Consider the following 72089-nt stretch of genomic DNA (forward strand, 5'->3'; position numbering starts at 1 on the left):
TATTTGTAAAATATATACAATTCTAGGTTAATTTTTGTATACAAGCAAGATTTCTTTTATAACTTTTAGTTAGAACCTAAGGAATATAATCTGATTGTAATTTTTCTCTAGAATGAGTATTTCTGAGTTTATAATTTATATTGGTCTAGATTCTCTAAAATAACAAAATTGATAGAATGAGTGTGATTTGACTCCTATGAATAAATGTTAGGTATGATAACTGATCATGAAGCTAAGGAAGGATAAACTATTTGAATTTGTTTCCATTTTCTTATGGAATCTGAAAGACAGCCTAAAGGGGAATGTAATTCTAAGTACTTAGTGAGAAAAATGTAATGAGTATAAATCACAATGAAAATATTAATAACGTATTCAAAATAATCTAAAAATGTGAAAATAAAAGGAACGAGTTAGTAATGTGGATTGTAGCTTGAAATAGAGTTATATAACGACTCAGTGCCTCAGATATACATGATAAACAGGAACAATTTTAAGAAGCAGTGTTTCAGCAAGAATTTTGTTTTGTTATGCTGTAGTAGATAATAAGCAATATGCTTTATTATGCATGAGACACTGGTTATAATCATATGTTGCCTATTGCTTTAACACATTATTGTCTTGTTACAGTGAAAGATCAACCTTATGAATATAAAGTTTCATAACTAACCTAGTTTCACAAATAATCTTGGAAAATAATATTCTGAAAATAAGTCTCATTGATCAGCCAACAAATTCTCCATTTATCAAAAATTTATTCCTAAACAACTACATTTATTTTGTAAAATAAAATTTGTTGCACACACTAATCAAAGCAACACAAATAAACAAATTAATTTTGGTTTGTGCTATGTCCATATGATTTTTGAGTCAAAGTCTTGCTTTCTCTGTATAGCCCAGAGTGACTGAAACTAACACTCTTTCTGCCCCAGTCTTCTAAGTGTCGTAAGCTAAAGCATGGGACATCCACCACAGAAAGGTAAAAATGATTTTAAACTAAACTAAGGGTTTGTTAATATGGTGAAAGATAATCTTTTGTTTAGTATTTGCCTACATATTTTGATTGCCCTTGGAAACAAGAACACTAAAAAATATACTTCATAGTCAAGTCCATGAGGAAAGGTTTCTGTTCTCTCTACAAATAACAGGTTCAAGGAAAGTATAACATATACTTATCACTTTAATACTTATTTTATCATTTGAAGTACTTTAAGGATTTGTTTACTCAGTTGTAAAGTATGCTTTTGTTCTCAGAACAATACACTAGAAGCTACCACATACAGTGAAACCCAACATAAACTCATTGATTTTGCTTTTACACAAAGGCTCCGCTGTGTATTTGTTTGGTATTTTTTTTCAAGATAGATATTCACATGTGTTGTAAACATTTGGGTTATTTCCCAAGGCAGCCATAACTACTCCACCTTCTCAAGGCATCTATATCAGGAAAAGTGACAAGGCTGATTGATGGTTGCAACAGTGGAATTGATATTACCAGGATCTAGAGCAAGATCACTTGAATTCACTCTTCTCCAAGTTTAAGCTCTAAAATTTTTAATGAGCATGTCTCTTATCTTACACAAGTTAATGGGCTTTTTAAAAAATAATTTTTCAAGCAGACCTCAATTTTAGGTACAATAAATGAAAGGTATTCAATATATAGAGAGACACTATAAAAAGAGGTGCTGACAGATCACAATAAAATGTAATGCTCATTATATGACCAGGTTAGCAGAATGGCAGTTCCTTAACCCTAAAAGTGACATGATACCTGCCTAATAGGAGGATGAATTCAAACGTTTTTGTTAACACATGCACGTCTCTGCCATGAGGATGGGGGCAGTAAGATTTGGCTTATGAAACAAATCTTAATTAGGTGTGTTTGCTGTATTCTTTCACAAAGACCATAAAAACAAAACAAAACAAAACAAAACCTTATCAGAAGATACATTTTTTGTTCTTCTCTGCTACCCTGAGTTTCTCAAATCATAAAAATGTCTTCAATTTTGATAGCATAAGCACTAATTAGACTTTGTGAGTTATTAAGAATAATACAGAAGAGGGTGATTGGCATTTCGTGGGGATCTGGGGAATGTTTGTTAGGAGAAATGAAAATTACAGAATAGAGAGCTAATTTACTTCAAAAAGCCCTACCTCAGGTAAAATAAAAAAAATTCATAAGTTTTCAGAATCTATGGTACATACAGTCTTTGTATTTTCCTGATCTGATGCATCTGACAAGAATAAAAGCCTAACAGAGAAAGAAGATCTCTGTTAAGTACTTGAATTATATTTTTTTGCCAAGCTGTGTAAGCTAAATGTCTGTATGTAAAGTAATTTATTTATATAAAAACTGATATTTAATGAAGTGAAACTAACACTGGCAAGATATCATTAGATATAAAATAAAATATGAAGTGTTTACAAAAACTTCAATGTGTATATAGTCTTGCTGAAACTGTAATGAACTATGCTATCAAAAGAAATTTTACATGTCACATGCAGAAAAACAGAACCTGATGAACAAATGAGCAAAGAACTTGTATAGATATGTCTTACGAAAATTCAAATTGGCCACCACATTATTTAAATATTCACTGTAATAATGTTTGTAACTCCAGAGATATAGAAACAACCAAAGTTCTCATTAATGAAGGGATGACTAAAAATATTTTTTCTCATATGTGCATAATAAAATATTATTTAGTTGTTGAAAAATTAAGACATCCTAATTTTTAATACATGGAGAGAAGAAAATGACAGGAGAGTTTTATATATATGTAGATGTAGATGCAGATGCAGATGCTGATGTAGATGTAGATGCATCTCAGGTTCTCTCACCAAGGCTGAAGGCAGCCCTGTTTTAAGTTTAAAAACACAGATTTAGATGGTAGTTTGACTATGTTCATTTATCAAAAATACAGTAGTAGTTTCTTCTCTGTTTTTTTGCAGCCATAGGCTTTTGCTAAGACTTACTGAAAAAGGTAACTGATTCACTAATCTATAATGAGTGGCTACTCCTAATGTAGCATTTCCAGTATTCTTATCTTTCCTGGACTGTGGGGACTTAACATACAGGAACTACAGCTACTTAATCTTGATCCTTTTTTGCTCCCAGATGCTCAAATTCCACCTTGTCAAAGCTAGAGAGATAGTGCCATATTATATAATATATATATATATGTGTGTGTGTGTATGTACATATATATATATATATTACATACATGTACACACATATAATTTAATCCATTTTATATATATATATATATATATATATATATATATAGCTCTATGTATATATACATTATATAGAGATATACACATAAAGTTATCTTGTGGATTCTGAATATCTAGGCTACCTGTAATTTTCTCATAAATATTCAAACTAAATGCACATATACACACACACCATATATATATATATATATACATATATATATATATACACACACATACACACACACACTCATTAACAGTTAATTTTCTTAATCTTTCAGAGTCTATGTTGTGTATACACTATAGAATATAAATGCAGTTCCTGGTTTTGTCCCTTGGCATTAGATTACTTGTTCTCCAGAAAGGAACACATGTTTCTTTTGTAATTCTCTTACTTCTGAGATAACAATGCTGTTCACAAATTACCATCAAAAGAATACATCTCTAAAATGGCAAACAGATTTCATAAACAGTAGACGTTTCCCTACTAATCTGTGTTCCCTTAGGAATCTGTCTTCCTTATCCCTGGCTCCTTCTTTGGGAATGTCTTTAGCTCAGAGTTTCTTTTGTAACTTTATAGTTTCATTTTGCACAATACCAATTAAGAAGTGGTTGGACGTTATAATGTTTATGAGTCAGAATAATTTTTTTTTATTGTGGAATACTCTGCGGTTTGGGTACTTTTTTTTCTCCCTTTCTCCTTTTAAAAATATACCTGTTGAAAATTTCTATTAAATTTCACTATAATAACAGCTCTATTTTTTAAGGTTCTGTGGATTATATGTTTTTGTCTGTGTTGAGACAGGATCTTGCTGTGAGACTGAAGCTTACCTCAAAGCTGCCACTTTACTGCTTCAACTTCTACTTGAAGGTCGGGATTATATACATGCATCATGAAAATGACATTCCTCTGTGTAATTCACCTAAACACATCCATAACTCAGAAATCTAGTAAACAGTCACATAGTGGGATAAACCATATAATTTTTCATTGGGATTTTATAGATAACATTAAAAGAATGCAGTTTCCTACATGTACATCTAAGGAAAATGGCAGTCCATAGTTAAGATGGGCGAAATATAAGCCAGGAAAGCTGGTAACTAATGCAGTCCACAGCAAATGGAGGCAGTTGCCAGTTTCACTGACTGTTAAGAGTCAGAGAGACTGGTAAGTAATGATAATTGAGTTGTCACTTGTATATTGTGTAGTTGTGTAGATTGTGTAGTTGTGTTGTCTCCCATAGTGAAGTAACAAACAATGGGTGCTTCGAAAAATGGATACTTGTTTTCCTGGAGTTCTAGATGCTAAAGTCAATAACAAAATGAGCAAGAAGACTAGAAATGTTTTAGAAGAAGTCCTTCCTCGACCCTTTTGTTTAGTATATGATCTTGGCATTTCTCAGTTTATAGTGACATCACCGCACCGGATATCTCTCCATACAACTGTGTTCTTGCTATGTGTCTCACTGTGCCCACATGTCTGTCTGTCTTTAGTGTTCTTTGATCCATAGTTCCAGGAGGTTAGATGTAGAAGTATCTATTGGGCCAGGCTTTCCATTATTTGTTGATCTCTGCATTCTGCCTGGATTTTGTTGCTGTGGCTGTTGTTGTTTTGTGATGAACTGCATACTCTATAAATAGAGACTGCTTTGTAGTGATGTAGTGGCTACATTTGTCTCTGGGTATAAAGATACGATTTACACTGTAGGGAGGAGATAGTAAAATGGGCACAGTAGATTCTTTTCTAAGGTCTATGACTACACTCCCTTAAGAAGGATATTTAGATTTCTAGTGATAGTCATGATTTCTCCTGTTGGTTAGATTTTCAATGAAATTAGAAAGTGTTGTCTAACAATGACTTGTAAGGTGTGTGTGTGTGTGTGTGTGTGTGTGTGTGTGAGTGTGTGTGTAGCGGCTCTGCCAGTTGTTGAGGTTCATAGGATTTGCAGCTGGGTAGAACTATTTATTTGCTTCCATTCCTTAGCAGCATCTATAGTACTTTCTGGAACCATGCAATTTAAAAGTATGGAATTTATAACTATGGGATTTCTAGAACCATGTAGTTTTATATTATTTTCTAAAACTTGGATTCTAGACCACCAGAATAAGGATTTCAGGTTAGATCCAGCTCAAATAGATTGTGTATAGTTTCAGGTAAATATAAAATCATATCATTCCTTGTGATCATATCAAAGACTGTAGTGCCTAATATCATTTGATTGCATATTTTTTTTTTGGTTTTTGGTTTTTGAAGACAGGGTTTCTCTGTGCAGTCTTGGCTGTCCTAAAACCCACTCTGTAGACCAGACTGGCCTCGAACTCAGAAATCTACCCGGCTCTGCCTCCCAAGTGCTGAGATTACAAGCATGTGCCACCACTACCAGGCAATTGCAAAGAGTTTTAAGTCAAACTTTTATAAATAGCATTTATCTCTTTCTAGCAACAACAACAGTAAAGAATCACGAAGAGCCAGAGCTGAAGAGAGCCAAACTTAATTTATTCTGATTATAGAATTCTAGTTTCTGAAGCATATGGCAGATTTTGAAACTTAAAGTAAATATTCCCTTGAAATGTCTTGGTTTATTGAAATATCCACTGGAACTGGAATTGAAAATGGAAGATTAAAGAAAAAGTAAATCTCATCATGGTTTTGAAGCTAAGACAAAATTGGGAAAGGAGCTCGCCCCCTTCTCTATGTTTGTAACGTGGAACTCATTACCGAGAACTGTATTCAAAGAAAATAAGAGCAATATATCTGGAGCCCAAGTCTAAAATTTAAAATATAAATACTGGAATTACTTAAAAAACCAAGCAGCTAATTAAAAAGAAAGCAGAACGAGGAAGGCACCATGCTGGCTTGGACTCCTACCTTCATGCCCCAGCTTTTCTAAAGTCCTCCTTGAAAATATTAACAACTGTCTGCTTTATATGTGATTTCCAAGCATTTGAAATACTATTTTGGCACTGAATCTATGGCATTAAGGGATTAAAATGAATAATGATGCCAGTATTATTCTGAAAAAAAAATATAAAAAGTAATTTTGTGGTATTTAGGGGGAAGCATGCGATTACCAGGCAGCAGAAATAATGAGTTGCCTAATTTAGTGTGAGTTAATCTCTTGCTTTATAAAAATCAAAATTCTAAAGACCTGCTTACATTATTGTTACAAAGAGCAGTCGACATGCTATGTGTAATGTACTTGATATAATAATACAAGTACAACTGTTAGCTTTTAACCTTTAAATTGCAAAAACTGTCTCTCCTTGTCATTTTAAAAGCAAATTCCATAGTTAATAATATCCAGTCTATAACTGATTTATGTGCTTGGCCAATTATAAAAGTAACAGACCAAAATCCTCCACTCAATTAAATTATATATGTGTATATGTGTATGTGTTTGTGTATATGTTCATGTGTGTATGTATATATGTATACATATGCATTTATGTATAATATATAATATATACAATATTACATAAATAATATGTATAATATATAATATATACAATATTATATAAATATTATGTATAATATATAATATATATTATGTATCTCAAGAGTTAAAATACGTTGCCATGATTATCATGTAATTTGTCTCAAGATATTACATGGTTGGTAAAGTTTTATATTTTCTTTTCTTTCTTCTATGTATATAATGATCTTGGTATTATTAAATGTGACTTTGAAACTCTAAATAAACATGTACATTGCTTTATATATGTATCCTCCATGTATCATTAATGAATGGACTAAGAAGTTAAAAGAGTTATTTGACAATAATATCATGGACATAAGAAGTGAAGTAAGAAATTCAAAGATCTCAAATCCCAAGAAAGGAAAATTGCTGCGTGAATGAAAGCTGTGTTTGCAGTTGGACAATTTCCTTTCAGTGAGAGGGTTTTCTGGGGATTTTGCTATTGGAAAACTGCACGGGTCACTCCTGGCAGATGCCCCGTGACTGGGGCAGCAGCTGGTTCATATGCTCATACGTTGATTACCCTCCAGATGGAATGAAATGATGAAGTAATTATGAATTATTACAGAAAATTAGGTTTTAAATTTTGACAACATGAAGAAAACAAACTCCAAATCATGATATTTCTTAATTGAAACGATTAAGGGTTTATATTTCATTTAATATCAATAATGAATGCACTTTTAAAATGAGCACTCAAATCCTGTCACATCCCTTTTAAGATGTTTATTCAGTGTTAGAAATATAATTGAACAACTTGTCAGTCCTTTAAACGTGATGACAGATGTCTGTCCAAATTACTTCCATCCTTGAAAGTTTTGAGACCCTCACTGTATTTTTGCTAAACATGAATTTTTATTCCTTCAAATTTTTCATTAAGAAGAATGATACTGTCCCATATTCTCTTTGACTGAATTTTGGGGTGGATTATAACACACCTGCACAGGGTTTTCTCAACAAACAGTTGTTACCTTAAAATGGAAGCAGGAACATTTCCAATTCTTATTACTCCTGTACATTTTGAAGACTTTATCATTAAGACTGTGCTCACATCCACTGTGTTTCTATAAGTTGAGGACTAACCTATGGGAAACAAATGTCAGGGTAAATATTGCCTAATTCTAGAAACAGTCCCATCTGATACTCATAGGTTGTCATTACAGCACAGAACATGATATAGAGCTTTGCAGTGTGCTGGACACCAGTGTCTTGGTTTGTTGAAACAACCTCCAGGACCTAAAGGCACAAGAATGATACAGGCATAGGAACAAAGTACAGCAGAGAGAAAACACAAAACAAAACACAAAACAAAGAAATAAACAAACAAAGCAACCTCTTTAGTTTTATCTGAATGCATCACTGTCTCATCCAACTATTACCTAACCCTTATAAAACGACACAAAATCTTTATCTCAACATATATGCAAGGGCAATACTTCCAAATGCACGTTCTCTGGTGATCTATTTCCTAGTAGTGCTAGAAATGGTCTTAAATGACAAGCCATTCACCTGCTGTAATTGTAGTGCCCGTTATGGTAATGTTGGAAGGCGGTAAAACATGAAGAAGCCAAGTGCGAGGCAAATAGATACTGATGCTATGGTGTGCTTACAGACAGGAGCCTAGCCTGCCTATCTACTGAGAGGCCCAACAAGCAGCTGACTGAAACAGATGCAGATACTTACACCCAACAAATGGACTAAAATTAGGAACCTCTGTGGTTGAATTAGGGAAAGGCTGGAAGAAGCTGAGCAGGAGGGCGACCCCATAGGAAGACCAGCAGTCTCAACTGACATGGACCTCTGCGATCTCTCAGACACCAAGTCACCAACCAGGTGGTATACACCTGCTGATATGAGGTCCTCAACACATATACAGAAGAGGATTGCCTGGTCTGGCTTCAGTCAGAGAAGATGATCCTAACTTTTGAGAGGTTGGAGGTCCCAGGCTGTGGGGAGGCCTGGTGTGATGGGGTGTGGGGGGGTGGGTTTGAGGAGTTTGGGAGGATTGGAGGTGACAGGGACACTCTCCTGGAGACAGGGGGAGGAAGAATGGGATGAGGATATGTTGGAGGCAGACCGGGAGGGGGATAACTGCTGGACTGTAAAATAATATTAAAAATAAACATTAAAAAAAGAAAGAAAGAAAGAAAAACAAAACAAAATAGAACAAAACAAGGAGCCTGCTCACTAACACCAAAAATACTTCATAAAGTATTTTCATACTAAATGAATTTTATCTATATGACTGTATAAAAATCACACAATGCCATCTTTACCTTTCTACCTCAAACACAAACAAGTCAATTCATGAGAAATTTTGGAGTAATAAAATATTCCCTTTAAAATTTTATAAAAGACATATTTTCTGGATAATAGCACCGAACACTGAGATTTTATTGAACAAAATACCACTTAATTTTCTTAGTCAATATTTAGCTTTTTAAAATGTATGTTGATACAGCTTTGTAGTTATTTATTAGAACTCTCATATGTCAGCTTTAATACACTGGTGGTGCTAACAGCACTTTACTTTGTAAATTTTTTATATATGTACACATATTAATCAAAGGAATATTATGTCACTTACTTCCTTTTGTCCTGCAACCCTTCCCACATGCCCAGTTGAGAGCTTTTGTTTCTGTTAGTGACATGTAATTGCATAACTGTACTTATGTACACATATGAAAATACATTGCTGAGTCCATTTCTGTTGTTTGTATTCACATTGCTTTAGGATAGATCACTTTGTTTTGGGAAATCAAACAAGGGGTTGACTACCTTGGTAGCAGGTAATTCTTTCTTTCTCCACTACCATCACTTTCCTCAGGTTCAGTGGTATTAAAGTATAATTTGACAGGTGTTGGTCATCGTCTTCACCTGACTGCCATTTATTGAACTTCTATGGCTATCTTGCCACAGTGCTTGTCAGTAGGCTCTGTATCTGAGTAGTACTATTAATTGCTTCCCTCCATTATCAACTTACATAGTAGTTTTTAGTACTACTGGCATAGACCACGAAGAAGGAAGGCTTATGGTTAGAGCCAGCTCAAGAGATCCAAAAATTATAACCTAGGTATGCAGTGTGTTTTAAAATAGTGGCTACCCTTGAACCTCTGAGAGACAGCCATGGAGAGACAGCCATGGGAAACAGCAATCCTTTATATTGTTTTAAAATAAATAATATTTGAACTACCATGAACATCTAATTTGAAATCTTACTTTTTACCTGGTATTGGGATTTTTATTAATCTATAGTTCTTGTGGGAGTGCTGTCAGCCCAAGTGGCTTAACTTCCATTAAGCAATTACATATCTCTCTCTTTCCCTTCGCTCTCCTCTCTCTCTGTCTGTCGCTGTGTCTCTATCTCTGTCTGCCTCTCTCTCTCTCCTCTCTTTATGTCTGTCTTTCTCTGTGTCTCTGTCTCTGTCTCTCTCTCTCTCCTGTAAAGTTTTAGGTAAATAAATTATAATTACTTGAGATTTTTTTTCAAGGAACATTGGTCTTATTTGTCTTGTCCTTCATTTCTGTTCTGTTTTGGATTCCTTCAGCTCAGCTCAGTTGAAACTCCCTTCCTCATTGCTGTTTCCAGGTTAATATCAGCTGTATGCTGCTGTTCCTCTCCCAGCATACCCCACTCCTCCCAGCGTTGCTTTATAGTCCTCTGATAACCGTGGTTACTCCATTTTGCTTAGTAATGTCTGAGTATTTGGAGTAAGAAGGACAGAAGATGGAAGAATGTGTGATGTTTGTCTTTCTGAGGCATAGTTACCTCAGACAATGTATTGTAGTTCCATACTTCTACCTGAAAAGTTAAGTTTCTTTTTGCAGTTCAATAGTATTTGATTAAGTGAACCATATCACAATGTGGATATATTCAGAAATGATCCATATTAATTGTGTGGAGGAAAAATGTGGACATCAATGTAAATAATGTACACAAACCTCATGAGTTTTCAGAAGGGAATGAGGACATTACTAGAAATCATGGTAGTCATCTTTACAGAACAATATTGTGGCAAATCTTGACGGATCCACCATTGAAACTGGGAGACACTATTGAAATTGGGAGACACTAGACACTAGACATCTTGTCATCATGTTATCCCCATCCAAAAAGAGCCTCCCTTTCTACTGCTTCTTGTCTTCCTCTATCCAACCCTGAAGTCCCGCCTACTTGCCCAGTGATTGGCTCCTTTGTTCATTAGGTTATGGTTCACAAGAAGTCACCTGAGTACATGATTCCTTCCTTGTTCACTACCCCTCCCAGGAGAGGGGAATTAGCATCAGAGTGCAAGCAAATCCACAACAGGAGATTATGATTCTTGAATCTGTTTTCCTACTACCTATTCTTAGAAATTGGATGGCAGTCCTCTAGAACAAAGCTTGTGCTCTGATCATAAAGGAATAACATAATGTAATTAAATTATAGCTAACATTAAAAGGGATATTAAATATTTTATTTCAATATAAAGAAAAAGAACATTATTGTAAAGAATATGGCTTGATCTTGTTCATGTCCTTAGAATGTGAAAAAAGGTGAATTCAAAAATAATGGACATATTTTTTTTTTGGTGGGGAGTATCTCATGATAGGATATTATTCAGCATGTGCCATGGCTACTGCTCAATCTTCTTATCCAGGTGACAGAGATAGGGACACAGAAGAGACAATATGAAAGCCATTTCATCTCTTAAGAAAAGGAGGAAATTTGAAGTTATAGAAAGAATTTGTACCGGGTCAGTGCTGTAATACTTAAAGAAAGTCATAGTATTACAAAGAGAGCTCTTGTTCTGTAAGAAACAAGGGATGGTGCCTGGGAGACAAGACCGCATTCTTTGAATGCATGAAAAAGGGTGAACTAAGATTGTCATTGAAGACAAGAGAGAAAAGAGTTTTCTCAGGGTCACCTTGAAATCCAGACAGAGGCCAAGGCAACTATGGTTTAAGAGTGTGAAATTATCCCCAAGAAGCAGCAGAACTTAGTAGTTGTTTATCTTGAACTAGATACACATGAATAAATGATGAAAGATGGAAGATGCTATGAAGCTCTGCACCAAGGTCACAAAGAGCCACTGAGGCTAGACTTTGTATAGCATCATCAAATTTCCTGACAAGGCCACAAAAGACCATTACCTAAAGCTATAAAGGTAAAACTTGATCTACAGTATATGCTCTAGGATGCTGGATATTCTAAGATCCTGGACACTCACTGAGAAAAGCCACAGGAACAGAATACAGCTGGACCTAGACAGAGACACCATGCTGCTGGCACCATAGCTGTAGGGGCAGGACTACCTGAGTGTGTAAAGACAGGTGATGCCAATACACAACTCAGATAGTAGGCACGAATCTGTTGAATTTGAGTGAGGCTTCTTGGTATCTGCTTGGCTTTAGTATGAAGTTGCTTTGCTGTGTTACTATTAATCCACTTAAAAATAAGAACATTTGCTCTGTGATGTTGTATTTTGAAGTATGTAACTTGTTTTTAAATGGATGGAAATCTATGATGCATAAGTGCTGTGTTTTAGTATTTTGCTTTCAAGGGTGGTCTTCATCTCCAGTGGAGTTGTCAGAATTGACAGTCACCTTGGAAATAAATATTGTGGTTTCTCTATAATACTGACTCCAGGGATGGTTAAGTAAGCAGGGAAGAGCAACCCTGTGAGAGAGAGCAACTATGCTTAGGCTAGGGCTCTGCACTGAATGTGAAGGAGAAAGTGCACTGTGGTCTGTCATTCATGTCATAATTCCTACTATGAGTGTCATGTGACTAGGTGGCTCAGGTTCTGATTGCTGGGTCTTCCTTGCTAGGATAGTCTATTCTCTCAAATTGTGATTCAAATAAAACCATCTTTTCTTGAGTTGCTTTTACCAGGTATTTGGTTACTCTGACACATTAAATAACTAACATGAAAGAAATGTTTTCAAATGTAAAAATAAGGCAATAAAAACTTAAGTGCACATATATGTGAAAGCAGAATGATAGAGTCAGCACAGAAAAATACCTTATGAAAACAAAGATTGTAAACACTTGGGAAGATAAGAGTATCAAGTGATCAGAGTCTGAAGTGGAAGGAAAATCAATAAATAATAAAACTTCTTAAAAAGCAGTCTAACACATATATGAGTTTCTCATTAGGATAGTGTTTTCTTTACTTGCTATTTTGGCCCTTCTTCAAACACCCAGAACTATTTGATATAGTGGGGAATATTCTCCTTGGTATCCTTAAAGGAAAGACATTTTCAAGTTTTCAGGTTACTTGCCTCATAGTATCTCAAGATAATCTGATTTCATATTGCCACACTGAGATGGCTAAGTGCACACCTGCAGAAGGTTTAAATGCCCTCTGCTCTCTGTTACTCTGGCTTGAAGAGAAGTGAAATGCAGAGTTGGTAGCAGACGGAGAGCCTATGCCTCTTCTAGGAACCCTCCATGAATATTAATGCTCACAATGAATATTTGGATCAAAAGTAGCTGGATTTCAAAATCTAATATGGATTCACCAAAATAATTTAAGGCAGCAAGCATCCAAGGTTATACTTTCTTGGGGTAGAGAATAGGGAGCAATTAAATTAAATATATATATATATATATTCTTTGTTTTATGGTTTCTGTTTATATTTTCTGTAAGTTCTGCTTTTTTCTCATAAACACATTTGTTTTAGATTCCAATGAGAGACAGAATTGAATCTGTAGTTTCTGTATTTTATTACTGTTTTGGCCATGATTATTATTTGCATATGTATTATTCTTTCAGTTGCATCTTGCTTTCCATTTAAAATATAGATTGGTCATATCTCAGTCTTAAACTTCACTACTAGTGCATTGAGGTTAAACTGATGTACATAAGTCATTATTTTTTTACTTCTATAACTGACCATTCTTTATTTTTCCTTCTATACTAAGCTTCCTGATTCTTTTTTGCTTTTTCTTTTAAGTTAATGTATTTTTTACACTCCATATTCCATTCACTGCCCCCACCCCTGTCCAATCTCCTCCTGCTACACATACCACACCTCCTCCCACTCCCTGTCTCCATGTGAATGCTTCAATCCCCCATCCCACATGATCTCTAAACCCCCTGGGTCCTCCAGTTTCTTGAGGGTTAGGTGCATCATCTCCGAATGAACACAGACCTAGAAGTCCTCTACAGCATGTGTGTTGGGGGCCTCATATCAGCTGGCATATGCTGTCTGTTTGGTGGTCCAGTGTCTGAGAGATCTCAGTTCTCCTATAGGATCTGCCTTCTCTTCAGCTTCTTTCAGCCTTCCCTACCTAATACAACAGCTGCTTCTGTCCATTGGTTGGGTGGAAATATCTTCATCTGACTCTTTCAGGTGTTTGTTGTATCTTTCAGAGAGCAGGCATGACAGGTCCATTTTTGTGAAAACTCCATAGCCTCAGTAATACTATTGGGCCTTGGAACCTCCCCTTGAGCTGGATCCCACTTTGGGCCTGTTGCTGGACCTTCTTTTCTTCTGGCTTCTCTCCATTTCCATCCCTGCCATTCTTTCAGACAGGAACAATCATGGGTCAGAGATGTTAGATGGCATCCACATCCCTCACTTGATGTCCTGTCTTCCTGCTGGAAGTGGGCTCTTTAAGTTCCCTCTCCCTACTGTCCAGCATTTCATCTAAGGCCCCTCCCTTTGAGTCCTGAGATTCTCTCCCCTCCCAGGTCTCTGATGCATTCTGTAGAGTCCCCCCATCCTCCTATTTGCTGAAGTTGCCTGTTTCCATTCTTTCTGTTGACCCTCAGGGCTTCAGTCCTTTTCCCTCACCCAATACCAGATCAGGTAGGTTCCTCTTTTCCCCTAACTTCTCCCACCATCCACTTTCCCTCCCAGATATCTCCATCCCTCCCCACTTGTGATTGCTTTCTTCTCTCTCCCAAGTGGGACTGAGGTGTCCTTACTTGGGCATTTCAGCTTGTTGACCTTTTTGAGTTCTGGGGACTGTATCTTGGTGTTCTGTACATTTTTTCTTTTTCTTTTTTGTCATTTTTTGTGAGTATACACTTATTAGTGAGTACATACCATGCACATCTTTTTGAGTCTGAGTTACCTCACTCAGGATATATTTTCCAGTTCCATCCATTTCCCTGAAAAACTCAAGATGTCCTCCTCATTCTTAATAGCTGAGTAGTAGTATTCCATTGTGTAAATGAACCACATTTTCTGTATCCATTCTTCTGTCATGGTACATGTAGGTTGTTTCCAGCTTCTGGCTATCACAAATATGACCGCTATGACCATAATGGAACATGTGCCTCAGTGGCATGGTGGAGCATCTTTTGGGTATATTTCCAAGAGTGGTTTAGCTAGGTCTTTAGGTATATCTATTTCTAATTTTCTGAGAAAACTCCAGATTAATTTCCAGAGTGGTTGTAACAGTTTGCCATCCTGCCAGCCATGGAGGAGTGTTCCTCTTTCTCTACATCCTCTCCAACATGTGTTGTCATCTGAGGTTTTGAGCTTAGCCATTCTGATTGGTGTAAAGTAGAATCGCAGGGTCGTTTTGATTTTCATTTCTCCGATTACTAAGGACTGTGAACATTTCTTTAGGTGCTTCTCAGCCATTCAGGATTCTTCTGTTGTGAATTCTTGTTTCAGTTCTATATCCCATTTTTCGATTGGATTGTTTGTTTTTTTGGTGACTAACTTCTTGAGTTCTTTATATATTTTGGATATTAGCCCTCTATTGGGTGGGGATTAGAAACTACATTGGTAATATTAGATATTTATTTTTACTTTATTTAGTTGTTTTAAGGCCTTTTCTATAGGAGGCTGAAGAGATGGCTTGTCATTAACACCATATTCTGCTTCCTCAGAATCCCAGTGTAAGTCACAGCAGTCATGTCAAAAGACTTACACCATGTGTAATCCTAACACCAGGGGGCCATGACTCCTTAGGCATTTGGGGAATCTGTGCTCACATGCACATATCTACAAAGGTACACACAGTTTACGTAGGTTGAAGTAGTGAATATAAGTAAATCTTTAGGAAAAACAGACAAAGAGACCCCAGGTACTGGGAAGTTGGCTCAGTGACTAATTATTGGGTGCATTTCTTGATTTTTGTTTTTGTGTTTGTTTTTTGTTTTGTTTTGTTTTGTTTTTTTCCTGCTTCTGTGACAAAACACCAGTATATAGGCAACTTACAAAAGGAATTTGGCCTTCAGTTCTAGAGTGATCTAATTCCATAGCCATCACATTAGGGAAATATGTGATCAAGTAAGGCTTGGTGACAGGAACAGCTGAGAACTCACATCTGCACTTTGAGGAGGAAACCGAGAGAGAACAAACTGTGGTTTTGAAACCTCAAAGCCAGTATCCGGTGATACATTTCATCCAGGTCTGCTGCACCTCTAAACAACATCACCAACTGTTGACCAATATTCACCTACCCAAGAATATGGGGAAAAGCTTATTCACACCCCTATATTGCATATATGTGAGGGCCAGAATTCAGATCACCAAGATTTATGTGTAGATGTAGTTGTCTGTTTATAATTTTACCTTGGAAAGTAGAGACAAAATGCAGAGCTTGTTGGCCAATAGGACTAGCCATATTATTCAACACTGGATTTGATTAAAAGATGTTTCTCAAAAAACACAATGAATGGTGATGGAAGTTTAACCAGGGATAGTTCCTCACACCAACCTTGGGCCTTTACGTTTATGTGCACCCATGATCAGATGTTTCCATCCAATGTAAACACACACACACACACACAATGGGAAGAGAAAAATGACTCCAACTGAGATTTTTGGAAAACAACTCTTCTGTTTAACTTCTGTGCTTACAAAACTTTATCTACATTTAATTTTAATATAGGTAGTAATTATTTTTCTCATGAATCCAAATGTAAAGGATTTAAGTAAAACATAAAGTGTATATAGGCAATGGTTGGTTAAATCCCATGTCAAATTCCCACAGGCTAAAAAATTAAAAATGCCAGTGTAGCACTATCTCAGCTCTTTCAATTTGTTGACAATTTTGTATTAATTCCTAAGGACTGAAACAGAAAATACTGGATCATCTATCAATTTTAATAAGCTAGAATTTAGTTTATAGATGTGGCTTGGTATTGTATGAGTTTATTATATACCAGTTCATCATTATAGGTCATCTACAAGTGTGATTGGTTCATTACTCGTTACCCCATGACTAAAGTGGTGTTCTGAATATGCCACCTGTAATTGGTGAAGGTTATATGTTTTAATATTTGGCACAAAGTTCAGTTTTCAGTTATGTTTGTTCCTGATTGTGAATCTCTTTTACCTCATAGTTTTTTTTAAGATAGATTTGTTTCTGTAATAATTCAGATTTTATTTATTATTATTTTTTTGTATTCTCTTTCTTTGATATCTCCATCTCTGTAGCAGGTGTCCAACAGACACTTTCTTACTAATGTAAATTATATTCCATCACGCCTGGTTTTTTTTACTTGTTTATAAGTTAAATGCCTCATACTAAGTTTGTGAGGCTGGACATTTGACCACACTATGTTGGTCAAGCTGGCCTTGGACGAATTCCAGATTCAGATTCAGTGACCTAACATCTCTTACAAGGCAACACCTCCTGATTATTCACAAATAGTTCCACTAACTGTACGTCAAAGACACAAACTTAAGACCATATGAGCCTATGGGGCCGGTCCTCATTCAAACCATCACATTATTATTATTATTATTATTATTATTATTATTATTATTAATTATTTAGCAATTGTATCATTACCATTATTTTTAATGTCATTTCTAAGACAGGACTTCATCATTTAGCACAGACTGGCTTGAAACTCAACTCTGAATTCAGAGAATGAACTTCGTCTACTTCCCAGTGTACTGGAATTAGAGGCACGTGTCACCATACACAGCTATAACATTTCCATTTTCAAGTTATGTCTTATGAAAATTGTGAATGATACTATCTTGACTGAAGTTAAATTTTGGTTACTTTTATTTGCAGTATTTTTATGGTCTCCATTCACAGTTTTCTGTTAAGCGCTCTATAATCAAGAATGTAATGAAATGCTAGAAATGGAAAAAGTTCAGGTAATTACATGAGTTGCTCATTTAAAATCTCCAAGTCTATTTATATGATTTTAAGCCACTTTTTTCTTTTTTAGCTCAGCCTTGGTCAATCTAATTAAGTAAGTCTATAGGTGCTCAATAAATATTTTTCTATTTCTTAGATATTTTCTTTATTTACATATCAAATGCTATCCCGAAACTTTCCTAAACCCTCCCCACGCCCTGCTCCCCTACCCACCCACTCCCACTTCTTGGCATTCCCCTGTACTGGGACATATAAAGTTTGCAAGAACAAAGGACCTCTCTTCCCAATGATGGCTGACTAGGCAATCTTCTGCTACATATGCAGCTAGAGACATGAGCTCTGGGGGTACTGGTTAGTTCATATTGTTGTTTCACCTATAGGGTTGTAGACCCCTTAAACTCCTTGGGTTATCAAAACATTTATTTGAAAGAATATTAGCTATTTCATTATATGTAGTTGTCAGTGAACTGAACCACTACACATAAGATGTTGATAAATTATCTTACTAATTATCAAATATTATTCTGAGTATACTCTCTAGCACATAATAAGTGTAGTAAGTGTATGAAATTAAATTTGCATTTAATTTTAACAGGAATAACATTCTTTTCAATTTATGGAAAAAACATTAAATAAGCTCTCATCTTTCTATTGTCATTGAATTATATTCATTTTTAATCTCAACTGTTTCCTAATAGCTCACGATGGCCTGATTATATTTCAAGTACTTACCTTTAACTATTCTTTCAGTATGTCTTCTCTGGTCTCATAGTTTTTTCTTTTCTCTCTCAGACATCTGTAATCTCAAAGCTAAGGGACTTTTTATAACCATGTAAATCATTATCTTCCCTTAACCAAAAATGATTTATGATGCAGTAAACCCATTTAGTTTGCCAATAGTACAGAGTTGAAATAATCTCAGTCCTTTAGACTTTATATATTACACTGTACAGTGTTCTGTTTTATAGCTGTGCTAAGTAAAATATAGAAGAACATACAGCCATGTTAGACAATTGGACAGTTGAGTCAATATTAGTGAATATTTCATATTACAACAGGCAGGGTCATCCTCTTTTAGGATTTATAATCATTTGGGTCTACTCTAGCAGTGTGACCATTTCTTTCACACTCAAAACTGCATGTGACCTTTATCAAGGATATTGCACATAGCCTAATTTTAAACGAATTCTATATGAGAGAAGCAGCAGTGGTATAATATTCTTGTGATCATAACTGAGCTTCTCTTTTTGCATATTTGCTAATGATAGCTAATGGACCTAGAAGTAGTAAACAGTTTCCCAGGATATACCCTTAGAGACAGTCACATAGACAGACCGGGAATCTTTAAATTTTATTATTTTTTCTCATGTAATTTCTTGGTTTATTTCAATCCCCAGAAAATTAATACTCTGTGGTAGATGCACTACATATCTTCACAAATTGCACTAGCATACCTCAATATGATCTATAGGAAAAGTTGATAATTACTGATCAATAACAAAAACTCTGAAGTTCATCTTTCATATTTCCATTCATATTTAAAACTTTCATGGAAATCTGCAGATGAATATTCACCTAAAATATCATATATGGATCATGTAAGAAAGCAAATACTAACCCTGTATTTTAAAAATTGTCGCTTACCAAGTTAATCTCTGTTCCATTAGGGCAGCACTTCCTTCTAACATGGATTCTCTATGCTTCATTTCCTCCCTCATGCATTTTTCAGCAAGAGTGACCCAGATATGGTCAGTTCATCATCATTGAAATATACCAGTGTAAAGTAAGGGTCGAAGAAACATGCAAGAAACATACTCTTTCTGTATCCTGGAAAGTTTTACAATTATCATTCTGAAATGATTATGAATCCATCGACTTTGTCATATTATATCTTTCTGTTTGTGCTTATGCATGATTTATTGATGTAAGGAAAATAAATACTATATTTCAAATCTTTAAATTATTTAAAACATGTCTTTCATGCATAAAAATAAACAATGTAAAACCTTGAGCAGCTTCTATAATTTAAAATATAACCAGAATGACTTTTAAAATCTTATAGGAAGTTTGAAGAAAAATTTCAGTCAAGAAACTGATTTTAGCAAATCTTTAGTACAGCAACATATGGCTAATTCTTGGGCCAAGTTCCTTTTTCCAAATGTTGCAAGGCCTTTTGAAAATTTTCACAGATTTTTTTATGTTTACAACTCATAGATAATTCAAAGATAGAAAAGGCCATTTAGTTTATAGCTTCAAATACACAATGAAGGAAGAAGACATTAAAGCATGGAATTCCTCATGTACGTTAAGTAGCTGTTCTGTTATCAAATCCACATCATGGCTGAACTGTCAGAATTTTTTTATTGATATTTTGCCTTGAAAATGACAACCTCTCATAAGTATAGTATTGTATAAGATAGTAAATATTGCCATTTGCTACACATGTATCATATGCCAGTTACTGTACTCAGACTGCAATACATCAACACAGCAATAGACATAGACATGCTATATATTAAATACAGCAATCTATTAAATGCAATCTGCTAAATTTTACCATGTGGCAGATAAGCACTTTATTAGTTCAGGCTTACAAAAAAAATCTGTAAATTTGTAGTAGAAAAATTATTTAAATGACAATTAAACTTTTAATGTACTTGTAATATTGCTTGAACAGGCTTAGAATATAAGTGAAGATATTTTTAGGAATGTAACAACTGAGCTGTGTTCTGAATCCAAGTAGGATTAAGTAGACACAATTTAAAACAGGGGTTAACTTAAGTGTGTGTGACGTGGTGAGAAACATCCATTTCTTAGAACTGCTAATGTCTCCTGTCTCTCCCCCAGCACCAGAATATACTGGGAAATAGTGGATGTCTGAATGTAGAAAAAGGTAAATAGATAAAAATTTTTCAACCTACACAAAATTCCACGTGCCTAGTCATCACCAATTAGGTTCTATCAAATTCATGAATGATATAAGATATGAAAATAACAGATTTGTTGACAAATCTATAATCATATTAGAATAAATATTCTTTTTTTCACTTTAATTACTCTATTATTATATCTTTTTAAAAAATTTTTATTAGGTATTTTCGCGTTTACAATTCCAATGCTATCCCATAATCAGCTTCCAAACGCTGACACCATTGCATACACTAGCAAAATTTTGCTGAAAGGACCCAAATATAGCTTTCTCTTGTGAGACTATGCCGGGGCCTAGCAAACACAGGAGTGGATGTTCACAGTCAGCTATTGGATGTATCACAGGGCTCCCAATGGAGAAGCTAGAGAAAGTACCCAAGGAGCTAAAGGGATCTGCAACCCTATAGTTGGAACAACATGATGAACTAACCAGTACCCCGGAGCTCTTGTCTCTAGCTACATATGTATCAAAAGATGGCCTAGTCGGCCATCACTGGAAAGAGAGGCCCATTGGACTTGCAAACTTTATATACCCCAATATAGGGGAATGCCAGGGCCAAAAGAATGGGAATGGGTGGGTAGGGAAGTGGGGGGTGGTATAGGGGACTTTTGGGATAGCATTGGAAATGTAATTGAGGAAAATATGTAATAAAAAAAAATTCCAATGCTATCACAAAAATCCCCCATACCCACCCTCCCTACTCCCCTCCCAACCCACTCCCCCTTTTTGGTACTGGCGTTCCTCTGTACTGGGGCATATAAAGTTTGCATGCCCAATGGGCCTCTATTTCCAGTGATGACCGACTAGGCCATCTTTTGATACATATGCAGCTAGAGACAAGAGCTCCTGGGTACTGGTTAGTTCATATTGTTGTTCCACCTAAAGGGTTTCAGTTCCCTTTAGCTCCTTGGGTACTTTCTCTAGTTCATCCATTGGGGGCCCTGTGATCCATCCAATAGCTAACTGTGAGCATCCACTTCTGTGTTTGCTAGGCCCCAGCATAGTCTCACAAGAGACATCTATATCTGGGTCCTTTCAGCAAAATCTTGCTAGTGTAAGCAATGGTGTCAGCATTTGGAAGCTGATTATGGGATGGATCCCGGGATATGGCAATCACTAGATGGTCCATCCATTCGTCACAGCTCCAAACTTTGTCTCTGTAACTCCTTCCATGGGTGTTTTGTTCCCATTTCTAAGAAGGGGTTAAGTGTCCACAATTTGGTCTTCGTTCTTCTTGAGTTACATGCCTTTAGCAAATTGTATCTTATATTTTGGGTATCCTAAGTTTCTGGGCTAATATCCACTTATCAGTGAGTACATATTGTGTGAGTTCCTTTGTGATTGGGTTACCTCACTCAGGATGATGCCCTCCAGGTCCATCCATTTGCCTAGGAATTTCATAAATTCATTCTTTTTAATAGCGGTGTAGTACTCCATTGTGTAATTGTTCCATATTTTCTGTATCCATTCCTCTGTTGAGGGGCATCTGGGTTCTTTCCAGCTTCTGGCTATTATAAATAAGGCTGCTATGAACATAGTGGAACATTTGTCCTTCTTACCGGTTGGGACAACTTCTGGATATATGCCCAGGAGAGGTATTGCTGGATCCTCCAGTAGTACTATGTCCAATTTTCTGAGGAACCGCTAGACTGATTTCCAGAGTGGTTGTACAAGCTTGCAATCCCACCAAAAATGGAGGAATGTTGCTCTTTCTCCACATTCTCACCAGCATCTGTGGTCACCTGAATTTTTGATCTTAGCCATTCTGACTGGTGTGAGGTGGAATCTCAGTGTTGTTTTGATTTGCATTTCCCTGATGATTAAGGATGTTGAACAATTTTTCACGTGCTTCTCTGCCATTCGGTATTCCTCAGGTGAGAATTCTTTGTTCAGCTCTGAGCCCCATTTTTTAATGGGGTTATTTGATTTTCTGGAGTCCACCTTCTTGAGTTCTTTGTATATATTGGATAATAGTCCCCTATCTGACTTGGGATAGGTAAAGATCCTTGGCAATCTGTTGGTGGTCTTTTTGTCTTATTGATGGTGTCTTTTGTCTTGCAGAAGCTTTCCAATTTTATGAGGTCCCATTTATTGATTCTCGATCTTATTGCACAAACCATTGCTGTTCTATTCAGGAATTTTTCCCCTGTACCCATATCTTTGAGGCTTTTCCCTACTTTCTCCTCTATAAGTTTCAGTGTCTCTGGTTTTATGTGGAGTTCCTTAATCCACTTAGATTTGACCTTAGTATAAGGAGATAGGAATGGATCAATTTGCATTCTTCTACATGATAACTGCCAGTTGTGCTGGACCATTTGTTGAAAATGCTGTCTTTTTTTTTTCCACTGGATGGTTTTAGCTCCCTTGTCAAAGATCAAGTGACCATAGGTGTGTGGGTTCATCTCTGGGTTTTCAATTCTGTTCCATTGTTCTACTTGTCTGTCACTATACCAGTACCATGCAGTTTTTAATCACAATTGTTAGGTAGTACAGCTTTAGGTCAGGCATGGTGATTCCACCAGAGTTTCTTTTATCCTTGAGAAGAGTTTTTGCTATCCTAGGTTTTTTGTTATTCCAGATGAATCTGCCAATTGCCCTTTCTAAATCGCTGAAGAATTGAGTTGGAAATTTGATGGGGATTGCATTGAATCTGTAGATTGCTTTTGGCAAGATAGCCATTTTTACTATATTGATCCTGCCAATCCATAAGCATGGGAGACCTTTCCATCTTCTGAGATCTTCTATAATTTCTTTCTTTGGAGACTTGAAGTTCTTATCATACAGATCTTTCACTTAATTACTTAGTTAGAGTCATGCCAAGTTATTTTATATTATTTGTGACTATTGAGAAGGGTGTTGTTTCCCTAATTTCTTTCTCAGCCTGTTTATCCTTTGTGTACAGAAAGGCCATTTAATTGTTTGAGTTAATTTTATATCCAGCTACTTCATTGAAGCTCTTTATCAGGCTTAGGAGTTTTCTGGTGGAATTTTTAGGGTCACTTATATATACTATCATATCATCTGCAAAGAGTGATATTTTGACTTCTTCCTTTCCAATTTGTATCCCCCTTGATCTCGTTTTGTTGTCTAATTGCTCTGGCTAGGACTTCATGTACAATGTTGAATAGTTAGGGAGAGAGTGGACAGCCTTGTCTAGTTCCTGATTTTAGTGGGATTGCTTCCAGCTTCTCACCATTTACTTTGATGTTGGCTACTGGTTTGCTGTAGATTGTTTTTTATCATGTTTAGGTATGGGCCTTGAATTCCTGATCTTTCCAAGACTTTTATCATGAATGGGTGTTGGAGTTTGTCAAATGAAATCTCAGCATCTAAGGAGATGATCATGTGGTTTTTGTCTTTGAGTTTGTTTATATACTGGATTACGTTGATGAATTTCTGTATATTGAACCATCCCTGCATCACTGGGATGAAACCTACTTGTTCAGGATGGATGATTGTTTTGATGTTTTCTTGGATTCAGTTAGCAAGAACTTAATTGAGGATTTTTGCATCGATATTCATAAGGGAAATTGGTCTGAAGTTCTCTATCTTTGTTGGGTCTTTTTGTGGTTTAGGTATCAGAGTAATTGTGGCTTCATAGAATGAGTTGGGTAGATTACCTTCTGTTTCTATTTTGTGGAATAGTTTGTTAAGAACTGGGATAAGATCTTCTTTGAAGGTCTGATAGAACTCTGCACTAAACCCATCTGGTCCTGGGCTTTTTTTTTGGTTGGGAGACTATTAATGACTGCTTCTATTTCTTTAGGGGATATAGGACTGTTTAAATCATTAACCTGATCTTGATTTAACTTTGGTACCTGGTATCTGTCTAGAAACTTGTCCATTTCATCCAGGTTCTCCTGTTTTGTTGAGAATAGTCTTTTGTAGAATGTTCTGGTGGTGTTTTGGATTTCTTCAGGATCTGTTGTTATGTCTCCCTTTTAATTTTTGATTTTGTTAATTAGGATGCTTTCCCTGTGCCCTCTAGTAAGTCTGGCTAAGGGTTTATCTATCTTGTTGATTTTCTCAAAGAATCAGTTCCTCATTTTGTTGATTATTTGAATAGTTCTTCTTGTTTCCACTTGGTTGATTTTTGCCCCTGAGTTTGATTATTTCCTGCTGTCTACTCCTCTTGGGTGAATTTTCTTCCTTTTGTTCTAGAGCTTTTAGGTGTGTTGCCAAGCTGCTAATGTGTGCTCTCACTAGTTTCTTTTTGGAGGCACTCAGAACTATGAGTTTTCCTCTTAGAAATGCTTTCATTGTGTCCCATAAGTTTAGGTATGTTGTGGCTTAATTTTCATTTAACTCCAAAAAAGTCCTTAATTTCTTTCTTTATTCCTTCCTTGACCAAGTTATCATTGAGAAGAGTGTTCAGTTTCCACGTGAATGTTGGCTTTCTATTACTTATTTTATTATTGAAGATTAGCCTTTGTCCATGGTGATCTGATAGGATGCATGGGAAAATTTTAATATTTTTGTATATGTTGAGGCTTGTTTGTGACCAATTATGTGGTCAATTTTGGGGAAGGTACCATGAGGTGCTGAGAAGAAGCTATATCCTTTTGTTTTAGGATAAAATGTTCTGTAGATATCTGTCAGATCCATTTGTTTCATAGCTTCTGTTAGTTTCACTGTATCCCTGTTTAGTTTCTGTTTCCACGATCTGTCCTTTGGTGAAAGTGGTGTGTTGAAGTCTCCCATTATTATTGTGTGAGGTGCAATATGTGCTTTGAGCTTTACTAAAGTTTCTTTAATGAATGTAGCTGCCCTTGTATTTGGAGCATAGATATTCAGAATTGATAGTTCCTCTTGGAGGATTTTAGCTTTGATGTGTAAGAAGTGCCCCTCCTTGTCTTTTTTGATGACTTTGGGTTGGAAGTTGATTTTATTAGATATTAGAATGGCTACTCCAGCTTGTTTCTTCATACCATTTGCTTGGAAAATTGTTTTCCAGCCTTTCATTCTGGGGTAGTGTCTATCTTTTTCTCTGAGCTGAGTTTCCTATAAGCAGCAAAATGTTGGGTCTTGTTTGTGTAGTCAGTTTGTTAGTCTATGTGTTTTTATTGGGGAGTTGAGTCCATTGATATTAAGGAAAAGTAATTGTTGCTTCCTCTTACTTTTGTTGTTAAAGTTGGCATTCTGTTCTTGTGGCTGTCTTCTTTTAGGTTTGTTGAGGGATTACCTTCTTGCTTTTTCTAGGGCATGATTTCTGTCCTTGTATTTTTTTTTTCTGTTATTATCCTTTGAAGGGCTGGATTCCTGGAAAGATAATGTGTGAATTCTGGTTTTGTCATGGAATACTTTGATTTCTCCATCTATGTTAATTGAGAGTTTGGCTGGGTATAGTAGCCTGGGCTAGAATTTGTGTTCTCTTGGTGTCTGTATAACATCTGCCCAGGCTCTTCTGGCTTTCATAGTCTCTGGTGAAAAATCTGGTGTAATTCTGATAGGCTTGCCTTTATATGTTACTTGATCTTTTTCCCTTACTGCTTTTAGTATTCTATCTTCATAGAATAAATATTCTTTTATAATTAAAAAAAATAATTGAATGTAGATTCTTCTCTCAAAAGTACATCACAACCACAGTTTCTTCTCTCTCCTCCTCCTCCTAGAAATCTGCATCTCTCCTCTGCATCCACAGCCCCTTCATTTCCTCTCCCAAGAGACAACAGCAAAACACGACCAAACAGAATACAATAAGACAAGGCAAAAGCCCTCATATCTAGGCTGGACAAGGGAATTTAATAGGAGAAAAAGAGTCCCAAGACCACATAAAATAGTCAGAGAGACACCTGATCTCACAGGTAGAAGTCCCATCCATGACATGCAGAGGACCTGGTGCAGACCCCTAGGCCCCCCGCACTTGCTGCTTCCACTTCTAGTGGTTCATTTGAGTATTGCATCATTGGCTCAGTGGGCCGTGGACCCCTGTTGTTCTCCATCTCCATGTTTTCATCTAACTCCTTCAATCTTTTCTTTTTCTTTTTCACCAGGTTCCCTTATGTCTAAGGATAGGAACCCAAATGGAAACCTCCAATTTAGACTCTCTCCACATAAGGCCTGGCTGTGGGTCTCTTCCCTTGCTCCAATCCACTGCCAGAGGAAACCTCTCAGATGATGACTGGACAAGGCACTGATCTGCATACAGTAGACTATCATTAGAAATCATTTCTATAAGTCTTTGTAACTAGTTGTGTTTGGTTCTAATGTAGGATTCTGGGCTGTCTAGTCTCTGGATCCTTACCATCCAGGCAGTGTAGTGTATTGGCTCCCTCTTGTGGCACTGGCTTCCTGTTAAACCAAACATTGATTGCCTGCCCACCCCAAGTTCCGAACTACATTTGATGCATGCAGTACTTCTTGCAGGAATAATAGGTTTTAGGTGGAAGGTTTTGTGACTGGGTTCATGTCTAGGTTTTCTGTTTCTGTAATCTTAAGTGTAACTTCTTGCACCTCCTCTCCCCCAAAACAAAACAACACAAAAAACAACAGCAAACAAACAAACTAGAATATACTGGGAAATGGTGGATGTCTGAATGTAGAAAAAGGTAAATAGATACAAATTTTTCACAAAATTCAAGTCCAGCTGGATCAAAGTCCTCAACATAAATCTATATACAATGAACGTGATAGAAAAAGTGGGGAACAGTATTGAACAACCTTGAACTTATTGGAACAGGAAATAGCTTTCTGTACAGAATCCTTATAGCTCAGGTACTAAGATAAACAAACTTTGATGTCTTTGGTCGGTACTTCGACTGAGCGCCAGGTGAATGTCGGTGGCCTGTGTTGCCCAAGAGAGCAAGATGATGTCCACGGAGAACTTGCTGTCATCAAGGTCTATGGTAGTGTTCAAGGTCCATGCTTCAGCAGAGGGCCATGTTGATGTCTGTGGTCTATAAGGCCAATGACTCCCTACTCCTATCCCCAACAGAAATACCCCACCAAAGTAGTAGACTAGACAGGAAGTTATCAGAAAAAAAAAACTCTTTGTATGTCCATTAATTAATTAATTATACATTTTAATCACTGCCCCGCCTATCCTGTTCCCCCATCATAGAGTCCGTTCTCCATCTCCACCCCCTTCTCCTCTGACAGGGAGGGGACCCATTGGTTATCCACCCACCGTGGTACATCAAGTCTCTGCAGTATTAAGCATATCCTCTCTAACTGAGGCCAGCCAAAGCAGCCAAGTGGGAAAACAGATTCTACAGAGAGGCAACAGCTTTAGGAACAAGCCCCACTCATGTAGTTTGGAAACCTGGATGGAGACCAATCTGTAAATCTGCTATATGTGTTCCAGGAGGTGGGAGGGAGTTGGTCCCTGGTATATGCTAGTTGGTTGGTTCCTCAGTCTCTGAGAGCTCCGTGGGTCCAGGTTAATTGACTCTGTTTTCCCCTGGAGTTCCTATCACTTTCATGGAGTTCAATCCTTTCCCCAACTCTTCCATAAGAGTTCCTGAACTCCATCCATTATTTGGCTGAGGGTTTCTGCATCTGTTTCAGTCAACTACTGGGTGGAGCCTGAAATAAACTCTTAAAAATTCTAATAAGGATGTTGAAGTATACATACCTCTCTACAGATTGATTGATTCTGGTAATGGGGCAGATGGGGAAGGAGTCAGATTTTCTAAGGGCCTACCACTGGGAGTTTAACCATGCTTTAGTGAGTATATACTCACCACAAATTGCACAGTTTTCTTCTTTTTTGAGGGGAGGGGGGTTACAAGAGGGGAAAGGCAAATCTGGGAGGATAGGGAAGTGAATGTTTAGGGGGTGCATAATGTGAATTTCCAAGCAATCAATGCAAATACTTTGAAATAAAAAATCATAAAACTGAAAATCTTCTGAAAGGCAAAAGACATTGCTAAGCTGACAAAATGGCAGCTTATAGAATATGAAAGATTTATTTTTTAACAGTTCCACATCTGATAGAGGTCTAATATCGAAAATATATAAAGAACACAAGAAACTACATCTTACAGAACAAATAATCCAACTTCAAGTGTGGAACACATCAAAACAGAAAATTGATAGAAGAATCTCAAATTGTGGAGAAACACATAAATATGCTTTTCAAACATAGATATTCATAAATGTGAATACTGATCTTCATTGTATATAATTAGAATTATCATAAATCTTAGAAATATAAGTATAACCCTTTTCATTATTTTAGAGTGTAATTTAGAAATAATATATATTATTTAAAAAAAAGAAAATTTGGTGTGAGAATAAAGCAATACAAAATGTGAATTAAGACTCTGGGCTAGAGATGATTTTATGTCTAGATTAAAATAGAAAGACCTGGCTTTTAAGGTTATCTAGAGGTCACTTAGAGTTAGATAAGTCATTAGAGGTCACATAAATAACATTTTTCATGAATTCTAGTGTAGTCATGATACATTTCAAGCTACTTGGAACTTTCTAATCTTTTTTCCCTTGGTTTCATATTAGTCATTGACATGGCTAACAGTTGGGCATTTTACATGGTAGTTATATGTGTCCATACCAGAGTGTATCAGCCATCTATAGCCTCAGCCATATTTTACTGGAATTATCCTTTGCCTACTTTCTATATATGTTGGACTCACATTTATCCCATATATGTGTGGTATACACGCCACAGAGTAGTTTTCTGATGAACAGAATATGACCAGGAATCCTAAAGTGGATGTGTCAGAGAATATTTGGATTTAAAAAAAATTGGTTGAGATTTAGGACATGTTATCTCTTACTCTCTCAGCCATCATTTCTGCTTTGAGGGAAGTGGTGAGTCATGATAATTCCATTCACAGTCTGAGCCTTATGGATATTATACCTTTCTTTGAGGGGTCTTTTGATTCAGAATACATAGCTAACATACCTGGAGACATGTGTGAAGTCTGAAGTAATGTGGGTGTATACCATCAGAGAGATTCTGAATCATAGTAGCTCTCACTTCAGAAAAAATCTTATAGCCACATACATACTTTTATCATTACATGATACAGGTCTTTAACATTTTGAAGCAGTTGTTTGGAGCATGTTTTTTAATCTCCAAATCTGTGGACTATATGAACTCTTCTTTATAGGGTTAATATGCCTTGATTCTTTTGTTATCTTATTATAAAAATGACTAAACCAATAAAGCAAGATGTTACTTTCTGTTTCCACATTTTTTACATACATGGACAGTATTACTTTTCTACCAGTTTTAGACTCTCTCTCTCTCTCTCTCTCTCTCTCTCTCTATATATATATATATATATATATCACCAATCATATATAATAGCAATATACCACAAAATCTCATTTTATCCTAATATGTTTAAATATATAAAGGTTAGGAACCTTCATTTATACACTTTAAGATGAAAAATAAAGTCAATTTTCATCTTTGTCTTATGTCTCAGAGATAAAAAGAAGTAAATTATCGTTTATCTCTCTTTTTTAGAAGAAGCACAGATTGCAGGATAAGTGAGTCTGAGTTCAAAGATTTAATTTACAAGGCTGAGAATCTCTTATATTTTGTCAATTCCTTTTATTACCCTAAACACAGACTTTCTACAGAAAATTAGAGTAGGTCATTTTGTGGTAGAGTAAGGCTGTTATAAATTATATCCTGTTGATATCAGATATTTAACTCAAATTCTAGAATGCCTTCCTCCAAATGAATAGTTCTTTCACTGTGAGGAGCCAGCTCTTTACATAATGTATCACTTAATGCATTAAAGATAATTTCAGAGGCACCAAAATGTGTTGGTGTCACATTAAGGAATAAAAACACAGACTTCCTCCTGGGTTAATTTGACCAAGAGCAAGCCCAAATCTGAATTTTCCTCTCTGTTTCTTCCATCTGGCCGTCATCATCAGTGATTAGTGGCACATCTGTAGTCTTCTGTTGTCTGTATCTGTGCCTGATTGAACATTGCCTGACACCTGACTTGCCCTATATCTGTCTGTAAGAAGGATATCACTTATGTGTTAATTGAACAGCACAGAGATCATGGCCAAGGAATTGGAGAAAGGTTCTTTACAAAAAATTTCAATGGAGTTTACTGGGTCAGAAGTCATTTCATAAAACTCAGATGACACAAAATAATAAAGAATCATACAAATATATGTTATCAAGATATTTCCACATGCTTCTAATATGTGTGATGGATATTTGTTTTTCAACCATATGGTCTACATTTTTTTTTTCAGGAAAAGATTGTGTCAACATATATATGGTCATGTACATTACTGTGGGTCAGGTCCTTGGAAGAATATATTACATGAGATTAAATCCACATATTAACTTTGTAAAAAGCAGTTGCATGAAAAATTGAAGGCACTGCCTCATTTTTATGGAGGCAGGCCAAGCTCACACAGGCTTAGTATACATCAGGATAGTAGGATGAGCCTTATGTGATCTCAATGTGCATTTTTCACTTGACTGTGAGATCCAATAGAAGTTCACTCTCTTTGAATATGAGAAATATTTTCATACAATGTGTCACTACAGCACAGAAATACCATGACCATTTTTTTAAACAAATGATAATAGGCTGTGATAACAGAACAATTGATTACCATGAAGCTTCAACAAGATGACCTAAAAAAAGTTAATCTTTGGTCTCTGTTTCTTGTACTAACTGTGACCACGGAAGACATGGAATGACCAAAGTTACTTTTGTGAAAAGTGTTATTTCCTTTGCAGTGTAAATGTAATGTAGCATTGAAGACTATAAGGGAAATTTTGTTAATTCATCTATTAAATATAAATATTATCTTCAATATACACATTTTATGAACATATAAAACTACAGCACAGACACTTTTATGAATGCCAAGAAGTGATTGCTGACAGGAGCCTGTTATAGCTGTCTTCTGAGAAGCTCTGCCAGAGCCTGAAAAATACAGAGGCAGATACTTGCAGCCAACCATTAGATTCAGTACAGGTTCCAAAATGGAGAAGTTAGAGAAAGGACTGAAAGAACTGAAGAGGATAGCAACCCCTAGGAAGAACAACAATATCACCAACCAAATTCCCCAGAGATTCCAGGGACTAAACCACCAACCAAAGACTATACATGGAGAGACCCATGGACACCAGTACATATGTAGCAGAAGATGACCTTATCTGGCATCAGTAGGAAGAGAAGCCCTTGGTCCAGTAAAGGCTCAATTCTAGCTGCATATGTATCAAAAGATGGCCTAGTCGGCCATCACTGGAAAGAGAGGCCCATTGGACACGCAAACTTTATATGCCCCAGTACAGGGGAACGTCAGGGCCAAAAAATGGGAATGGGTGGGTAGGGAAGTCGGGGGGGGGGAGGGTGTGGGGGACTTTTGGGTTAGCATTGGAAATGTAATTGAGGAAAATATGTAATAAAAAAAAAGGCTCAATTCTCCAGTGCAGAGGAATGCCAGAGCAATGAGTTGAGAGTGGGTGGGTGGGAGGGGGAGCATCCTCATAGAAACAGTGGGAAGGGGGATGAAGAACTGGAAACAGGTATAACATTTGAAATGTAAATACATAAAATATCCAATAAAAAAGAAAAATAAAAAACATGCCACAGAATCCATGGCATTCGTGGGTGAAAATTGATGTTGGTAATTAAGAAAAAGTTAAGTAATGATGAAATAGTATCCATTTCCTTCTAAGTATCCTACTAAGGAAGGAAGGAAGGAAGGAAGGAAGGAAGGAAGGAAGGAAGGAAGGAGAAACAAAGAGAGACAGAAGAAAAAAGTAGGCATCCCAGTGATATCCATTGAACATGGCCTAACAGGATACAATAAAATGGGCCATGTAGGGAAAAGAGGGTCCCAGGAACAGGCAAAAGTCAGAAACAGCCCCACACACTTTGATTATTGGGAGCCCCACAAGCACACCAAGGTACTCAACCATAACATAAATGCAAAGGACCAAGGTCAGGCACATACAGGGCTTTGATTGGGACTTCAGTTTCTGTGAGCCTCTGTGAACCCTGCTTAGTTTATTCTGTGGGCAGAATTCTTGTTGTGTTCTTAAACTCGTTGACTCCTATAATTCTTCTTCTTCCCTCATCTGTGGCATTCCTCTGAATCCACTTAGTGTTTGGGGTGAGTCTTTGCATCTGTTCCCATCAGTTTCTGGTTGATGAACTTCTGATGACAATTGGATTAGCCACCAACCTATGAGTGCATCAGAATACCATTAAAAATAATTTCAAGGAGAGACTCAAGGCTCCAGCCACATATGTAGCAGAGGATGGCCTTGTGGGACATCAATGAGAGGAGAGGCCCTTGGTCCTGTGAAGGTTCAGTGCCCCAGTATAGGGCAATGCTAAGACAGGGAAGCAGGTATGGGTGGGTTAGTGAGCAGGGGGAGGGTGGATGGGATGGGAGGGTTTTGGAGGGGAAATGAGGAAAGCAGATAAAATTTCAAACATAAATTAAGAAAATATCAAATAAAAATAATAAAATTAAAATTTAAATAAAAAAAAGGATAATTTCATTGACTTATTTTTATCTTCAAATGGTATAATGAGATAAAATTTCTCTAGACTCTACCCAATGACCCAATGAGCTTAGAAGCTGTCATATAAATTGAGGAATCAAATAATTTGAAATGTCAATATTTTAGATTTATAATACCTATGAGTTCACAGAGAAAAATATTAAACTTCTCCATACACAATACAATGTAACAACTGCAAACATGTTAAGTTCATTGTCCAGAGGCATAAGATTCCTGAGACTATAGATTATACAACTCATTACCACTTCCATACAGCTGGTTATTATATTAGTAAATTTTCACTTACTTTGACTCCATTCACCCATTATACCTTTAAAGTATGTGTAATATAAAACATATGTTTCATCCTGTCTTCCTTTCTCTCTCCCTCTGATATTTCTACTCTTTCTCTTTCTAACATCCCATCATTAGTAGATCAGTTTCGATGCATTTAAAAACAATACAGCCGGTAGTCAAGTTTAAATTAAAATTTGAAAAATCCAGATTAAGTAGTGCATGCATCTTATAATATTTGTAAAGTTGAAACAGGAGGATGACATGTTTTGAGGAGACCCTGAAGTATACAGTGAGTTAAAGATCAAACTGACAAACAGAATAAGACTTTGTCTTTAAAACACAAAGATCTGGTCTTCAAGATAGCAGTTGTAAATCTGGAGAGGTAAGTGGATCTGAGAAATATTGACAGGGCGTCCATATTCATGGTGATGGATGCCTAAGTGTTAAGAATTCACGCTGAACAATTGACTAGGAATGCTAAAAGTTTCTTTTTCATAGAGGGCATCTTATGACACAGGGCACTATTTGGTCTGCCATAGGGAGGACATTCTCTGTCCTCCCTAAATTCATGCTACATTTTTTGAGAGGTATCTGAAAGAAAAAAAAAAACTTTCAGAGACAGTCTCTTTGCATAGTCCTCGTTATCATTTTTCTTTTGCTGTTGTTGTAGATTTGTTGGGGAGAGGTGACCACAAAATCCAAGGGTAAAAGTTTCACATGAAGTTATTCCTGGAGGTGTATCTCTGGAACAAAGAGGAAACCAGCCATTTTCAAAGTAGCATCAATTTTTTTATGTTTATCCCCTGAAACAAATTTCACTTTAAAATTTAAAGATGATTAATCCCTTTTCACCATTTTTGTTAGATATGAAAACCAAGGCCTCATTCATGAATACTAGGCTTTTTCACAGAGCTATACCTAAGCACATAGTGAACAAGAGAAATGCAAGTTGGCCAGGCAGTGGTGGCGCACGCCTTTAATCCCAGCCCTCGGGAGGCAGAGACAGGTGGATTCTGAGTTTGAGGCCAGCCTGGTTTACAAAGTGAGTTTCAGGACAGCCAGGGGTATACAGAGAAAACTTGTCTCACACTACCCCCCCCCCCAAAAAAAGAAATGCAAGTTGATATGTTTGTGACAAGGATCATGACACACCTTGTAAATCTAGCACTTGGGATTTAGAGGCAGATGAACCGCAATTTCAAGGCAAGCTTGGATTTTGCAATATCTTTTCTTTAAAATCCAAAAGCAATGAAACAAGCAACAAAAAGCACAAACTTATATTGGCATACTGGATGCAGTGGCCTGTCTCTCCAAAGTTGTGAATACACACACACACTGTGTGTGTGTGTAAAAAGAATAATATCATGGCAATAAAAGTTATCAATCTCTTTCTGGTAAATATTTTGTTTATTGTGATTACTTTTCTTCTTCATTATATCTTAACATCCCAAGAAGGTACTTACTATGTCCATCTTCATTGACATTATGACCATAAGCTCTTCCAATATTTTGTAAATTCTAGGATAAACTAGTATCATTTTTATAATTCAAAAGATATGAGGGATAATTAGATTTATATTATGTATGGGAAGCACTTTCATATGTACACTTTGAGCATACTGAATGAAAATTAGTGCTATCTATACTGTATACTATAATTGCTATTACCATAATTCCTGATTAATTTTAAATATTAGTTTAAATTTTTATTTTAAAACATAGGTAGACAGTGTGAAGACATTTTTGCTACTCTCAATCTATTGCTGTGAAAAAAAATTGTGACTTAACCAACCCAGGGAGGAAAATGGCGATTTTGGCTTAAGCTTCCAGGTTACAAACCATCACTGAGGCAAAATCAGAAATGGTACTATGTAAGTACAATGCTTGCTAGGTCATATACTTGTTTACTAAACTAGTTTTCTTATATGGCCCAGTCCCACCTCCCTGAAGACAGTGTGATGCACAATGGGCTGGATCTCCCACATCAATCATCAAAGAGCACAAAATCTCCTAGTCATGTAGGTGGTGTCCAGTTTATCCATCCAGGTTGATGCTCAGGTGTGTCCTGTTGAAAATAAAAGCTAATTCGCACAGCTTTTAAAATAGCAACACATCACAGGATAAATACGTGCCTGGATTTGAGACATGCGATAGTGACCTTAAGGCAATTTGATATGTTAAAAAATTCAAGCAAATATTAATGAACATATGGTGGATGCATTTGATATATAGTGCATAACTTAAAGACAAAATCTAAAATGGATTCAAATTATAGACTTACTGCCATTGAGAGTAGGCAGATTTGACCCTACCTTGAACAATCCATATCTTCTGTGTATATGTTTGTCTGAAAGTCATGTTTTCTGGAGTGGAGTTTCTTTTTAACAATAATAAGCAAAAGCAGAAAGAAAATCAATTTACAGCTTTAATAACATTTTGAAGGCATACAATGGAAATTAAATTTGACTGTTTTCAATGCCACATCTCTCATCATCTTGAAATCAGCATTATTAATACTCGCATTACGAATTCCCAGTAGCATGATTTTCTCCGTTCTTAAGCATATTGTCACATTCTTGTAACATTTGTGAATCAAAGTTTCACTTAATCTTCTAGGTTTGGATCAGCTGTTATGTCTTTTGTCACATAGTCTGAGAATAACCATTTATCATCTCAATTTACCCTTTCTTCTTTTCCGTTACTATACTCATCATACTTTATAATGGCATATAAATCATTGGTTCCATTATTTTTTTTTAATGTTTTCTAAACACTGCGAATAACTCTTGCCCTCAGTCTGTAGGCATGCTGCTTGATATATTTAGTCCCAGAATTATAATTTGATAAATTCTTTTCACATGTGATTTACCCGTTTACTCCATCAAAGTAAATTCCTCTATCTTTACACTGAAGGACTTGGAGATTATCCCTAATGTGCCTTCCAAATTTAGTGTAACATCATGGAAACAGTGAGCTGTCCTCTCTTCAAACAAGAACTGGGTAATAAGATTGCCTCTGAGAGCTAAATCCACCACACAATAGATGTAATTAGCCATCTGTTGGGAGTAACTCAAATTGTATCTAAATGTATTATTGGAAACTTTTGGGATCCCCAAATCCCCTCTCATAGTCACCTAATATCATCCTAGGAGGCAGCAATTGAAGGGGCAGCAGTTTAAGCAGAAAACCAACAGCCCACAGGCTTCTCGCTCTCTCTCATACCAGTCACAATTTGGTGTTTAGAAAAGGCAAATCCTCCATTGGACAAAGCACAGGGTTCCCAGGGAAGGAGATAGAGAAAGGACCCTTGGAGCTGAAGGGATTTGCAGCTCCAAGCCAGATAAAGACAGTAACTGAGAAAGGATAGCTGAGATTGTCTTCTGACTGTAGCACGTGAACTGGCACATGCAATCATGGAGAAAGAAAGGAAGGGTGTGGATGAAGAGGGAGAGGGAATGCTGTTTTCTGAGGTACATGGGTATAGTACAACTGGATTCAGTAAGGAAGTGGATAAAGGTGAAGTGATGTGTAAGTGTACTACTGAACATATTGTACGAGCAACTCTAGAAAGATATGTCTGTATCTAAGAAGAAATGGTGATGCTCTCTGTAGAAAACTTTTATGTGTATGGAATAGCAAGAAATTTGAAACAGCAGCCCTTGGGGTTTGGTTGAAATTCCAAGAACAGTGATACATTCAATAAAAACAGTTTATAGACTATAGAAAAATATAACTTTTGGTTTTTTGAGACAGGGCGTCTCTGTAAAGCCCTGGCTCTCCTGGAACTCACTCTGTAGACCAAGCTGGTCTAAACTCAGAAGTCTGCCTGCCTCTGCCTCCCAAGAGATGAGATTAAAGCATGTGCCATGGCTGCCCGGCTAGGAAAATACAACTTAAATAAATAATCTACCTCTGTATTTTTCTTTTGATATCTTATTTTAAAAGAGTCTTCACCTAGCAAGAAAATACATAAAATGAAATAACCACATTATCCAGGTAAATAAACATGAAATTAAATGTTTGAATCACTTTGTAATAGCATATCACTAGACCAGGGATCTGGAGTCTGATAATAAGTTAAGTCAGCAATTTAAAATTTCTCTATCTCATCTGTTTTACTTGGATATTATTGTGAGTTGTATCCTCTAAATTTGAAAAAAGAACTGTTTTGACCTTCATTGGATCACAGAGCCTATCGTTTTCTATATTGATTTTCCATATTTGCTTTAATCTGAATGTGTTTTGGATATTGTTTAGTATAAGAGGGTCAGCATAATTAAAATGTTAGAGTAAGACTTTTAGGCTCACATAACTCCTGAACAAAATATTCTGTACTATTAGAACTGTAGAATCCCAGTTCCATAACCGTATCCCCATCCCTCAGACTTGGATGCATGATTCACTTAGAATTTCTTTTTATTCAAATTCCAGTTACTTGGAATCCTCAACTTTAGTATAAAATTAACATATACCACTTCTCAGGATTGTTCTTTAACAATTTGGGGTGAAATTCACTTATTTTTATTATTACAAAAATCCAGTTTCTCCAAATTCCAACAAAAGTAGATTGTCCTTGTGGAATACTGTGAGGGTTCTGGCTGTTCTTCTTTCTTCTTGGTTCTTTTGAGGTAGCAGAGGGGCAAGAGCATTTGCAAGAATAAGACTTTGTTTTATGAGATATTTAGGGTTGCTGTATAATAATTAAATGTTTACCTATCTTAAGTCTAAGTCACTTTGCTTCTGTAGCTGACCTGCCCAAGTCCCTTTGAAGCCAGAAACCGCAGTAGGTTATTAAGTAAAGGATTAATTGCTAGGGCTATTTCTCTCTTGTCCAAATGCCTCTCACATGTCAGGGTAGGGGGAAGTTTGGAACAATAAACTGCTATTGAACCAGGAGAAAAGAATCATACTCATAGAAGGAAAAACTTTTACACAAGCAAATATGCATTAAATTTACATAAATTCATATACAGATTCATGCACATACATTTATAAACCTCCATTCAAACCAGTTGGGCCAGCTTACATACTTATTGTATAATTACGTACATACACACACGTGTGCGTGCACACACACACAACCATCCATCCATATATATGGATCAAAAGAACAAGTACTGTTGCAGAAGGAACTCATTCATTCTGGATGAAAAATGAGCTCCAGTTTTATTCCATAGAAAAAGAATAGGCTTGTGTCCTTTTTTGGTAAATGAATTAAACCAAGGCTGTAAGAAGATATCATTGTTCTCTTTAGTAAGGATAATTCTGCCTTGCTATTAAGAAAAGACCTCTTCTGTCCCACGGTAAGGTGAAGCCTGCCTGATCTCTTCCAGCTTCTTTTTCCCTCTTTTCCTCTGTGTTCTGCATATCACTCTCTTAATGTTTTAAATTGCCTTATAATTTCTAAGATGCTGTACTCAGCATTCTTCTTCTCATCTAGCTCTCTCCTTGTTCTCAGATGTAACAATGGTCTTGGTCCAATTCCTGTGATTCTAAGTTCTACTTACTAAAAAGTTCTCCTCAGTTCTCTTTCCTCTTTGTCCCCCGGACTTTAAAATCTTTCAGAATAGAGGATCGCATGGTAAACAGTTCACCACAAGTTTACACATAAATTCAGATCATAAATCAAACAAGAAGTTTACAACAGAGAATGTTTATTCATTAGGAGTAATTATCTGTTTAAACATTCATCATCTGTCACCAGCTTTATAGGTTCATCGAGAGTTAAAAACCATAACTTCTGTGACTAAGATAATAATGAAGTTTTGTATAGATAAACCCAGACAATATTTTATATGCTGTCCTTTCACCTATAGTAAACCATTGGCTCCATCTTTATGATGGTTTGTTAATAGTTTAACAATTTCTTGCAATGTGCTCTCTAAGTTGTAGATGCCTGCTTGCTATCTCAGAAGCAATTAACATCAAGACTGGCAGAGTTCTCAATGGAGTTTTGACACCAGAAAGGACGATGTCAAAGAGCTCTTCTATTATAAAGGAGCTGAATAATACTATAATTTTAGAAATTGTTATAGGATCATCATTAAGAATTAAGAAATCATCTATTTGTCTATAGAGCATCAATACAAGACAGTACATGTTCATTTTTCTGCAGAGATCTGCTCAAAAGGGTGGGATAATACCTAGAGATTGTTTTCTATTTGTTTTTGTTTTGTTTTGTTTTTCCAGACAGGGTTTCTCTGGGAAGCCCTGGCTGTCCTGGAAATCACTCTGTAGACCAGGCTGGCCTTGAACTCAGAAATTTGCCTCCCTCTGCCTCCCAAGTGCTGGGATCAAAGGCGTGCACCATCACACCTGGCCCCAGTGATTGTTACATGTATTTAATAACATCAGGGCAAGCATATTTGTAGCAGAAATCTTTCCTGAAATAAAATTCTCATGAGACTTACCTATAGGAAGAAATGTATCTTAGATTTTAATCCAAGGCAGATCCATCTCAGGAAGACCACTTGCTAGTTTTTAGTTTCTCCCTGATGGCTCCTGACATTATACTTTTTATGTTTTTAATTTCACTCTGGTATACATTACTTCAGTGTAAAGATACTATAGATTTGATATTTATACTAAATCCTCTGATCTGCTAATAAATGTTTTTTTGTTCTGTGTTCCCACCACTCTACTTCAGACAGCCTTCAGTATCGTTTTCTGATTGCAGACTTTGGTAAGGCCTGCTCCTGAGTACTCCTTCCTTCTCCTTCCCTTTAGATTAGGCTATTTTTATCTTTATAGTAGTCTGGCCATTAATGTATGGATGAGAGTCACATCTACACTTTCTTTCTAACCATGTCCTTTAAATTTTCAGTTTCAAAGGCTTTGGAGAAGCATGAAACCTTAAACGTGGTTTGATAAGTTCAGTTTGGGAGATTTTTCTCCCTCTAGGAAGTTTCCTTGCAATACTCTTTTATCTTGTCTACTGGCTTTCCCTCATATATTTTATTTGAGGTTTTTTATTGCACAGAAAATAGAACTCATTCATCATTCTTATGCAATGTGATATATATTACTACATAAAATTTTAATTTTTCCACAGTTATGTATACATTGCAGTACAGGGATACAGCTGCTATGTTTAGCAGAAGAGAGATTGTGAGGCAGAGTAGGGGATTAGCAATGGAAAATAAAACCAAAAGGTTCCTATATTTCATGGAAAGTACTGCAATTATAAATTGTTAATTTTAATCACCAACTTGGTTGGATAAGAAACCGTGGGGCATGAACATAAACACCCTTGTTTACTACTGTGAAAGTGTCTCTGGAGGGGATTAACTGAAAGAGGACTTCTCATCTCAAGGTGGACACTGCAGTTTATCAGATTCAGTTCCAAACTAAATAACAAGCAATACATCAGTCCATTGGTCTTGTCCCTGAGCCTGCTACCTCATGAGCCTTTGCTGATTTCTCTCTTTTTCCTTTCTGCCACTACTGTGCCACCCAGACTGAGGAAAACCTGGAAATGACAAAGCCACATGAGTCAAGGCCACTAAGATGTACAAGCATTCAAGAGACCACCGAAGTGCTGGAGCCCTTCATCACCAGAGGATCAATTTTGACAAATATATCATTCAGGTTACTTTTGGAAATGTGGTCTGAGGATCACCACTTAAAGAGGAACCAAAGTTTCTCCCCAATTTTCAACTTGGATAATCTGTGGATACAGGTCTGTGAGCAGATATGGGTCAAAGCTGCAGAAAACAAGACTAGAGTTGCTTCCAACATTGATGTCATGCGATTGGCTACTAAAAGGTTCTGGGGAACCTGTCAGAAAAAGCTGAAGACAACATGAAGTGTGTTGAAGGTGCCTATGTCCAGGTGGCTTGAAGTCACCTAGAAAAATTAATTAAATGCTTACATTAAAAAAAATGCAATACACTAGAAAGCAGAAAACTGTTCTTTTCTTTCTCCTTCTGCTTCTAAACCTAAAATATTTGCAAACATCCTGCCCAATACCAATATCATGTCTTCTCTTCTTCAATGGACAGAACAAAATCGAATGAAAACAATCTTGTTTCAAAGTCATTATTAAGTGGACAGTTTGCTACAGCGATGGGTAAACTGACTGATAAAAAAAAAAAAAACTAATGCATCATAACCAATTTTCTGAGAAAACTGGGGATATAATTCTTAGGTCTTCTGATATTTTTTTTCGTTAGTGGGAATGTTGAAGAGTTTGGAATTGTGGATGAGAGAAACCATTCTGTCCTGGGAACAGAGCTTAACGGGCTTTTCTGGTGGGCTAATCAGATCAAAGTTAGGAAATCTGGCACACTGAGATATTGTCACCAATAACACTGCAGTCAAAGCATTGCAGAAGAGCACAGGACTTTATTGGGGACTGGACTGAGATCACTGATGCTATATCTTGCAAAGAATCTGGCTGTGTTCTTTCTGTGTCTTGAAATTTGAAGAAGCTGAATTGCATAATTATTTGATTAAATTGTTAAATGGAGAACATTTTATCAACTTAATAAAACATGTTACATGCTATATTCTATATTATAATAAGATATTATTACTGATGGACATTTTACTGTACTTCCCATGAGGGTGGCTTAGAATATAAGTATCACACATTTTGATTATAGTTTGGGATGGTCATTAAAAGATAGTGAATTTTAAAAAAAGAAAAAGAACAAAGAAAATTAAAAGGAAAAGCATTTTACTAACAGGGCATAGACATTTCATCTGAATTACTAGGAAGAAATGTTGAAAGAGATATTCTACAGTATCAATTAAAATATCTTAAAGGGCAATTTTCATAAGGCAGTCTTTATGTTATTAAATGAGCCAGAAATAGAACATAACAAATGGGAAAAAAAGACATCACAATGGTGAGATGTGGTCACTCTTTTTCTCTTATTTGTACATAAAGTAAATGTATGAAAGCAAGTAGTTCAGAATACAGCATGAACCCTTTTAAGTCAAGGGCAAGATAAGGACAAAGTGTGTATACCATTGTAAATAAATCACCACTCCTGGAAATGTAACATTGTATCGAGACATAGAAGGGTGCCTTGAGAATAGGAGTTAATCTTTTGGAGCCTCCAACATGCAAGAATGCAAATTAGTCTGAGAGAAGCAAATCTTAGATAATGATGCCAATAATGGATCCTTACTGTAACACTATCTATAGAGTTGTTTTTACCAAAATCCAACCACAAAATCTGAGTAATACTGCTGCAGATGAGAAAGATGGTCAGTAGTGTCTTAATGCATATAGCATTCTCTTGTTTGTTTATTTGTTTACTTTCTTTTTCAGAGATGCAAGACAGATGAGTTAGCAGCATGGTTATTTGCATCCAAGTAATCAAAAGCCACTGAAGCTAACTAATGTGCACCAAGATCAGATATCTTGCACTGAGCGCCTGAGCCAGTTATATATAATGCCATGAAGGTAAAAATCTAAGTTGCAATGAAAACTCAAATATATTTGTGATTCTAGAAATGTGAATGAACATCCAGGAATGCTACAGTCATAGGAAGGAGCTGACCATAGAGACATCCACTCAGATTACACAAAAACAGCTACTGAATCCTATTGGAGGGCAAGTAATATCATGGTTATCTGAAAGATGATTTATTTAGAACTGTACGCTTTGGTAGTGCCCTGTTCTGTGTGACTTATTTTGTGTAAGAGATAATCACATACTCTTCCCATTTGGAACAAATGACAAACAAAACTAAGGATACCACCAAAGCATAAGTTTCAAACCCAATAAGATTATTTGGTTTACTTACAGTAATATGGTTGGGGGATTAATTATAGTACCATAAATTACTCAAAGACAGCTGAATTACCAAAGCCCAGCCTGGCATTAGTGACAGATTAAGAAGGTTAGAAATTTCAAGGTCACTGGGAAACTTGCAGGCATCTCAAAGGTTGGACGGTGTCTCTTTCAAGCATCTTAGGTGGTTTGAGTCTCTTCTTGGTAATTCACCTGGTTTCTGCATGGTTCATGAAGCTCAGCCGGGTGACTCTGAATTATGCAGCTTGATCATACATGTTTCTCAGCAGTCAATACTGCCTATGCATACTTTGGGGATGGACAGACGTTGTCAAGATGGTGAACTCTAGGAACTTCCTGAAATTTTTGAGTTGTTTCTTTACTGAGTTCAGTGAGCTTCCTTGCAAGGTAGAAAGTTTCATTTTGTAGGAAATTGCTATAGAGCATCTTGCTTTGGCCCCAGCTTTTCTCTCTAACTTCTTTCTGTATTGTCTTCCTGTTTTTTACATTTGAAAATGGAATCTATAGCTTTTATTCATTTATTTTTTTGTCATTGTGTTTTGGGGATATGTAATGAGTTATTTTGGGGTGTAGGACCATTTTTAAAGATTCCCTAGAATCTCAGAAAATAGTTTTTGTATGCTCTAAAGGAAGAGTATAGAGTAAAATAAATGATACTTCACTGTTGATTATCTATTTATAGTATCGAGTTATCATGACCTTTTGAAAAAGGGGAGGGATATTACACATATAAAATTATCTGTTTGACTGCTAAGTTTCCAAAACTATAAGACTTGTGATATTTAGTTTTTATTACAATTTGATTACCTGTGGAAATTCACAAGTTTATGTGTATCTATAAGGACACTGATGAATGGAATTCCCTCTTCTTTGATTCTTAAACTTATGAGAATTGAACAAGCAAAAATCAGACTTCTACAGTGGCCGTAACCCAGACCTGCTTCTGCCCCCGGCCCCCAATCCTAAATGAATTTGACAACCCTTTTTCCTCTTAAGCTATTTCTTAAAGACAAATTTATTTATTTATTTATTTATTTAATTTATTCTCTACTTAAAATAATCTTTACATTTAAGTATATTTTGCTCTTATTCTTTACTTCCCCTACTTTCAGCCAGACCCTCTCCTCTATCCTAGGAACTCTACTTTCAAGTTCTTTTTCAGAACATAAACCCACAACATAAAACAACAACATAGGTGGAACAACAATATGAACTAATCAGTACCGCCAGAGTTCCTGTCTCTAGCAGCATATGTAGCAGAAGATGGCCTAGTTGGTCATCATTGGGAAGAGAGGCCCTTTGGTCTTACAAACTTTATATGCCCCAGTACAGAGGAACACCAGGGCCAAGAAGTGGGAATGGGTGGGTAGTGGAGCAGGGCATGGGGAGTGTATAGGGTACTTTTGGGATAGCATTTGAAATGTAAATGAAGAAAATATCTAATAAAAAATTAAAAAGAAAACAACAACATATCACAAACTGAAAAAAAATCACCCCCTCTAAAACAAAAGAAAACAAGAATAACTGAAACCAAATAAAACAACACAAAAAGTAGCAGGTATAAATGGCATTTCTGCAGTTAACCTTTTCCCTAGTGTCTAGAGTTACATTCATTCATTCTTACATACATATTTTTCTTAAATATAATTAAATAATACATAACGTGTTAAAACAAATACTATCACATTGATATCAGAGAAGACAAACCAATAGAAGAAAAAGAACTTAAGCAAATTCAGGGGACGGGAGTCTGGTTAGTTGATATTGTTGTTCTTTCTGTTGGGCTGCAAACCCCTTCAGATCCTTCATTCCTTTCTCTAATCCTCCACTGGGGATCCAGTATCCGCCCCCCACCCCCCCAGAGATCATAGAGACTAAACCACCAACCAAAGAGTAGACATGGAGGGACCCATAGCTCCAGCCATATATGTAGCAGAGGATGGCCTTGTCAGACATCAATGGGAGGAGAGGCCCTTGGTATTAGGAAGTCTTGATGTCCCAGTGTAGGGAAATGCCAGGGCAGGGAGGCAGGAGCAGGTGGGTGGGTGGGTGGGGGAATATCCTCGTAGAAGCAGGGGGATGGATGGTGGGATAGGGAGTGTCTGGAGGAAGGGGTAACCGGGAAAAGGGATAACATTTGAAATGTAAATAAAGAAAATATCCAAGAAAAATAATGAAATAAAAAGGTCTTAAGCACGGGCACATAGGTCAGAAAGCAACCCATTTGTACACTCAGGAACTTTCATAGAAACACTAAACTGGAAGCCATACTATATAGGTAGAGGACATATTGCAGATTGGTGTAGACCCTGTGCATGTTGCTTCTGTCTCTGTGAGTTCATATGTGCTTTGCTCAAATTTTCTTTATTGATTAATAGATGAGTAATGAAAATGCATTAAGAGATTTACTCCCTTGTCAAAGATCAAGTGACCATAGGTGTGTGGGTTCATTTCCTTGTACAACCACTCTGGAAATCAGCCTGACAGTTCCTCAGAAAATTGGACATAGTACTACCTGAGGATCCAGCAATACCTCTCCTGGGCATATATCCAGAAGATGTTCCAACTGGTAAGAAGGACACATGCTCCACTATGTTCATAGCAGCCTTATTTATAATAGCCAGAAGCTGGAAAGAACCCAGATGCCGCAAAACAGAGGAATGGATACAGAAAATGTGGTACATTTACACAATGGAGTACTACTCAGCTATTAAAAAGAATGAATTTATGAAATTTCTAGGCAAATGGATGGACCTGGAGGGCATCATCCTGAGTGAGGCAATCCAATCACAAAAGAACTCACATGATATGTACTCACTGATAAGTGGATATTAGCCCAGAAACTTAGAATACCCAAGATATAAGCTACAATTTGCGAAACACATGAAACTCAAGAAGAATGAAGACCAAAATGAGGACACTTTGCCCCTTCTTAGAATTGGGAACAAAACACCCATGGAAGGAGTTACAGAGACAAAGTTTGGAGCTGAGACAAAAGGATGGACCATCTAGAGACTGCCACATCTGGGGATCCATCCCACAATCAGCCTCCAAACGCTGACACCATTGCATACACAAGCAAGATTTTGCTGAAAGGACCCTGATATAGCTGTCTCTTTTGAGACTATGCCGGGGCCTAGCAAACATATAAGTGGCTGCTCACAGTCAGCTGTTGGATGGATCACAGGGCCCCCAATGGAGGACCTAGAGAAAGTACCCAAGGAGCTAAAGGGATCTGCAACCCTATAGGTAGAACAACAATATGAACTAACCAGTACCCCCTGAGCTCGTGTCTCTAGCTGCATATGTATCGAAAGATGGCCTAGTCGGTCATCAGTGGAAAGAGAGGCCCATTGGTCATGCAAACTTTATATGCCTCAGTACAGGGGAATGCCAGTGCCAAGAAGGGGGGGGGTGGAAGGTATGGGGGACTTTTGGGATAGCATTGGAAATATAAATGAGGAAAATACCTAATAAAAAAATTTAAAAACAAAAAAAAGATATTTACTCCAATAATGTTCATAACAGACATTATATGGATAAATCACATTGTGTCTTTTAAGCATATTAAAAAACAGACTCTGGTAGTAAATAAGAGTTCTTTTTCTTCCCACTTTGAGTTCTGCTGAAAGCTGTAAGCCTTCACTTTATATACATATAAGTACACATACACATACTCTAAGCTTTCACTATATATACATATACATATTCATTTATGCCAATCTGAAAGTACAACTATCGTGCATGTTACTCTTTAAATCACTGGACAAAAGGACATGAAAGAGCTAGGAAGTGAATGGTAGTTGTTAAATTTAAAAGAAATGTGGACCGGTGAGAGGGTTCCACAAATACGACAAATGGTGTCAAACCAGATGGCCTTTGTTTTTTCCCCAGAAATGATAAATTCTCAAATATTGTCATCTAGCCTCTACACACATTCTTGGCATATGCATAGATACACACAAAAATATATATCCATACATATATATGCACACATACACACACAGATATAGACATGCACACATTCACACACACACACCAAATAAATAGATAGATAGATAGTTAGATAGAAAAAAGAAAGAAAGAGAGAAAGAAAGAGAGAGAGGAAGACAGAAAGACACAGAAAGACAGAAAGACAGAAAGACAGAAAGAGAGACAGAAATAGAAAGAGAAAGAAAGGAAGAAAGGAAGGAAGGAAGGAAGGAAGGAAGGAAGGAAGAAAGGAAGAAAGAAAGAAAGAAAGAAAGAAAGAAAGAAAGAAAGAAAGAAAGAAAGAAAGAAAGAAAGAAAGAAAGGAGGAACTTGCCACAAAGGGAGATGAATAGAGTTTGTTTGCCATAACTCACATGGTCAAGACACAGAAACAATTTTCTGATCTCCACATGAATGCCAGGACATGCAGTTTGTTACAGAATTTCATCCCCACACAGGAACACTAAAACAAACATAAAAATAATAAATTATAAAAAACTAAATCATGTTCTATATTGCAATGAAGCACTTACTGCTAATCTAGACAAATTTAGAATTCACAAATGTTAATTATTTCATTTGAAAAAGTAATATTCAAAGTAAGTTTCAATTTTTTTTTTTTAGATCACAATGTGGGAGGTTACTTTGTGTCCTTAAAAATTCAATTTAAAGTTGTAAGTCATATTATAAAAAAATTAATGTTTATATATTTTCCTATGTTAAACATAAAATTATCTGATGCCTGTTCCTTAGAAAATTGGAAATAGTTATATCTGAAAACCCAGCTATAGCACTCTTGGGTATATACCCAAAAAATGCACCACCATGCTACAAAGATTATGTTTATAGCAGCTTTATTGTAATACCCAGAAGCTGGAAACCACCCAGATGTCCCTCCAATGAAGAATATATACAGAAAATGCTATTCATTTACATAATGTAACCCTATTCTGCTATTAAAACCACGAACATCATGAATCTTTCAGGCAAGTGGATGGACATAGAAAATATCATCCTGAGTGAGGTAACTCAGATGCAAAAGGACATGCATGGTATGTACTCACTGATAAGTGGATAGTAGCTAAAAAATAAGTAATATCCAGGATACAACCCACAGGTCATAAGAAAGGACCAAGTGAGGATGCTTAAATCCCACTTAGAAGTGAGAAGAAAATAATCATGGGAAGCAGAGGGAGGGAAGGAGGGATCTGTGTGGGAGAAGGAAGAGGAAGGTGAAAAGGGGAACAGGGTCAGGTATAGGGGTAGGGAAAAGGAGAGAAGCCCAGAGGGCCAGGAGAATAAATAGAAATAAACAACCTTGCAAGGATGGGAAGTCGGGGAGGACACTCTGAGAAGAACAAGAGACCTGGGAGTTGAGAGACTGTCAGGAATCGATGGTGGTGACCTTAGAAAAATGTCCAATATTGGAGAAAGTGAACTGGAAGGCTCCACCTCCAGGAGTTAGACAGGGCCTCAAGTGGAAGGATTACTAACCCACATTCAAAATTTCACATTCAAAATTTCTGATTTTTTTTTTGTTGTTGTTCTTTTTTTTTTTTTTTGTCCTGTCTAAAAGAACTGGAGGGACAAAAATGGAAAAGAGTCTGAAGGAAAGGTGGTTCAATGACTGGTCCAACTTGGAATCTATCTTATATGGGGTGTTGGGGTGGGGGGCAAGGTCTGACAGTATTACTAATGCTACGTTGTGCTTATAGACAGGAACCTCACTTGGTGGTCCTCCAAGAGACTTTGTGAGCTGATAACAGAGGCAGATAATTATACCCAGCCTTTGGACTGAAGTCAAGGACCCTTATGATTGAATTAGGGGAAAAATTGAAGAAGGTCAAGGGGAGACAGACCCCCACCCACATTAATAACTCTCAGGGACTGAGCCACCAACCCAGGGCATGGAAAAGCAGGTCCAAGGCCCCTGGCACATATGTAGAGAGGTCTTCAGGTCTTCAGTTTTGGACTCAGTGGGAGAAGATCGATCTTGGAAAGACCTGAGGACCCAGGATAGAGGGTGGCCTGATGGGGAGGGAGTATCCTCTTGGAGGCAAGGGGAAAGAGGAATGGGATAAGGAACTGTGGGAAGAGGGTTTGGGAGGTGGGGGCAAGACCTGGGATGTGAATAAATTATAAAACATAAAACAAAAACAAAACAAACAACAGCAACCACAAAAATGAGACTAATCTTAGGCAAAAGTTCATTGTGTAGAGAAGTGCCAACAATGTGTGTTCTGTTCCTGCTGTTCTGTATTTCTAGTATCCTAGCAGGCATCTTTCCAGCAGATTATGCAGCATAGAAACACAGAACCCTCTCTATGTTCAGTGAAATTTATGTTAACCTCTTTAACAAAGGCTGTGCTTGAGTTCTAGAAAGGAGGCGTTTTCTTTGAAAGTTTCAGTCCAGTAGTGGGAGTATCTTATAAGGGTTTCCCATGGTCCCTCGCGATGTCCTTACTTCCCTTCGTGGCCAGTGTTTTGTTTTGTTTTGATTTTTTTTTCGGGGGAGATTAATCTTTTATTAATGATACTCATTTTTATACTAAAGTTTTCTTAGTCAAATAACTGCATATCTGCTTCCCGATGCATATACTACAGAATTATATTGACTCAAACAAACAGACTAAATTGTTATATAGTCAGTTTTCATTCTGGTTTTTTACTTTAGGTCCTCCCAATACTCAGCATGTTGCAATCGCTTCTGTGCCTCAGTGTAAAACAAGGAAAGTTGATTATAGTTTCAATAGTAAAACAGCTTCAAGCTTGAGATCAATTCAGGAAAGTCGGCATTTTATTTAAAAAATCATAAGAGGAGAAATCTGATTTCAAATATTTGAAAGCTTATTATAAGTCTACAAAGCTAAATTTTCCATAATAATAAAGATTACTACTTATGATGTTTTTAAATTAAAGTAGAATAAAAAATTGTCAATCTCTGGAAGTGTATAAATGAAATAGAGGAATAATCACCCCTTAGATATTATTTAAGGACAACTTTCATTTTTAAAGTAGACGCTATTGAGCTTATTCCAATATAAAGGTGAATTTATAACCAAATATGGTTAATAACTATCACACAAAATAAAGTGTGAAGGATTTAACATTTATCCTTGAAAGGCAATTATATGTGCTTTGTAAATTTTTGTTAACATTTCTCTCTCTTCCTGGTTAATTTAGTGTATGTAGCTCGATAGAATATATTTGATTCAAATGTGTTTTTATAACTGAAGTCACTTAGGTTGAAATATACAGACTTTGGGCATTGAAAAAATCAAAACAGAGCTAAGGCTCACATAGAATTCTAGTAATACAAAAGGAGTTATATCTTAAATATTAAAATGTTGGTATAATCTGACATACAAAATAATTTTTCTTTAATTAGGCTAATTTTTTTCTGTAATCTTCATTATAAAATTGTGCAGTGATGGGACTCATGAGAAATGTGGACTTCTGCTTCAAGTATTAGCTAACAGCTCAAGCACAGCAGTGTTTGAGTAAACTTTAGAAGTAATTTAAGGATACTGAATAAGATGAACTGTGCTGGCATCTGTCCCAGCACTGGAGTGACAGGAGAGCTTCAATGAACAGGATCAGTCAGGAATCTGTTTTCACTTTTCAGCCTTGTCATTTTAAATCCCTCTACCATTCTGGGGTACTGGTACGTCTCAGACTTTTCTGTAACTGCAATATCTGATGATTCTGAAGCACTATTATGTACTGCCCTTAAATGCTCTTTCAAACTTTCCTAGCATGAGATTTATAAACTAAATACTGTACTTTTCCATTTTTGTGTTTGTTTCAAGATATCTGTCCTCAACTAAGCAGATAGCCCTGACTGATATTTTTATTTTTTTAGTCTTTTTTTTTTTGCTATCAATTTAGTACTTCTAGTAACCTATATAGTAATTTTGTATCTATAGAGATTACTAAACTGTGATATATGTATATATGAAGTCCACGATTAAGCAATGTCCAGACTACGGTGATGTTGAGTAATAGTGTATAAAAGTCATTCTGCAATTTCTTTAAATAGGAAAATGTGTCAAATTGGAAAATAATAAAATGCAATGCAATATATGGAAAACATATGTTTACTTTACGAGAGATTAGATTAACATAAAAATGCAAATGTGGCCAGTGTCAAAATGTCAGTGGTAACACTTAAAAAGGTTTCACACTGGTTCTTTCATGAAGAGTTAAATCTTATAGACCAAAATGTGCCCAGACCGTGGACTGTGCAAGGCTTGGAACCTAAGGCTACGTGACAGAAGGGAAAAGATGAACCTGAAGTGTTAGGTGTATGTGAGGAAGGAAAGAGCCCCCAATGATGGTCAAATACAATATTTTATTTCTTTCAATGTCTTCCTACAGGAGTCAATCCTTGATATCATCTTTGACTCTTTTATCCTTCCTTCAGCTTCAAGTGAATCATAGGCATAAGCAGATGGCATATCTGAAACTGAGTGATATTGAAATCAATTAAAAAGAGATGATTCAAAGGTGAAGACCAAAGATAGATACAACCGTGGAGAATGTGCTTGTTGTGCTCTAGGACAAGTGAGGTGTCGTCAGAAACAAGGCAAAGCCCCACTGCGAAGGACAGAGTGAGGCTGGGGAATGAAAATGGGGAAGACAGACCTAAGCTCACCCCGGCCTTTCTGCTTAACGCTTAATTGTCCGGCTTATTACCCTAACACCTGAACTGAGTGTTTGTGTTTTCAAAGGTGTATGTGCTGTACAATATGCCCCAAAGTCTCATTACAAGAAGAACAGTTGCTTAGGTCTTATGAAGAAGTTTTCACGGTCGGCACTGATGCCCTTACTAAAAGAATACACACTGAGAATTTTGAGCTAGGACAGCTACTGAGGATGTAGGCACATTTAAGATACAAACCTGCATTGGATTGAACTTTCCAGTTTTCATAATATAAGAAATAAATGTTGTGTCTAAAGTTTCTACTTTGTGGTAGTTCAATACAATAGCTTAAATAGCATAAAGCTTAAACACAGCAGAGACAAGGATATACTGATAATAATAATTAGCTTGTAGTCTAATCCTCCCTTCCCCTGCTTCTATGAGGATGTTCATCCACCCATCCACCCACTTCCCCATACCTCCTCCCTAAACCCCTGTCTCCATGAGGATGTCCCCACCCCACCCCCACCCCACCAGACCTCTCTACTACCTGGGATTTCCAGTATCTTGAGGGTCAGGTGCATCTGACTAAACCCAGGCCCAACCGTCCTCAGCTAAACATGTTTTGGGGGCCTTATATCAGCTGGTGCATGCTGCCTGATCGGTGTTCCAGTGTCTGAGAGATCTCAGGGGTCTAGGTTAATTGAAGCTGCTGGTCCTCCTACAGTGTCACCCTCCTCCTCAGCTTCTTTCAACTTTCCCCTAATTCAACCAACAAGGGTTAGCAGCTTCTGTCTATTGGTTAGGTGTAAATAGCTGCATCTGATTCTTTCAGCTGCTTTTTTCTGTCTTTCAGGGACAATCATAGTAGGTCCCTTTCTATGAGCATTCCATAGCCTCAGTAATAGTGTCAGGTTTTGTGATATTCCCCGCCCCCCACTCCCACCCCCTGAGCTGGATCACTTTGGGCCTATCACTGGACCTCCTTTTCCTCAGGCTCTTCTCCAGTTTTGTCTCTGTAGTTCTTTCAGATGGGAACAATTATGGGTTAGAGTATTGACTGTAGGATGGCAATCCCTTCCCTTACTTGATGATCTGCCTTTCCGCTGGAGGTTGGTTCTACACGTTTCCTCTCCCTACTGTAGGGCATTTCATCTAAGACTCTCCCTTTAAGTCCTGAGAATCTCCCACCTCCCAGGTCTCTGGTACATTCTGAAGGGTCCGCCCTAACCCTTTACTTCTCGAAGTTGCCTGTTTCCATTCTTTCTGCTGCCCCCCAGGGCTTCAGTCCTTTTCTCTCTTCCAATACCAGATCATGTTCCCCACTTCCCCTCCCTGTCCTTTGTATACCCAGGTTCCCCCTGCCCCTTGTGATTGCTTTTTCTCCCTCCCAAGTGGGATTGAGGCATCTGTACTTGGGCCCTTTGGCTTGTTGACCTTTGCGAGCTCTGTGGACTGTATCTTGAGTATTTCGTACATTTTTTTCTTTTGCTAATATCCACTTATTAGTGAGTACATCCTTTTGGGTGTGAGTTACATCACTCAGGATGATATTTTCTAGTTCCACCCATTTGCCTGCAAAACTCAGGATATGACAGAGGACAACTTACAATAGTTAGTTTCTCCTTTATGTGAGCGCCAGGTATAACTGAAGCTGTCAGGCTCAGCAGCAAGTTCTTTGGTCCACGGAGACACCTTGCTGCCCCATCATGTTTGTGTATGTATTTGCTTGTTTGTTTGTAGGCTGCAACAAATTAAGTGTCTCTCATGTAGGTTGCGTTTTAAAAGTATCTGTAGCATTTCTTATATTGAATATTGAAAGAGAACAACACATCCAGTAAAGTACATAGAGAAAAATGAAATAGCATGCATAAAATAACTGATGAGTATCAATGAGCATGGATGAAAATGAAGGAATAGATGATTATCAAGCTTACTTTAATCTGTGTTAGTTAAGCAGTTGTGTGTGCCTATGTTTGAATGAGGGTGTATCCATGAGGGCTCAGGAGTCCATATAGGTAATAATATTGGCTTAGTTATAGGAAGAGAAAGAAACATTTTCAGTTGTTTGCATCCTTAAGCCAGATAGTGAACAAGAAATGTGTGTGCAGCAGACAGACATTATTAGTGTGTGATACGTATATGCATCTGAAGCTCAATGTGGGGTCTGAACTATGTTAGAGACTGAATTTTAATTCCTAGAAATGGATGTGATTTCTCAGGAAAGCAATTTTAAGGACGAAGGTTGGTCACTTTTATATTGTAAACATTTTAAAATTTACGAGATATTTGAAAAAAAAATTATATAAATTTTAATACAACTACATGGCTGTTCTGATCACACCATAGACCTAGATCTCCGTGATTCCACTGGAAATGTAGACATACCAGACACCTTTAATTCTTCAGGCTAGAACACAGACATGCTCTTATTATTCTCTTCCAATCCCAAACAATGAGGGTAAAGCTAGTTTGTAGAAGGAAACAGCTATGTTTGAAAGTAACATCTAATTGAGAATCAAAATATTGAATCCAAAAGATTTGATAGAATCAGTCACAGTAGGAAATTCTCATAAGAATAGACAAGAAAGAGGCTACCTAAGAACCTTGCAGAGTTCTTTCCAGCTTCTGGTTATCATAAATAAAGCTGCTATGAACATAGTAGAACATGTGTTCTTATTACCAGTTGGAACTTCTTCTGGGTATATGCCCAGGAGAGGTATTGCTGGATCCTCTGGTAGTAATATGTCCAATTTTCTGAGGAGCCTCCAGACTGACTTCCAGAGTGGTTGTACCAGCTTGCAATCCCACCAGCAGTGGAGGAGTGTTCCTCTTTCTCCAAATTCTTACCAGCATCTGCTGTCACCTGAATTTTTGATCTTAGCCATTCTGACTGGTGTGAGGTGGAATCTCAAGGTTGTTTTGAAAAATCAAAAGAACCCAACCAACCAAACAAACAAAAAAACCCAAAACCAAAAGCAAACAAACAAACAAAGAACCCAGCAGTGTAAGTCAGAACTGGAAGGCATTTCAGTGACTAGAGTTCAGTTAAGTTAAGGCAGGTCAGTTGAATGAATTTAGCCAGTGTGCAGTTCCTGAAGTGCAGCTGAGTTCATTCATGAGTTCTATTCAGTTTTTCCAGTTCAGGCAATGCATGTTAGCAGAGGCCATGGAAGCTAGAGTATAACAAGAATAGACTCAATTTCCAAAGTTAGTTTGCAACAAGCAGAACACTTCAAAGAGAAGCCAAGAGAAGCCAGTTTGACTCAGCCAGGTTGGAGAGGATTTCCAGCTAGAACAGCTGAAATGAACCAGCCAGCCAGATTTCAGAAAGAACTAGAAATGGTGAGCTTATTCACAAGTAAGCTTCTAAGAAGACAATATCTGGCAAATAAAAGTTATACTTATATTTGGCATATATGGACTTTAAAAGATAACATCTATCTTTTAAAGTCTCTATATAATATATACAATATATAAAATATATAATATGTGATATATAGTATATAACATTATATATATGTATGTATATATATATATATATATATATATACACACACACACACACACATGTGTGTGTGTGTGTGTGTGTGTGTGTGTGTGTGTGAAATATGGAGAGAAATTTTAAGGAAAGAGAGAAAAGATTTTATTTATAACCTGGTATTATGCTTGTTGATATTTAAACATTTTTTAGAAGAGAAAAATTGAAAATCTAAAAATACAACAAGGAAAAAATAAAATAATAACAAATAAAAGCCCCACTAGATTTAATAACTAAATTTCTTACTGCTGTAGTATACAAAACTAATCATGCATTTATATTTTCTCTTACAATTTGCACAGATAAATGTAATTATGTATCCAAAGATAGAAAATTTTTGATGTTTTATTTATATTTACATGAAAAAAAAAACAATAAAACATGGCTGAGATAATTTCTAAAATTCCTAGCAAATGTGTAATATACCAAAGTCATAGATTAAATAATTCAAAATTATTAAATAACCCTGAAGGGCTGAAGAGTCTCAATGCATTGGTAATACTTAATATTTGCTGACAATTGGGAACTAGGATTTAAAAATTAGTATACCGTTCTCATAATTTAAGAGGGTTTTGACCTAGAATGATGAATTGAATTGTAATATCCCCCACCAGTCTGGTTAGTACGTCCTCCTTATAATGTGGTCACTACTCTCCCTCCCCCATGTGGTCAATACTCCTCCTCAATATTTTTCTTCATAGCTTTGCAAAGATATAAATATAATATTTTCAAGAGTAATTTGGGTTTTTGAGGGGCACCAACACCGACTTCACCTGCAGGAAGATTTTCCTTCCCAGCTATCATGTTTACTCTGTTATTCCACTCCTGCTGCCCTCCTTTGCTGACATAGTAATGCAGATTATTAGTTCTTCTAAATGGACAGGAGACTCTTGGCTCTCAGAGAATAGTGTAGCATTTCTATGCCAGGTTGGAGCTACTGAAGCTTTCTGCATCCTGAACGGAGCATCTTCTACCTTCCAGCTTCCTAAACATTCAGAGGGTCATTATTGGATTACTCAGGCTGTACTATGTAAGCCAATCTAGTAAGGCCCTTTGCAATGCATATCCATCTTCACCTTTGTGCTCCTTTAGAGTAACCGGACTGGACCAACAGTACCTTAAAACAATAAAATTCAGGGGCTTATATTGGATTAGTAGAAATTTCAGTAGAAATGCAAAATACCTAGAAAATGCAAAATGGTCTTAAAAGAGTAAAATTTAAAAAAATATGTTAGGTTATACTATTGTGTTTCAATAAGTAACAAAGTATGCTAATTACAAAGATAGTCAAATTAATCAATGAAGCTGAAGACACAGTTTAAAATTTAGCTCTTAATAATGAGGAAATAAGTTGTAATTTCCACAATGCAATATTATTAAAAAGAATTTTTTCTCAAGAGATCAGCTTGGAATCAATGAAACTGACTTAAAAATGAAAAAAAAATCAAGCAACAAACTCTAACCTTGATTGTCTACAAACTTTATTGTAGATGTATCATTCTGATATTTCTATTGTAAATATTAAAGTTAAAAACCTTCATATTATCACTATTTTAAGACAATAGAACTTTTTTTCACAAAAAGCTAGCAAAATACTCTAAAGATTTTCTATTTTTATATAATAAAAATTAAACATATTTTTCATCATAATCCTATATGCAATTACGTTTGCTAACTAAAGACTAGAAATACCATTTTCACATCTCATAAATTCTGCTTTCTGAGTGTTTAAAGTACATCTACAAGTTCTCAATACTATTACTAACAACTCAAAAATCTTTGCAAAAGTGAACAACTAATATTTCACAAAGCATAGAAAAGGTTGATGCCTAATATGTCCAATAAAAATGTCTTACTATTGTTAGTCACAAGTTGATTTTAGAACCATAATTAAACAGAAAATACCCTTTAGAGTAGAGAGAAAAAAACAAAACAAAACAAAACATTCAATAAAGTTAAAAGAGATGGTGCCATACTAAATCTTCAATGTTTTCTGTAGAATGTGATAGGGAAAACCACTCTAGAAAAATGTTTCATAAAAATTTAAAGATAGTTCTATTAGTAGACAACAGTCACATCCATCTATGTTTATTTGACAGTATTGAAAGCATGTGGTAATGATGTTTGATAAACTATTTATTGTTTTGTTCATAATAGCTTTAAACTAGGGATGTCTTAGACAGAGCAACAGGAATTTTCATAAGCAACATTATCATACTTATTCACTGAAACACACTCTGAAATTCAGAAGTAACAGCAGCAAAACAATTACCCTACAGCACCCATATCTCAAAAAAGAGAAGCCTAGTAAAGCCCTTTGTAATACATATCCATTCCGACAAATATGTTTGTCCTTCAGAGAAACCCTACTGGAACAACAGTAACAAAAAGTAAAATTCAATGGCTTATTGGATTTAATGTAAAAAAATGTAAAATCTTCAATAGGAATGTAGAATACATTTTAAGGTTTTACTTATGTGAAATTTTAGAAGGGTCAAAATGTAGGTGCAGTCACATGAGCGAATGCAAAGAGTGGAGAGGGTGAGATGACACAATAAACATTCCAGGGTGACAGAAATGATTGCTGTTTTGATAGAGATATGCATTGCCAAATGCATCAATTTCCCCAAATTAATATAGTTACATACTAAATATACAGAATCACCTAAAACCTAAAAATCTAAGCCAACAGTACATTCTATAATTATTTTTTTAAATCATAGGATAGGTTTATTCTATTTGTCTTCTTAACCTAGGCTTATAGCATGTAACCTAACAACAAAATCCATCCCATATATGTTGAAGGTTTAATTTTAATGTAAAGAAACCATTCTGGCTAATTCAAACATCTGAACTTCATTATGAAAGAAGATGATAGGGCAATTTAGGATACATTAAACATATAATAATAATTATTCCACTATATGATGATACTAGTCTCTGAAGTAATAATTTGAATTTAATTAGAACGAGATGAAATGCACAATAATAGCTAGTTTGGCTAGGAAATATGCTCATATCCGTATTAAACACTAAAAGAATTCCATTAAGATTTGTCAGAAAATGCAAGCTATCAGTGTGCTTTATAAATGTGATCAAAATCTTGCCTTCTGTAGCTATCATTAAACATTTTATTTGAGAGTAATTTGGGTTTCAAATTTAAAAATTCGTCATGGAAACTGTAGCAGCTTGCACTTTAAAAAAGTTGTTGATACACACAGATCTATAACAGCACATGCTTTATATCAGATAACAAGGAAAAATAATTAAAACTAATAGCAATACATTGTCCCAATAAACAGTTTTTCTTGAGATTGTCATTAACTTTAAAGTGAGGCATGATGTTAATCGTAATTACCTTGATTATTATACCATACTCACTCCTACTTCATAGTTTTTGACATTTTGTTTGGGATTCCATTTTCCTTACACAAAGCTGTAACAGGAATAAAAAATAACTATTTGCTTGTTAAATAGTCTTTCTATCCAGAAGTCAATAACCCTGAGAGGCAAATATTAATGATGGTGGTACTTCAGTTACATAAAAGTGGCAAATATTTGGGTTGGTTTCTGAGTATGACTTTAAAGGTCAAGTACAAAGACAAATGGTGTTGGGCTCACTCTTTTCACTGAGAATGCTGTTTGAAATAAATAAGGGAAAGGAAAGAAGGAATATGAGTACTTGTTCAGATCCTTCCCCGGTGGATGTATGACAGACTTCATAGGTGGGGAAGTAACACATGACTGTGTACTGAATATATTAGACTGCGATTGTGTTACCTCACTTAGGATGATATCCTCCAGATCCATCCATTTGTCTAAGAATTTCATAAATTCACTGTTTTTAATAGCTGTGTAGTACACCATTGTGTAAATGTAGCACATAAATAAGGCTGCTATGAACATAGTGGAACATGTGTTCTTATTACATGTTGGAGCATCTTCTGGGTATATGCCTAGGAGTGGTATAGCTGGATCCTCAGGTATTATTATGTCCAATTTTCCGGGGAACCGCCAAACTGATTTCCAGAGGAGATGCACCAGCTTGTAATTCCACCAATAATGGAGGAGTGTTCCTCTTTCTCTATATTCTCTGCTGTCACCTGAGTTTTTGATCTTAGTAATTCTGATTGGTATGAAGTGGAATCTCAGGGTTGTTTTGATTTGCATTTCTTTATTTACATTTTAAATATTTTCCCCTTTCCAGGTCTCCTCTTTAGAAAACCCCTGTCCTATCCCCCCTCCCCTGCCTCTATGAGTATGCTCCCCCACCCAACCACCCACTCCCATCTTCCTATCTGGCATTTCCCTACATTGGGATATTAAAACCCCCTCAGGCCCAAGGGCCTCTTCTGTGACTGATGTTCAACAAGGCCATCCTCTGCCACAAATGCAGCCAGAACCATTGGTCCCTCCATATGTACTCTGGTTGGTGTCCAGTTCCCAGGAGCTTTGGTGAGTCTGGTCAGTTGACATTGTTGCTTCCTCCATGGGGCTGCAAACCCCCTTAGCTCCTTCAGTCCCTTCTCCAACTCCTCCATCCTGGACCTCAAGGTAGCCTGATATGGCTATCTCCTGAGAGCCTCTAACAGAGCCTGACAAATACAGAGGCAACGAAAGTCTTTTCTTTATACTCAGTCTGAACTTGGCTTTTCCTGTGCTTTACACTGCCTTTTATAGCAAAGGTATATTGTGCTCTTTCCAGGTTTCTTGGTCTTTCTTGTAGAACATTTTGGGACTCCTTAGCCCACCACAGCAGGTGAGGAAATTCATTATAAGTTTCTTTTTATGTTTCATATATATATATACTTTTTAAAGTTGTGTAAAATGGTGTATATGTATGAGTGTATGCTGGTGCCCATAGATCACAGATTCCAGGAGCGGTGTCAGATTCCTAGGAGAAGGAAATATGGGCCCTATGAGTAGATAGTGGAACCTTAGTTCTTCTGCAAGAACAGTCAGTGCTCTTGGCTGCCTAGCCATCTCTCTAGCCTGTCTTTCTATAGTTCTGTATATATATATACTGTTGTTTCAATATTTATGGAAAATTCTTATAGAAGTTAGGTCTGTTTCTTCCTCCCAGATCAATGATCCTAGAAATAAGACTCACACTGAAAATAAATTTACAAATACCTTGGCATTATAACTAGGCTGTTCTGTGACTAATAAATAATCCAGTACATTATTTAACTTACATTCTGCCATGTGGCTGTTTACCTGTCCTCAGGTACCATGCATCTGTCTTGTTACATCTTCCTGGGCAGATAGATCTACTACTGCACCTGGGTTTATCCCAGAATTCTTTCTGCCTCATGGAAATCCCACCTTCTATTCTACCCTTTCCTGTAGGCCATAGGATTTTTTACTGGATAGGTGGTGCATCCATACAATACAAAATATATTATCTCTACAATTTGTCACTCACAGAGAAAAGTAGTACTTTATAATAGCGTAATTCTGTTAAAAAATGCAAGAGAATAAGCCCAACTATACCCAAAAAATAAACTAAGGAAAATATTTTCTCTGACACTTTTACCTCCATATTCATAGGAAAGAATTTTTTTCCAGTATATTCCTCACCAGTAAACCTAAAATAGATGTTGACAAAAAGGATGCAAACACATGGGTGAAACTGAATTGGTTACTCAATATGTAAGTGACAGGTGTATGGTGGTTTTTTGTTTGTTTGTTTTTGTTTTTACATTCTGGTAACTATTTTGTGAGTGTCTCCTTTATTTGAAGTAAATTGTATATGACGAATTAACAGGAAAATGTAATGGTCACAAGCATACTTTCCAGATTAACAAATGTAATTAACCTAACCGCTCTGTATACTTTCCACCATCAATATTATTTCCATTTTCTATGTACAAGCCATGGAGTAAGTATTATATGAATTCTCCAGGATTTGTTTTCATAGATGTTTCCAGATTTAACTAGGTCCTTACCATGTAGCCATGTACTAAATATTTTGTGGTAGTGTGATCCTCCACATCAAATTTGAATGCCATTTTGTAGCTTCCCATTCTCCACTGGATTCCCTATGGCCGGGAATCCTTCCTGCTGATACACATCAATTCATTTCTGTTATTTGCTGAAACTTCATTTGTACCACACCCATGGGAACAAGCAGGTGAGCTTTCATGTTGATCATTTCGCCTCTCTTTTTCTGTTTTCCTTCGGTGATATTCAAAGTACCGTGATGAGAATTTCAGGCATTTTCTGGGTGATAGCTCAGACTTTGGCAGACGTCTGTATGCCACAGTTGTATTCCCCTTTCAGAGCTGAGCTGAAGTGTTAATTACTTATTCCAACTGGCAGCCTTGCAAATTCCAAAATTTCTTTGAAAGCAAGGACTAAAATTGTAGAGGTTGTAGCTATGAAATAAGAGCAAGACAGCACAAGTTTATAACAAACAAGGTTAAAAAAATGGAATGCTGAAATGTCCCTAAAACTAACCCAAAGTTAAGAAAAGAGAAAGAAAATAGGAAAATTATTAATGTATTTCCAAACTGCTGGCAGTGGTTTAGCTTAAACATACCTTGTCAGCTCTGTCATACACTCTAAATAGAAAGATGAGACTCTTTTTACAGCTCACAGAGTCAGAGATATTTTTGGACACACTACTGAAGAATATTGAGCTAAAAACTCTTTGTCTTTCATCTGTGTTTTGAGAGTTTATGCTTTCTATGCATAACTTGAATGAACCTAATGATAACATTATTTGAAAGTTTACTGTCACCCAATCAGCAGTGCTAAATGTCTCATATATAAAGTATTATTTTTCATAATTATTAAATAAAATAAAATATATTATTTTTAATTTGTAAATGAGTAACAAACAGAGGGATTGAGTGACCGTCTCTCATATAAATATTTTTTAGAACTCTATGTTGAATGCCATGGTAGAATTGCTTTTTTGGCACAGATCCTGTAGGCTGATATGCCACAACATATAAGAACCCCTTTCTGTTAGCACACATAATCCTATTTGGAGATCCTTCCAGTCTGGTAACATACTGAGATAATTGGAGGGACTGCTTGAACTCTCCCAGATACATTAAAAAAAATGAAAGACATTAATACAAGTTAAATGTAGGTCTTTTGGTTTCTTGTTTGTTTGTTTTATTTTTATTTGGGGCACTGCTTGTGCACTACATTATTGTCATTTTTAAGTACTTGATGCATTGTTAAGATAACTAGGTGATGTATAAGAAGTTACCTTGGGGAGTTTTCTAGAATGAGATGTGAGATTAAAATGTGAGACCTGGCCAATGTTGTGAAAGACTTCTGGAATATATCTACTGTTAACAACTTTTACAATACCAAGATTTTTTAAAAAATTATTCGTCTGTTTAAATAGAAGCAAATCAAACATCACATTTATCAATATCTGGGTGAATAATAAAAAAAAAACAGAAAAAGAGAAGGAAACTAGAAGTCCTATGGACTGCATAAAACTCAAGCCCAAGAAACCAAAGACTTCAACATCAATGTAGATACACTAAGCATGATAGAAGAGAAAGTGGGGTGTAGACTTCAATGCATTGGCACAGGAGACAACTTCCTGAAAAGAACATCAACAGTGCAGGCACTAAGATCAATGATTAATAAATGGGTCCTCATGAAACTGAGAATCTTCAGTAGGGCAAAGGATACTATCAATAGGACAAAATGGCAGTCTATGTAATGGAATAATATATTCACCAAATCCACATGTTACACAGGGCTAATTTCCAAGAAATATGGAGAACTCATGAAACTCAGCGTCAACAAATCAAATAACCAAAGTAAATATGGAGTACAGGTCTAAACAGAAACTTCACAAAAGAGGTATCTCAAATGGTCTAGAAAAACTTAAAGCAATGTGCAACAGCCTTAGCAATCAGAAAAATACAAGTAAGAATAGCTTTGAATTTCATCTTGTATCTCTTAGAATGAATGACTAAAATAAAAAACACTGGTGATAGCTCCTGCTGACTAGGGTACAGAACAAAGGGAAAACTCCTTTGCTTGTGGGAGTACAAACTTGTACAGCCACATTGGGAATCAATACAGCAGTTTCACATAAAACTTGGAACTGGTATACCTTAAGACCCAAGTTTATCACTCCAAAAGGCCTCACCACCTTTGCCCAAAGACACTTGCTCAGCTATGTTCAGAGCAGCTTTATTTGTAATAGCCAGAAACTAGAAATAACTTAATTTCTCTCAACTGATAAAAAATAAGGAAAATGGTACATTTACCAGATAGAGTGGTACCTGCTGTTAAAAGCAATGACATCATGTAATTTGCAGGCAAATGGATGGGACTAGATTATGGGAACCATAATAGTATGTACTCACATATAAGTGAGACTGGCTAGAAAGTAAAGAATAATCAATCATGCTACCATCCACAGACCCAGAGAACCTAAGTAACAACAAGGCCTGAACGGGTGACACAAGATTCCCCTTGGAAGGCAAAATAAAATAGATATTATAGATAGACTCTGAGTTAGGGGCAGTAAGGATAAGAACAGGAAAGTTTAGATGGTGGGAGGGGGGCTGTGAAAGAAACAAGTACTGGGAAAGGTAACTGGTATTGGAAGTCTTTGAGGGGGACAAGCTAGAAATCTAATGTAATGCAAACTACTAGGAATCTTACTATGTGTGACCCTAGTTAAGACTCCTAGGAATAGGGGATACAGAGTCTGGACACTCCCATAACCAGGCAAGCATTCCAGTAGAGGAACTGAGACACCAACCCCAGTCAGAAAACCTTTGACCTATAATTTTTCCTGCCTGCAGTATGTGCTGATGTACCAGTGGCCCTGAAATTGTGGGGATGGTCCAGCTTGAGACCCATGCCTAAAGTAAGATCCAACCACTGACACTGCTAATGATGTTCTGCTATACTTATAGACAGGAACATAACTGTCATCAGAGAACCTTCATCTGGAAAACTGATGGAAACAAATACAAAGACCTACAACCAAACCTTAGGCAGAACTCAGTAAACCTTGCAGAAGATTGGAGGAAGGATTCTAGGAGTCAATGAGTCAAGGACACCCACAAGAAACCACAGAGAACCAAATAATCTGGGTTCCTGAGAACTCACAGAGACTTAACTGACAATCAGGGAACTTGCATGTGTTCATACAAACCGTCTACATACATGTTATTGCTGTTGAGCAAACCGTCTACATACATGTTGAGCTTGGTCTTCTTGTGGGACTGCTTACTGCTTAGGAGCAAGGGCTGTCTCTCAGACTTTTCCCTGGTTGGGGACCCTTTTCCTCCTGCTGAGTTGCCTTTTCAGTATTAATATGAGGGGAAGTACCTAGTGTTACTCTAACTTGATGTGTCTTGTTTGGTTGATACCCCTGGGAAACCTGTCCTTTTTTGAAGGATAACAGAGAAGTGGATTGGGGTGAGTGGGTACACGGGCGAAAGGGATTGGGATGAAAGGAGGCTATAACAACTGCAGTCTGAATATAATATATGTAAGAAGTAGGGGGGGGGCTGGTCCTATCCTACCTTCTTTCAAATTCATAGCTGAACATTCCTAGGTAAAAATGGGCCCAACATCTCCAAGGATAAGCATAAAGAGAAAGCCTCAGTGAGGTGGGGAACAGGAGAAGGGCATCCCTTGGAATATAAATGAATTAAAAAAAAAGAAGAAAAGAAAAAATTAAAACACAGATGAGAACAATAAAAAATTAAAACAAAACAAATGAACAAATGAGCAAACATGCTGGCACAAAGATGGAGTTCTACATTTGCCATTCTCAACACCAGTGTAATAAGTCAGATGCTTGTGGGCTCTGATTTCCTAGGATCAAACCATTGTTAATAGGAAAATATCCTACATTATTCCCAGTTAAACTAATGAAACACATTATTAAATTTAATAAATATGATTCAACAACAGGCATCAGCTGCCTCTGTCCATTGGTTGGGTACAAAAATCTGCATATGAGTCTTTCAGTTGCTTGTTGTGTCTTTCAGAGAGCAGTCATGATAGGTCCCTTTTTGTGAGCACTTCATAGCCTCTGTGTCAGGCCTTGAGACCTCCCCTTGAGCTGGATCCCACTTTGGGCCTGCCACTGGACCTTCTTTTCCTTAGGCACCTCTCCATTTCCATCCCTGTAATTCTTTCATAGAGGAACAATTATGGGCAAGAGTTTTTGACTATGGAATGGCAACCCCATCCCTCATTTGATGCCCTGTTTTCCTGCTGCAGGTGGGCTCTATAAGTTCCCTCTCCCTACTATTGGGCATTTCATCTAAGGTCCCTCCCTATGAGTCCTGGGAGTCTCTCACCTCCCAGGTCTCTGGTGCATTCTAGGGGGTTCCCTCCAACCTCCTGTTTCCTGAGGTTACCTGTTTAGATTCTTTCTGCTGGTCCTCAGGGCTTCAGTCCTTTTCCTTCACCCAATACTAGATTAGATTCCCCTCTACTGCCCACTGCCCCCCGCCCCTGCCCCGCAGCCCCTTCCATTTTCCCTCTCAGGACTCTCCCTCCCTCCCCATTTGTGATTCCTTTCTTCTCTCTCCCAAGTGGGGACCCTGTAGGAGGACCAGCAGTCTCAATTATTCTGTACCCCTGAAATCTAATATCAAGTAAAATACCTAGGAGCAGGAATTGATCATTTTATTTTTGTCTTAGTTATTTGCTAAGGGAGTCACAGACCACTTCTCCAATATCACAAGCTATGTCAATCTTGTTGAAGCCCTTTACAAATTATGTCTGAAGACATTCCTTATACCATTGGACATGGAGAAATTGAGCTGACACTCACGTGGCCTTCATCCCTACTGTTGAGCGTTCATAGTGTTGGAAGACACTACCTGCTTCTGAAGAAGTAAAATAACCTTCAGTCTAATGAGACCTACAGGAGAGAAGTGCCTACAAGATCTCCAGGTGCAAATTTTATGGGAAAAAACTAGTCTCTTTTTGGGTCTATTTAATGCCCACTCCATGAGTTTGAATCAACAGTTAAAATTATTAATGAGACCAATGACTTGGGCCATAAGACCCAGAAGAAACACTACTAATATTATTTTGCTAAGTTCATATATCAATCACATGACGGGAGATATTGTTATACCCATAAGTCATCACTCAACCATCATCAGAGAAGCTTCTGAAGATAGTTGTTAATTAACTGAAAGACCCAGAATTGGAAAACATTCAGATAATGAGAGACTCTCTGAGGGTTAGGTGCATCTTCTCTGACTGAACATAAGCCCAGAAGTCATCTACTGTATGTGTGTTGGAGGCCACATATCAGCTGCTGTATGCTGCCTGATAAACTCTTCCTCTTGAGGCTCAGATATTTATGCAAAAGAGGAGGCAAAAAAACTCTGTAATAGATGAGGGTTAATAAAACTCTGTAATAGATGAGGGTGACTTTAAGAAAACTCCATCTTCTAGGAATAACAGGATAGATGATAGATAGATAGATAGATAGATAGATAGATAGATAGATAGATAAGCTCTCAGAACTGTGGCAGAATATACAAGTCCTGCACAGGTTCAAGCTGGACAAAATCTGAGAGGACCAGGAAGGTGCAGTAGGCATAAATCTCTACTCCTACCAAATGGAGTGAGAAAATCCATCTGCTCCAATGTATTGGAGCACTAGGTTTATCAAACACACTCCAAGGCAGAACTCATGTTCAGCATTCAGTGACTGACACATAATGGACTCAGTGGTTTGTGTGTGCAATCTTTTGTCTATTTTGTTTATTTCTTTTTCTTTTCTCTTTCAGTGAAAAGGAACATGAAGTTGGATGGGTAGGGAAGTGTGGAAGAACTAGCAGGGCTTGTGGGAAAATGGAACACGTGTGATCAAATTATTATGTAGGGCATTTATAGGAAGTAAAATAAAAAATGGTAAAGTTATGTTGGGGTTTAAAGTTTCATAATAAACCAGATTTCTACAAAAAGAACCTTGTATATCATTTATCAATGATTTCCAGGCCCATCATTTCCAAAACTCAAACTTACTAACAAAATTATTGCCTATGTGCTGACAATAAAAGTTGTTACCAAGGCCATTTCATAGCTGCATAATGTTTATAAACTGAAGGAAATGAACCAATGAATTCTCAAAAACCTACACAGTTCCATGTTGACTTACCCATGTAAATTTGGGAATCTTTAAAGTGCTACCCCCAAATGAAGAGATCCAGGCAATTAAAGGTGAATCAGACAATGATAAATTATAAAAATGAGTCCCCTGTTAGGTTTTCCAGTAGAAAGAGGTCATTCCTAAACACAAACATGTAGTGGAATAACAAAATGGACTCAGTAGGAGATAAACACACACACACACACACACACACACATATTACATGAATTTACATTTATATAACGTATCTCTACATATATGTACATATAATATATATTTGCCATTTCTATATTATCTGTATAGAATCTATTAGTGTATAATGTACATTAATAATACATTGACTGAATATTACCTATATCTTTCTGGGTATTTTCATATTTACTGAGGGTGTTATTTCTCTTAGGTAAGGAGTTGTCTATGTACTCTGTCCAATTTCAGTTCCCGGGATTTCAGTGAAAACTGTCAGTGTGTGCTTGGAAATACTGAAGTAGTGTATTGGCATTGAGCAATATGAATTACTGGAGAAAGTTTTAAGAAAAAAATTATAATTTGGGGGTTTGAGAAGTACAATGTGAATAATTTAAAATCTCCAAAAAAAAAAGAGAGACAGATTTGAGCAGTACATAGAAATCTCATTTTTAAATGGTGTATAAATTATAGAGGTGAAATTTTGCATGGGGCAGAGTAGAGTGCATTTAAGTTAAATACACGGATGCCTCACTGTATGTGGCTTTAGGTAGATTTATCACTTAAAAGCTTTCACATGGCTTGCTAAACAACTGGGGCCAATGTGTTCCTTTGTAATTTTTATTGGGGTAAATGAAATAAATTGAAAATGAAATTAACTTTTTTACACTTAAATTTATGGAAATGGAAATGTAGAGAATTTTTTCCCAAAATGGGTAAATATTTTGAAAACAAATTTACTTTTCTTATTGAATTAACTGCAGAATGTTGTGTTAGGTTAGTTCTTATGCTATGTTCATTAGCATTTGTGTCAACATATATGTGACAATCATATTATGCCACTATATTATTTGAAATGCAACTTTGTCACACGTAAATTGATTTAAAAAACAAAATATTTAAAGATATTTTATTTTTTAACCAAGATATTAAAGTACGTACTATATTTCTTCGTGGCTTGTCATATATATATATATATATATATATATATATATATATATATTTGTGTGTGTGTGTGTGTGTTCTTTCCCCTGGTCCAATAATGTCATAGGGTAAGAATGCTTTATGTATAATTTAAAGATGAAAAATTGAGGTACAGTTTGCTCAGAGGCACATCCAGAAAGTATTGTGGCCAGGTTTTGTAGAAAGGCAACATTGAGTCAATTTAGGCTTTTCATTTATAGGAAAATTGTATCCTCATTCATCACTGATTTTTTTCCTATTCATCTTATTTATATGCTAACACCCAGGGTGTACAGGTCAAAGATCCCAGAATGGAGGCTTACATTTCAACTTGAGCAGGCAGGCTTTCAGTGATGTAATTCTTTTATTGAAGGTCAAGAAAGTTATTGCAATCCACGGCTTCCCTTGAGTGGCTTTTCTTTATAGAATGTTCTCTATAAATCCTCCGGTCTACTCACTCTGCCACTTTCTCTTACTTGTCTCCATCAGGTGACAGAAGAGTCATTTTTTCCCCATTTGGAGTGATAATCAATAATGCAAAGTAGAAGAAAACTAAGGGTCTTAATTTCAACTTCTGTAATTTTTACACCTGAGAAATTTGAAACAAAATTAAAGGAAAACTCATTCAAAAAATAGTTGATTCAGTAAGGAAATAACTTTCACAACATCATCTAATTCTGTATAGAGTACACAAGAACTACTCCATGACTGTGTGCCCATGAACTTTTGTGAATTTCTATCATATATATTAGAATTGTTTAAAGTGGGAAAACATTCTTTGCTGGAAAGAAGGCACATTGTCAAAATGCAGCACTGACTTGTCTAGTAATCTCTGTTTTCACACCTCCAATAAACAATTCACAAAGCTGACAATTCCAATTATCTATTGTGATATTTTTTTTCCAATTGAGCTATCTTCCTCACATGGCACTCTATAATCTAACTGTAGACTATTTGTTAGGCACATATTGCTGAAGATATGGTACGTCATCAGGCAGACAAAACCTCTGCTAAGTCTGCTCCTGTAAAAATTAAATAAAGACAACTAAAAACGTAAAGAAAAAGTATACATTTTACTGCTATGTAAAAGTAAAGGCAAATTGAAGGAAGTAAAGTGTACGGATTGGCTGAGCACAGAAGGCAGGCCCCATTTCATCTGATGTGGATACAGAAATCTCACCCTGAGAAAACAGAGATATAAATGAACTTGTCAGTAAAGCCTGGTAAATGTCAATACCTTGAACCAGATGTTAAACTAATAGTCTAATATGAGATATGGGAATTTAGGTGACTGTTAAAGCTGAGTTCATTTACTTGAGGTGATGGGCAGTTCCTCTATGTCAAAGTAGACACACACTCTTTTCCTTTTCATATGTGGAATGTCATTTAAAAAATTAAGCAAATTACCTAGCTTAGAATGGAAAGAGTGTAGAAAGCAAACAGGAAGTTATCTTACATTTTTGCACCACATTCATTTATCACATGTAATGATAAATGAGGAAGGGTTATAGCAATGAACTTATTAAGAGATTTGTGATTGATAGAATAACAGTGGAAAGCTGAGGCTGGGCTTAAGCAAAAAGAAGAATTTAAGATTTATATTTAAAAAATCTCTTCCCTGGAATAAAAGGTATAATAAAATCTGAAGAATGTGTTTGAAAATATGGATGCAGTTCCTAATTGATAGAGTCAGACAAATGCAACAAAATATCTCAGTAATAAATACTTTCCTTTCAGATGTAAATAACAATGCATGAGTTCATTTGAACAGCTGTGCTTAATTTAAATTCTAGAATCTCTAGCTACATTTTAAAAAATACTAAAAAGGGACAAATTATTTTGTAATCTAACTATGAGATATACTGAAAAGAGAGTTTTCTTATTTTCAGCATCTTGTGTTTTCCAATTCTTAAGAATTATCACACTGCAGAACCTGAGAAGCATATAAAGTTGTATCGATCTACTTTAGATAATTAGTCATATTTCATAAAGAAAACACTTAATTTTCTTCCCGCTTGAATGTTATAAAAGCCTAACAATTCTTAAATATTAGATGCACATCAGGACTTCTTATTTTGAATCTTTTGTTGAATATTAATCAAACATTAGCAAATAGCTGCATTTTGCTAAAAATAATGACCTACTGCCTATGTGTTTTTCTAGAATTATACTACGTTAAATAAAACAAAGAAAAAAGGAAATAAAAAATGTATAATGAGATAGTAAATAGAAACAATGTTAATTTTGACAATCATTTAAATTGTTGTTTTGTTTTGTTTTGTTTTGTTTGAGACAGGGTTTCTCTGGATAACCCTGGCTGTCCTGGAACTCACAATGTAGACCAGGCTGGCCTCGAACTCAGAAATCTGCCTGCCTCAGCCTCCCGAGTGAGTTCGAGGCCAGCCTGGTCTACATTGTGAGTTCCAGGACAGCCAGGGTTATCCAGAGAAACCCTGTCTCAAAAAGAAAAAAAAATGTTGTTTATATGGAGATTATTTGCTTGAAATACTAACAGAAAGGTAAGTCTTTAAGACTTATTAGAAGCATCTGTTTATATAATAAAACTCTTTGCACCTTTTCCTTCATCTGTGTTCTCATCATATTCATCATATCCATCATATTACAAGTATGTTGTAAAGGCTTATCTCCTTCCATAATATGTTCATATTCTTTCTTCACATAGTAATTACCACTGGGGTGCACTTTAAAATATCAACCCAAACCTTCAAGCATGTTTTTGTGAAATTCTTCCCCATCATTCTGAAAATCTTTATGTTTTTAATGCAGAGAGTTGGAAGAAAAGATGAGACAAAGGGAAATGTTGGCCTCTTTCTCTGATCACCCTGCTGCTGATAGTAGCAGCTGGGCATGTCAATCTTCTAAACATAATCACTTAGAGGAAAGAGCCCACCTGTCTTCACAGAGGCTTCCATCAGCAACTCATAGGAACACATGCAGAGACCCACAGCCAAGCAGTAGGTGGAGTTTAAGGAATCCTGTTGAAGAAGGGAGGAAAGATCTAAGGAACCAGAAGGGTTAATGTTATAAGAAAACCATCAGAATCAATTAAACTGATCTCATTGGAGCTCACAGAGACTGAACTGACTCCTGGGGAGCATCCATGGGACTGCTGTAGGCCCTCTGCTTATATGTTAGACTTTTGTTGTTTGGTCTTCTTGTCAGACTTTGAGGAGTGTGATCAGGGGCTATCTCTAACTCTTCTGCCTTATTTTAGAACTCTTTCGTTCCTACTGAGTTGCTTCATCCAGCTTTAATATAAGGGGAGGTGCCTAGTCTTATAGTAACTTGATATTCCATGTTTGGTTAATAATCATGGGAGACCTGTCCTTTTCTGATGAGAAATGGAGGAGTAGTGGATTGGGGGGAGGGAGTCAGAGGGGAGGAGGTGGCTCAGACTGAGAGGAGAAGAGGAAGGGAAACTGTGGGGATCCTGATG

This window comes from Mus caroli, unplaced genomic scaffold (genome assembly GCF_978045245.1).
Source record: "Mus caroli unplaced genomic scaffold, Mus_caroli_1 scaffold_12, whole genome shotgun sequence".
NCBI lineage: Eukaryota > Metazoa > Chordata > Mammalia > Rodentia > Muridae > Mus > Mus caroli.